The following is a 67691-nucleotide window of genomic DNA, read 5'->3' as shown; positions in this document are numbered from 1 at the left end:
TAAACTAAACCTCAAATCCCCAAACTAAACCCCAAACTGAACCTCAGACCCCTAAACTGAACCTCAGACCCCCAAACAAAACCCTGAACTGACCCTCAGAACCCCAAAATAAACCCTAAACTGACCCTCAGACCCCAGACTAAACCCCAAACTAAAACTCAGACCCCCAAACTAAACCCTCAAGTAAACCTCAGACCCCCAAACTAAAGCCTAAAACTGAACCTTAGACCCCCAAACTAAGGCCTAAACTGAACCTCAGACCCCCAAACTAAACCCCAAACTGAACCTCAGACCCCCAAACTAAACCCCAAACTGAACCTCAGACCCCAAAACTAAACTGTAGCCTAAACTTCAGACCCCCAAACTAAACCCTAAACTGAACCCCAAACTAAACCCTAAATTAAACCTCAGAACCCTGAACTAAACCCTAAACTGAACCTCAGACCACCAAACTAAACCCTAAACTGAACCTCAGACCACCAAACTAAACCCTAAACTGAACCTCAGACCACCAAACTAAACCCTAAACTGAACCTCAGATGCCCAAACTAAACCCTAAACTGACCCTTAGACCCCCAAACTAAAGCCTGACCTAAACCTTCTTACAAATTCCCAAACTTGTTCTTCAGCAGAGCAAAAAAACAACCCCAACACCTGAAACCCCCCCAATAAACCCCCAATAATCAGAAAAGAACCCTCGGCCAGGCTGGGGAGGGTTTTTTTTTCCCGGAGGGAGGGTTGGGATTTGCTCAGGGATCAATCCCATCCCGGCTCACTTGATCCTGGTCTCACCTTGGAAGCTCCCGAGGTTGCAACCCCAAAACCAGGTCAGGGTTTAGGGCCAGGCCTTAAGGAGCAGCTGCTGCTTGGAGGGGAAGATCAGCAGGAAGAAATAAAGGGGTTTTCCCCAAATTTCTCCTGTTTCCATTAACAGGAGCTTGTGGGGTTTTATCCCAAATTTATTCTGTTTCCGGTAGCAGTTGTGGGATTTTTCCCAAGTTTATTCTGTTTCCAGGAATAAATAAAGGGTTTCTCCCCAACTTTATCCTGTTCCCATTTGCAGGAGGTTGTGGGATTTTTCCCAATTTTATTCTGTTCCCATTAACGGGAATAAATAAAGGTTTTTTTCCCAACTTTTTCCTGTTCCCATTTGCAGGAGCTTGTGGGATTTTATCCCAAATTTATCCTGTTTCCATTAGGAGGAGCTTGTGGGATTTTATCCCAAATTTATCCTGTTTCCATTAGGAGGAGCTTGTGGGATTTTATCCCAAATTTATTCTGTTTCCATTAGCAGGAGGTTGTGGGATTTTATCCCAATTTATTCTGTTTCCATTAGCAGGAGGTTGTGGGATTTTTTCCCCAATTTATTCTGTTTCCATTAGCAGGAGGTTGTGGGATTTTATCCCAATTTTATTCCCATTAACAGTTGTGAGATTTTTTCCCCAATTTATTCTGTTTCCATTTCCAGGAGGTTGTGGGATTTTATCCCAATTTATTCTGTTTCCATTAGCAGTTGTGGGGCTTTTTTTCCCCAAATTTATCTTGTTTCCATTAGCAGGAAGTTGTGGGATTTTATCCCAAATTTATTCTATTTCCATTATCAGTTGTGAGATTTTTTTTCCCAAATTTATTCTGTTTCCATTTACAGGAGGTTGTGGGATTTTTCCCAAATTTATCCTGTTCCCATTAGCAGGAGGTTGTGGGATTTTATCCCAATTTTATTCTGTTCCCAGTAGCAGTTGTGGGGGTTTTTTTCCCCAAATTTATCCTGTTTCCATTAGCAGGAAGTTGTTGGATTTTTCCCCCAAATTCTGTTTCCAGTAGCAGGAGGTTGTAGGATTTTTTTCCCAAATTCCTTTTGTTGAGGTTGTGGGATTTTTATCCCAAATTTATTCTGTTTTCATTTGCAGGAATAAATAAAGGGTTTTCCCCCAATTTATCCTGTTCCCATTAGCAGGAGCTTGTGGGATTTTTATCCCAATTTTATTCCCATTATCAGTTGTGGGATTTTTCCCAAATTTATCTTGTTTCCACTTGCAGGAAGTTGAGTGGATTTTATCCCAATTTATTCTATTTCCAGTAGCAAGAATTTGTAAGATTTTTTCCCAAATTTATTCTATTTCCATTAGCAGTTGTGGGATTTTTCCCAAATTTATCCTGTTTCCATTAGCAGGAAGTTGTTGGGATTTTATCCCAAATTTTTTCTGTTTCCATTAGCAGGAATAAATAAAGGGTTTTTTCCCAACTTTATCCTGTTTCCATTAGCAGGAGCTTGTGAGATTTTTATCCCACTTTTATTCCCATTATCAGTTGTGAGGTGTTTTTCCCAATTTATCCCGTTTCCATCAGCAGTTGTGGACTTTTTCCCAAATTTCTTCTGTTTCCATTTGCAGGAATAAATAAAGCTTTTTTCCCAAATTTCTTCTGTTTCCAGCAGCAGAACCTTACGGGCTTTTTATTCCCATATTTTTTCTCTTTTCCCCTTTAATGAGAGATTTATTCCCCTTGTTTGGATCCAGAGCCCAAAGAATAACACGGAAAAGATTCCAAACCTTTGGAGTGGGATCAGCACCACCTGTCAAAACACGATTGCAACTGTAATTAAACCACCAAAACACCTCCTTAGCCTCCCTATTAATTAATATTTATTATTCTTATTTAAAAATCCCCCTCAATCCCCCCTTTTCCAGCTGAGCTCTGGATGGAGCCACCCCTTGTTTTCTCCCTTATGGGAAAAACTGCTGAAAAAGGAATTTTCATATTTTTTTTCCTGCTTTTTATGTCCTGGGAGGGAAGATTTAATCCACCTGTTTCCTGCTGGCCCCTTGCCCTGCTTTTTAGGCTCCCTCCCAACCTCCCCAGACTGTTTTTACCCTCCTAAAATCCAATTTTTACCCTCCTAAAATCCAATTTTTATGGTGTTTTTTGCTGTTTAAACCCCCTCTGACCCCCCTTATTTTTTTTATTCCCCTCCCCCCAAGTTTTATTTTTCCTTCCTCCTGTTGAGTTCCTGAGCCAACTGGTTGGGAAATTTAATTCCTTAATCCTCCTCTCTTTTGTCAAAGGGCTGTGTGATGTAACCATATTCTCAATAAAAGCTTTGAGAGGTTTTATTTTACCAGCTTGGAGCGGGGGCTTTTTCCTGAGATTAATTCCATGACAGGGGGGAATTTGATGCATAAATAGAATTTTCCCGCTTTTTTGGACCTGCTGCTTGTCTCCTACCAGCCCCTCTGAATTCCTTCAGCGGGAATTACGGATAATCCTCGAAAAAAGGAGGATTTTCCGGCCTGGTTTTGTGCGTGGAGTGACTTTTCCCAGCTTTTGTTTTGCTCTCTATCCCATGGGATAATGTGGGTGGCTTGGCCACTTCTCCCGTGCTGGGCTGACTCCAAAACTTGAGGATTAAAAAAAGGGATAATTAATAATTCCAGCTGACAGCTCCCGCTGCCCAAATCCCTCCGAGACCGACTGGATCTGGGAATAAAACAGGTGCTGAGAGTTCTCCTATTCCCAAGGAACTTTTCCGGCTGCTGCGCTTGGAAAAATCCCTTTTTTTTGTTGTTGTTTTTTTTTAAGGATAAAACTCCGTGTTAGGGAACGTTGTTGCTGCTGTAAGGAAATACCTGATCGTTTTTTGGGAGTGGGAGATACTGGAAGTGTTTTTCCTGGGAAAAACTTGCGAGGTTGAGGTTGCAGGGAGGGAATTTGTGTTCGGTGGGGTCGTGGATCTTTATCCAGCTCGGGATTCCCCAATATCAGAGGGATGTGGAGTTGCTGGAGCAAGTCCAGAGGAGGCCATGGAGGCCCTGGAGAACCTCTGGAGCCAGGCTGGGAGAGCTGGGAATGTCCAGCTTGGAGAAGGGAAGGATCCAGGGAGACCTGAGAGCCCCTTCCAGAGCCTAAAAGGGCTCTGGGAGGGCTGGAGAGGGACTTGGGACAAGGGATGGAGGGACAGGACACAGGGAATGGCTTCAAACTGAAACATGGGAGCTTTAGACAGGATATTGGGAAGCAATTCCTAGCTGGGAGGGTGGTGAGGGCCTGGAATGGAATTCCCAGCAAAGCTGTGGCCGCCCCATCCCTGGAAGTGTCCAAGGCCAGGTTGGAGCTACGTGGGAATAGTGAAGGATATCCCTGCCCACGGAAAGGGGTTGGAACTGGATGATCTTTGAGATCCCTTCTCCCAAACCATTCCAGGATTCATCCCTTCCCTTTTCCACTGCCTGGCACGAAGGGTCTCCAGATCTTTGTGATCCCACCTGGCTGGTGTCCTGCTGCCCGTTCTCCCTCAGCTTCTCTGCCCTTGGGAATGTGCAGGTTGTCTCCACGGAGGTGGGAATGGGGGGAGAGTTTGGGGCAGCACCAGGTGAGGACTCATCTCCCCGGGACATTTTATGGATCTCTCCGGTGGGAATTAAACTCCTTTGGCTCCTCCGTGGGAATTTTCCTTCTCTGACTGTCAGGAATCCTGGTGGTGGCTGTTCTGTGGCTAAAGCTGCTCTTGGAGATATCCCAGCTTGCTCCATGCTCTCCCAGTACCTCCAGGAGATATCCCAGCTTGCTCCATGCTCTCCCAGTACCTCCTGGAGACATCCCAGCTTGCTCCATGCTCTCCCAGTACCTCCTGGAGATATCCCAGCTTGCTCCATGCTCTCCCAGTACCTCCAGGAGATATCCCAGCTTGCTCCATGCTCTCCCAGTACCTCCTGGAGACATCCCAGCTTGCTCCATGCTCTCCCAGTACCTCCAGGAGCTTTCCCTGCAGTATTAGGGCTGTCACTTAATTCCCAACTTCCATCCCCTTCCTCATTTCTCTGGAGAGATCCGTGCCCGCCTTTTCCCAGCACATTCCTGATGCTCTGGAAAAGGACACAGCAGCACCTCAAGCAACTCCATTTCTCTCTTCCTTATAACTTCAGCAGCACATCCAAGGATTGTTTTCCCTCCTTTGATCCCTTAATCCCCTCCAGCTTTGCTTCTCCTTCTCCTGCTTCCAGTTATTGCTCCTCTCCTGGAAACAAAAGAGCACAAACGAGTCCCTTTGTGCTTGGATTTGCCCTTTGGACTTGTTGGCCTCCACTTCCTGCTCCAGGTGATTCAGTTTATCCCGGGAAAGCTGGGAGGGGAGGCCTCCTTTGGGCACAAATGACTCTCTCCAGGTGTGTCCCGTCGCTCCGGAGCAATCCAGGCTCTGTCTCCTTGATGGGAAGTGCAAAGGCCACTGGGAGCAAACATCCATTCCCTGAGGACTTGCTTCCAGAACCAGATCTAACTGGGAATTGCCCGGTTTAGCAGCCCAGGTGGGTCCTCCTGAGCTGGGAGAGGTCCTTAGTCATTCCATGGGATAAGGGTTGGCAGAATCCTCAGTCATTCCATGGGATAAGGGTTGGCAGAATCCTCAGTCATTCCATGGGATAAGGGTTGGGAGAATCCTTAGTCATTCCATGGGATTAAGGGTTGGCAGAATCCTCAGTCATTCCATGGGATAAGGGTTGGCAGAATCCTTAGTCCTTCCATGGGATAAGGGTTGGCAGAACCACAACATCCTTAGTTCATTCCATGGGATAAGGGTTGGGAGAATCCTTAGTCATTCCATGGGATTAAGGGTTGGCAGAATCCTCAGTCATTCCATGGGATAAGGGTTGGGAGAATCCTTAGTCATTCCATGGGATAAGGGTTGGGAGAATCCTTAGTCATTCCATGGGATAAGGGTTGGCAGAATCCTTAGTCAATCCATGGGATAAGGGTTGGGAGAATCCTTAGTCATTCCATGGGATAAGGGTTGGCAGAATCCTTAGTCAATCCATGGGATAAGGGTTGGGAGAATCCTTAGTCAATCCATGGGATAAGGGTTGGCAGAATCCTTAGTCATTCCATGGGATAAGGGGTGGCAGAATCCGTAGTCATTCCATGGGATAAGGGTTGGCAGAATCCTTAGTTCATTCATGGGATAAGGGTTGGCAGAATCCTTAGTCATTCCATGGGATAAGGGTTGGCAGAATCCTTAGTCATTCCATGGGATAAGGGTTGGGAGAATCCTTAGTCATTCCATGGGATAAGGGTTGGCAGAATCCGTAGTCATTCCATGGGATAAGGGTTGGCAGAATCCTTAGTTCATTCATGGGATAAGGGTTGGCAGAATCCTTAGTCATTCCATGGGATAAGGGTTGGGAGAATCCTTAGTCATTCCATGGATAAGCAGAATCCTTAGTCATTCCATGGGATAAGGGTTGGCAGAATCCTTAGTCATTCCATGGGATAAGGGTTGGCAGAATCCATGGGATAAGGGTTGGGAGAATCCTTAGTCAATCCATGGGATAAGGGTTGGCAGAATCGTTACTCATTCCATGGGATAAGGGTTGGGAGAATCCTTAGTCATTCCATGGGATAAGGGTTGGGAGAACCCTTGATGGCCTTCCAAGGAGCTTTATTTGTCTGTCTTTGCTCTGGAAAGGCTCTTCCAGCCTCTTTTTTCCCTCATGGAAACGCTGGCTGAGGACTTTGGTGCCCCCATCAGCTCTCCATGCTGAGGGTCCAACCCAGCGGGATTTTCCCGGTGTTTTCTGGGCTTCAAGGGTTTTCCTACAATAAAACCATGGAATGGGATGATCCTGCAAGTTCCTTCCAACTCAGCAAGTCCAACTGCTGGCCCTGCTTTGTCAGAGGTGATGAACTCCAGCTCTGGCCACACCTTGGTTGACCCCAAACCCCCTTTCCTTCTTGTGGCTTCCTGAACTTACCCCGTCCATTCCAGGCTGTTCCCCGATTCCCACACAATTTATGGAAGAGTTCTGTCCTCTCTTTTCCTTTCCAAAAGCTTTAAAAACACCCCAATTCACTCTCCTGGGTGTCCCCAGGTGCACCCCAAAGCCTGGTTGAAAGAACCCCTCTCTCTCCTGACCTTCCATGGTTGACCTCGACCTCCATTCTTCCCGTCCCAAGAGGAATCAAGGAAGGAAAATCCCTTTTATAACCCAAAAGCGGGTTTTGGTGTGGGTTTTTTTCCCCCCTATTCCCTTATGTAAGTTGGGTTTAAATCCATCCCTGCTTAATTTGGGAACTCCTGCTGTGGTTTTTAGCTTTTGTCTGCCAATTGGGGCAGGAAGAGCTTTTGGGATCCTTTGGAGAGAAGCTGTTGGAGGGTGGACACGTTCCCTTCTTCACTCTCGGCTTCCCCCGTCTGTATTTTGATTTAAATATCATATTTTACACTTGGGATGGTGTTTTCTTTCAGCTGGGGCTTAACCTGGGCCGAGCATTTAATTCCGGAGCTGAATTTCTCCGACATCCACGGAATAACATCATTTCTGGGATGCTTTTTCACATCCAGGAGCAGCTGCAGCCTGGGTTGGGTTTTACCTTGGAATGATGTTTATATTGATCCATGCCAGGCAGGGATGATGTTTTGGGAATCCTCCTGAGGTCAGATGTGCTGGAATCCCAGGAGCTCCATAAAAGCTGAGGAAAACAAGGTGTGTGGAGATCCTAAGAAGTCCTGAAGTGAGAACCTGACTCGAGGTCCTCACAGGGCTTTGATTTCACATCAAATGCTCCAATACCCGATTTTCCAGCGCATTTTGGTGTTTAATTAAGATTCCAGGCTCTTAAAGTGCCCTTTTTCATCCCAAAACTTGGGAGTTTTGGTGAGATCCTGCCCTTCTCTCCCAGCAGGGCTGCGATCCCTTCGCCCAGACCCAACGGAGCAAACTCCAACATCGCCGGGCCCGGATCAACCAGCAGATCAACAAGGAGATGAGGATGAGGGCGGGAGCAGAAAACCTCTTCAGGTGAGTCCTGCTCTCCTGAAAATCCCCTGGGAATCTGGTTGGATGTGGGAATAATACCCTCTTGGATGTGGCCACGGTTGGGATTTCGCTCAGCCTTCCCCTTGGCTTGGAACGATTCCTCCTGGAAATTCCCGCTCTCCCTTTGGTGCCTTTTAATTAAAAATTGTACTTGGAAAGTCCTGGAAGGCTGTTGGGAAGCAGGATGTGGGCAGATGGAATGATGGGAAGAAATGTTGAACTGGGATGGAGCTGGGAGTGCAAAATTCCTGTCTGATAATCTGGGAAATGGCTCCCATGGATATGGATATGTTGGATTCAGTCCAGAGGAGGTCATGGAGATGCTCCAAGGGCTGGAGCCCCTCTGCTCTGGAGCCAGGCTGGGAGAGATGGGAATGTCCAGCCTGGAGAAGAGAAGGAACCAGGGAAACCTTGGAGCCCCTTCCAGGGCCTAAAGGGGCTCCAGGAGAGCTGGAGAGGGACTTGGGACAAGGGATGGAGGGATGGGACACAGGGAATGGCTTCAAACTGAAACATGGGAGCTTTAGATGGGATGTTGGGAAGAAATTCCTGGCTGGAAGGGTGGGGAGGGTCTGGAATGGAATTCCCAGCGAAGCTGTGGCTGCCCCATCCCTGGAAGTGTCCAAGGCCAGGTTGGATCAACCTGGGCTAGTGGAAGGTGTCCCTGCCCATGGCAGAGGGGTTGGAATTCCATGATCTTTCCGCTCCCTTCCAACCCAACCCATCCCATAAAATCATTAATGTTGGAAAAGCCCTTTGAGATCCTGGAGTCCAACCTTTCCTTGGCACAGCCAAGGCCACTACTTTTCCATGTTCCCAAGTGCCACATCCACACATCATTCCAATCCCTCCAGGGATGGTCCCTCCCCCACTTCCCTGGGCTGCCTTTCCCAGTAGTTGAGTCCCTTTTCCTGATGTCCCATCCAAACCTGGTTTTCCTCCCAGAAATCCCCATCCTGGTGCTTCCAGCAGAGCTGAACCTGCAAATCCAGGGATTGTCTTTCCCTTCTTCACTGATGATCATCATGGAAAGGTGACAGTGTTGCCACCATCCCAGAAATGCAGATTCCATAGAATCCTGGAATGGTTTGTGTTGGAAGGGACCTGAAAGACCATGGAATTCCAACCCTTGCCATGGGCAGGGACAATTCCCACTATCCCAGATTTCTCCAAGTCCCGTCCAACCTGGCCTTGGACACGTCCAGGGCTGGGGCAGCCACAGCTTCTCTGGGAATTCTGTTCTGCTCCAGCTGATCCTGAAGGTCCCTTCCAACCCAAACCACTCCCTGATTCTCTGGAATCTCCTGGAATGGTGCCAACACTGTCCCCTTTCCAGGCTGTTGAGTTCCAGCTGCTCCACCACGATCCAGTTCGTGGATGTCTTTCCCTTTGGAGTGTTTTTGGTCCAATCGCACCATTTTATTTGCAGCTATTTTATATACATGTTTTTTAACCCCCAAATGACCTTTTGCAGCATCTCTTGTCCCTATTTCATTTTTCTGGACTACGTTGGATCACATATCCAGGCTGGGCAGGTCTGTCATATAAGAAATAATACCAAAAAATACCATAAAACTGCCCCTAAATACATTTTTTTGTTATATTTTCCCAATTTTTTTATTTTTTTTTTTAATCCCACATAAAATAAAAATTACTTTCCACTTCTGGCCTTGAATGATTTAAGGGAATAATAGTTGATCCACCAAAAAAAAATGGTGTTTTCCAGATGGGTAAGGCCAACAAAAGTTTCCAGGGGGGAGGTGAATTCCATCCCCCTTCTCCCGCTGCTTCATCCCTGTTTTATTTAATTAAGGGGAAAAAAAAAAAAGCCATTAAATCCCAACTTGTGCAATTCCTTAATTAGATTTAAAAAAAAAAAAAACAAGGGGAAATGTACTGGCTCAGCAAAAAAACTGAGCCTGGTTTTGGTGCAAACAGCAGGAATTGGAGCTGTGGGAAGGGGAGGGAGGAAAAAAATCGGAATACAACCCAAATCCTAATTATCCAGGCAGGGAAATGCTCCGTGGAGACTCTTTTTTTTTTTTTGTTGGTTTGGGGTTTTTTTTGCTGGCTCAGCAGTTTGATGTCCTTTGGAGAGGCCACATTCCCTCCCTCCCACAAAATCCACTTGGAAGCTTGAGTAATAATGTGGTTTTCTGGGAATTCCGGTGCTCCGAGTTTAGGAAACCTGGGAAGTATTTGAGTGGGGGGGATAAATAATTCAGTTTGTGGCTGAATTAAGGGCTGAGGAGGAAGGGGATTGTGTTGTAAATTTAAAGGCTGTTGCTTCAAAATTATAGGCTTGAATTGCAGGGATAAAATTCCTTTGGATCTCTTTAGGAAAGTCCTAAATGGAAGTGGGAAAATGCTGTGGGATGTCCAGAATTTGTGGCTGAACTTGGTGGTTTTTTCACCTCTAAAATTAATTAAAAACCACAAAAAATGCTTGAAAAAAAATAATCTCCTGAACTGTTCTGTGCAACAGAATTTGTGGAACTTTCTATGGATGGAGTGTTGGGGAAAAAAATCCCTGTGATGTTTCTTTTTGCTGGGGAAATAAATGGGAAGAGGCTCCAAGTTTAGGAAACCTGGGAAATCTGGGAGTAGGGGGAATAAATAATCCAGTTTATGGCTGAATGAAAGGCTGAGGAGGAGGGGGATTATGTTATAAATTTAAAGGTTATTCCTTAAAAATTATAGGCTTTTTTTCCCTGGATAAACTTCCTTTGGATCTCTTTAGGAAGGTCCTGAATGCAAGTGGGAAAAATGCCAGGGGTTATGCAGAATTTGTGGCTGAATTTGGTGGTTTCTTCACCTCTAAAATTAAAAATAAAACACCAAAAAACTTGAAAAAAGAAATCTGACTGTTCTGTGGAACAGAATTTGTGGAATTTTCCATGGATGAAATGTTGGGAAAAAATCCCTGTGCTGGTTTGTTTGCTGGGGAAATAAATGGGAAGAGGCAGAGGAAACCTTTTCCTTTCCTGGTTAAATCCTGGAGCAATAGGAGAGATAAAGGTGGTGGAAAAGGAATCCAATAAATCAGGAATCTTTGTTTGGTGTTGGGAAAGGGCTGATCCTTGGAGGGAGGGAAGGGATGGAGACCTGGAGGCTCTGGAAGGGGATGGGAGCTGTGGGATTCCTCAAGGAAAGGGTTGAGTGTTCCCCTAAATTTCCCCTCTGGAGGTCCTTGCTTTTAATTAGGGAAGGATTTGGGTGGGATTGTCCCATGGATGAGCCATCCATGTGTGGGCTCATATCCCAGAAAATCCCTGTGTTCATGGCCTGGGCTCATCCCACAGCGTGGGCACCAGGAAAAGGGGGAATTCTGCCCCTCTGCCACCCCCCACCACCACCTGCAGAGCTGCTTCCAGCCCTGGGGAACAACAGCAGAAGGATTTGGGAATGCTGGAGCGAGTCCAGAGGGTACATGGAGATGCTCCAAGGGCTGGAGCTCCTCTGCTCTGGAGCCAGGCTGGGAGAGCTGGGAATGTTCACCTGGAGAAGGGAAACGCCAGGGAGACCTGAGAACCCCTTCCAGAGACTAAAGGGGCTCCAGGAGAGCTGGAGAGAGACTTGGGACAAGGGATGGAGAGATAGGACACAGGGAATGGCTTCAAACTGAAGCATGGGAGCTTCAGATGGGATATTGGGAAGGAATTCTTGACTGGGAGGGTGTTGAGGGTCTGGAATGGAATTCCCAGCGAAGCTGTGGCTGCCCCATCGCTGGAAGTGCCCAAGGCCAAGTTGGATCAACCTGGGCTAGTGGAAGGTGGGTTTGAATTCCAAAATCTTTCAGCTCCCTCCCAACCCAAACGTGAAGAACCTTCCGCCCTTCCCGTTCTAGAGGAGAACTTTGGATGGACCCACCTGATTTTGGTGGAAAACTCAATCCCTGTTGATCAACACAACCAAGACTTGGTAACTAAACCCGTGGATGGAACGAGGGAGGTTTGATAGGATAGGATAGGTTGGAGAGTTGGGCTGATTCCGACGGGATGAGGTTCAACAAGGCCAAGTGCCGGGTCCTGCACTTTGGCCACAACAACCCCCTGCTGTCCCACAGGCTGGGACAGAGTGGCTGGAGAGCAGCCAGGCAGGAAGGGACCTGGGAGTTTGGATGGACAGGAAGCTGAACAGGAGCCAGAGTGTGCCCAGGTGGCCAAGAAGGGCCAATGGATCCTGGCCTGGATCAGGAACAGTGTGGCTAACAGGTCCAAGGAAGTGATTCTGCCCCTGGACTCAGCACTGGTGAGGCCACACCTGGAGTGCTGTGTCCAGCTCTGGGCCCTCAGTTGAGGAAGGATATTGAGGGGCTGGAGCAGGTGCAGAGAAGAGCAACGAGGCTGGGGAAGGGACTGGAGCACAATTCCCATGAGGAGAGGCTGAGGGAGTTGGGGCTGTTCAGCCTGGAGAGGAGGAGGCTCAGGGGAGACCTCCTCACTCTCTGCAACTCCCTGACAGGAGGTTGTAGCCAGGTGGGGGTTGGTCTCTTTTCCCAGGCAACAATCAGCAAGACAAGAAGGCACGGCCTTAAGCTGTGCCAGGGGAGGTTTAGGTTGGATATTAGAAAGAATTTCTTTCCAGGGAGAGTGATCAGCCATTGGAATGGGCTGCCCAGGGAAGTGGTGGATTCTCCATCCTTGGAGGTTTTTAAGGTGAGACTGGATGTGGCATCAGTGCCATGGTCTGGCAACCGCAACGGTGTTGGATCAAGGGTTGGACTTGATGATCTCAGAGGTCCCTTCCAACCGAGCTGATTCTATGATTCCATGATTCTCTGATCCCAAGAGATTTTCCTTGCAGGGCCACCAGTAACCACAAGGTGAAGGAGACAGTTGCCCTGGAGCTGAGCTACGTCAACTCCAACCTGCAGCTGCTCAAGGAGGAGCTGGAGGAGCTCAACAGCAGCGTGGACGTGTATCAGAACGACAGGTACATCCCTGTGGGAAGAGCTCCTTCATCCTTTGGGAATTTGGGGTTTTATCCTTAGGATTTAATTTTGGGTTATTGGGAAAGAATTCTTCCTTGTGAGGGTAATGGAATAGGATTCCCAGCAAAGCTGTGGCTGCCTCATCCCTGGAAGTGTCCAAGGCCAGGTTGGAGCAAGCTGGGATAGTGGGAGGTGTCCCTGCCCACAGCAGGGGGTTGGAATTCCAGGCTGGGAGAGCTGGGAATGTCCAGCCTGGAGAAGAGAAGGATCCAGGGAGACCTTGGAGCCCCTTCCAGTGCCTAAAGGGGCTCCAGGAGAGCTGGAGAGGGACTTGGGACAAGGGATGGAGGGACAGGACACAGGGAATGGCTTCAAACTGAAACGTGGGAGCTTTAGATGGGATATTGGGAAGGAATTCTTCCCTGTGAGACTGGTGAGGGTCTGGAATGGAATTCCCAGAGAAGCTGTGGCTGCCTCATCCCTGGAAGTGTCCAAGGCCAGGTTGGATCAACCTGGGATAGTGGGAGGTGTCCCTGCCCACGGCAGGGGGTTGGAATTCCATGATCTTTCCACTCCCTTCCAAACCAAACCATTCCATGCTCACTGGAATTACTGGATTCGTTGCTACCGGTCAGCGAAGTGCCCTGAGGGGACGTTGGGCTTTAAAAGCCTGACCTGGTGACAAAGATCAGGGAGCAAATCCTCCTGGGAATTCTGCTCAGCCACCTGGAAAATATCCAGGTGCCTGCTGGCAGCCGGGAGCAAGGAGGGGGAAAACTCTTTGTTCCATGTTGGAAGGTGATTTTTCTGGGCAGACCTTTGTCCTGGAGGGGCTGGGATGGGGGAAGGACTGAAAAGGGGACTGAAAACTGGTTTATAGGACTAAATACTGGTTTATAGGGAGTAAAAACACTGGGTTTTATGGAGTAAAATCTGCTTTATAGGGACTAAAAACTGATTTATAGGGAGTAAAAAGTGGTTTATAGGGACTAAAACAGGTTTATAGGGACTAACAACTGGTTTATAGGGAGTAAAAAGTGGTTTGTAGGGACTAAAACCGGTTTACTAAAATCTGGTTTTTAGGGACTAAATACTGGTTTATAGGGAGTCAAATCTGGTTTATAGGGAGTCAAATCTGGTTTATAGGGACTAAAAACTGGTTTATAGGAACTGAAACCGGTTTACTAAAACTGGTTTTTAGGGACTGAAACTTGTTTATAGGGACTAAAAGTGGTTTATAGGGACTAAAAGTGGTTTATAGGGACTAAAAGTGGTTTATAGGGACTAAAAGTGGTTTATAGGGACTAAAAGTGGTTTATAGGGACTAAAAGTGGTTTATAGGGACTAAAAGTGGTTTATAGGGACTAAAAGTGGTTTATAGGGACTAAAAGTGGTTTATAGGGACTAAAAGTGGTTTATAGGGACTAAAAGTGGTTTATAGGGACTAAAAGTGGTTTATAGGGACTAAAAGTGGTTTATAGGGTCTAAAAACTGGTTTATAGGGACTAAAAACTGGTTTATAGGGACTGAAACTGGTTTATAGGGACTAAAAACTGGTTTATAGGGACTGAAACTGGTTTATAGGGACTAAAAACTGGTTTATAGGGACTGAAACTGGTTTACAGGGACTAAAACAGGTTTTTAGGGAGTAAAAAGTGGTTCATAGGGACTAAAACTGGTTTACTAAAAACCGGTATTTAGGGACTAAAAACTGGTTTATAGGGACAAAAAACTGGTTTATAGGGACTGAAACCGGTTTACTAAAAACTGGTTTTTAGAGACTAAAAACTGTTTTTTAGGGACTAAAAACTGGTTTACAGGGACTGAAACTGGTTTATAGGGATTATAACAGTCTGGATGAGCAGCAGAGCCTGGAGCAGACAGGAATTCCAGCCCTGCAAAGAGCCCCCAAAGCTGGATCCATCATGGAATTCCTCTACACAGAGACAGGGAATGGGAACCTGCTGTGGCACCTGCAGCTCCTACCAGCTCCACAAATGATATCCATGAGGGATGTCCCCAATCCCAGCACTGATCCATGTCCCACACATCCATGGACACCTGCCCTTCGGAGCAAAAATTCCTTAATTTAATTTTGAGCCTGTGAGAATGAAAGTCTAAACAAGACCAGGGGGCCAGAGACTCGGGGTTCCTGCTGTTGGAGTCATTCTAGTCCTCTAAGGAAAGGCTCAGAGAACTGGGATTGTTCAACCTGGGACAGAGAAGGTTTGGGGGTGACCTGGTTGTGGTTTTCCAGTACCCGAAGGGAGCTGGAAGGAAACACGGAGAGGGACTTTGGGCAAGGACATGGAGTGACAAGACAATGGGAATGGCTTCAAACTGCCAGAGGGCACGGTTAGATGGGATATTGGGAAGGAATTCTTCCCTGGGAGGGCGGTGAGGGGCTGGAATAGAATTCCCAGAGAAGCTGTGGCTGCCCCTGGATCCCTGGAAGTGTCCAAGGCTGGGTTGGAGGAACGTGGGTGTCATGGTTTGAGAGCCCCAAAATCCAATTTGAGTCTCGTGTGGTGTCTGGAAAACCCATCTCACACTGAGTTGAGATGTGGGAGGGGGGGCTAGGACTCGAGAATTGGATTTTGGGGCTCTCAAACCATGACAGTGGGATAGTGGGAGGTCTCCAACTTTTTTAGGGACTGGGAAGCAACAGCAGCTCCCCCGGGCTCGGATCGCAAGGAGACGGAGGCTCCTGTTACTCCTGCCCTGAGCCGTGTTCTGACCCGGGAGCTCTCCTAGAGGACAGCCAGCTCGTGGCTGAGCAAATCCATCGTTGTTCCAGGGACAGCTGCACGGGAGCACAGGGAATTTGAAGGCTTGGGGTCTCTGTAACAAAGTCAAGAGATGTTTTTTCCACTCTGGTGCATAAATCGTCCAATATGTCAATGCAAAAATTCCTTAATTTAATTTTGAGCCTGTGAGAATGAAAGTCTAAACAAGACCAGGGGGCCAGAGACTCGGGGTTCCTGCTGTTGGAGTCATCCTAGTCCTCTAAGGAAAGGCTCAGAAAACTGGGATTGTTCAGCCTGGGAAAGAGAGGGTTTGGGAGTGACCTGGTTGTGGTTTTCCGGTACCCGAAGGGAGCTGGAAGGAAACACGGAGAGGGACTTTGGACAAGGACATGGAGTGACAAGACAGTGGGAATGGCTTCAAACTGCCAGAGGGTTAGCTGGGATATTGGGAAGGAATTCTTCCGTGGGAGGGCGGTGAGGGGCTGGAATAGAATTCCCAGAGAAGCTGTGGCTGCCCCATCCCTGGAAGTGTTCAAGGCCAGGTTTTTCAACCCAAACCATTCCATGACTGTACATTTCTGTGCCCATCCTGCTTTTCCTGGCACATGGGAAGGATTTCTGTGCTGCTGGGAACAGAGGTGCAAAGACCAGGAAAACTCCAGGGGGTGATGGAGTGACTCCATCCTGTGGAGTGACATTAAATATAGGATTGGGATGACCTGGGTGCTAGATTTTTTTTTTTTAGGATCACAGGTCTCCTATGGAGAGAAAGCCAAGGAAACCCAGATCTCCACCATCTTCGAGTGTTTCCTGCACTCAGAAGGTCTTTTGGAGTCTGAATTTAAACCTGGATACTGATTCTTCTGCCCTAAAGCAGGAATTCGTGTTTCCTCCCCAACATTCCCTGTCAGGGATATTTCCAATCTTGTTTGCCCTGGTTTAAAAAGAAAACAAGGGCAGCACCAACCCCAAAGTCCTGCCCAGGAAAAACAAAAGTCCCTTTGTTTGCTCCAGGCATTGGATCCAAGTGGAAATCTCGTTAGGGAAGGAGCTGTAACGGGTTTGCTGCCCTAATTATGGCTCTTGGAGCTGTTTGTTCAGCAGGAACGGATGAAAATGGGGATGAAAAATTCCCTGCCCTGCTCCCTCTGGATTTTGTAACTTCCTCTACTCTTTTCCTTGCTAATGAGCGAGGGGATAACGAGTTATCAGTTAATTTGGGAGGGAATGAGGGGGAATTGTGGTGCAAACCTGGTTGGATCCTGCCTGTCCCACCTCCCATCCCACTCTCTGCCAAGTTTTCTGGTCTCCAAACCAATCCTTTGGGAATGCAGGTGTCCATGGATGTGTGGGACATGGATCAGTGCTGGGATTGGGGACATCCCTCATGGATATCATTTGTGGAGCTGGTAGGAGCTGCAGGTGCCACAGCAGGTTCCCATTCCCTGTCTCTGTGTAGAGGAATTCCATGATGGATCCAGCTTTGGGGGCTCTTTGCAGGGCTGGAATTCCTGTCTGCTCCAGGCTCTGCTGCTCATCCAGACCGTTTTTATCCTTCTTGGCAGCAGAAAATCAAAATAGCTATTAAATCTATGAGGGTGGGGAGGTGCTGGAAGAGAATTCCCAGAGAATCTGTGGCTACCCCATCCCTGGAAGCATCCAAGATCAGATTAGATGGGGCTTGGAGCAACCTGGAATAGTGGGATATGTCCCTGCCCATGGCAGGGGGTGGAACTGGATGGTCTTTCAGGTCCCTTTCAACCCAAAAAATTCCATGAAAAGCAGAAGGTGGAGGAATAAAAGTGATGTTTTCAGGCTCTCTTTGTACTGCCATTCCCAAATTATTCTGGGAAGAGCATCCTTCTGCTGTTCCAAGCCTCTTTTTACCCTTTTTTAGGAGCAAAAAGCTGCTCCATTTTAATCCCTGTCACCCAGGATCCCTCCAAGACTTGGAAACCAACTCCCACATAAGTTGTTTTCTTTTCCAGTGAGTCCATCAGTGTTCCCATGATCCCTTTGGGATTGAAGGAGACCAAGGAGCTGGATTTGCTGGTTCCACTGAAGGTGAGTTTTGTGCCCTTGGTGGATGGAAAATAAAACATTTCCTAGTCTGGAACAGCTGCAAAAAAATAAATTCCTGGGGGAGAACCTGACTTAAAACATGGAAAGTGGGAGATGAGGGTCTGGAGATGCTGGAGAGCATCTGGAAAGAAGGAGGAGATGGTTTTCCCTGTTTTCTTGTGGGCAGAGGTGACAAATTGCTTGTCCAGAATTGTCCGAAATCAGCCTTTTAAATCATAAAAATCTGTTTGGAAGGGGTCACTCACTCAGGGTTTTTCTCCTGGATTTTTTTTTTCCATCCAGGATTTCATCAGTGAACACTATGGAGAGGAAGGTGTCCTGTTTGAGAAGGAAATCAAGGATTTCATGGAGCTGAGGCAGGTCCGTGTGCCTTGGGATGCAAAGTCTGGCTTTGGCTTGTCCAGGATCACTCCTTTGAAAATGCCACATTTTGCTCTGGGATGTCCCTTCCTCCTCTCTCCAAACTGTCCCCTTGTCCCTGTGTTTTGGGATGCAGGATTCCCACCCTGGAGCACCTTGACTTTGGTTTATAGGTTTTAAAATATTCCAGACTGGTCAGTAATTGTTTATTTTCCCCGTCCTTGATGCCCTGGTTTAGGAATATTTGTTCACCCCTGGCAAAGCTGAACAGCTGCTCCTTGTCCAGCTGGGCCTTGGAAAAGAGAAAGTATAAAACAATCCGGGAAAGAAGGAAAAAAATCCAATTTCTTCCTTATATATTTATATCCTAAAAATATGTATAGAATACATATATATATTTTTTTAAATCCTATTTTTATATATATTTATAAGATGTGTATATATATAATATATATAATATTATATATATAATATATATTATATTTAATATATAATATATATATAATATATATTATATATAATAATATATATTTTCTATATATATATTATAATTTTATATATATATATGTATATATATATATAAGAAATCTTAAAGACCATCCAGTTCCATCCCCCTTCCATGGGCAGGGACACCTTCCACTATCCCAGGTTGCTCCCAGCTCCATCCAACCTGACCTTGGACACTTCCAAGGATGGAGCAGCCACAACTTCTCTGGGAATTCCATCCCAGCCCCTCACCACCTTCCTAGGGAAGAATTCCTTCCCAATATCCCATCTAAAGGTCCCATATTTAAATTTGAAGCCATTCCCTGTGTCCTGTCCCTCCATCCCTTGTCCCAAGTCCCTCTCCAGCTCTCCTGGAGCCCCTTTATGCTCTGGAAGGAGCTCCAAGGTCTCCTTGGATCCTTCTCTTCTCCAGGCTGAACCACCCCAATTCTCAGAGAGTGTTTTTGGGGACTCTCAGCCTGTGCCAGGGATCTCCCCCCTCTTTTCCCACGCCCACTTTTCCTCTCCCATCCCGCAGGCCATGCGCACCCCGAGCCGCAACGAAGCCGGGCTGGAGCTCCTGACGGAATATTACAACCAACTGCACTTCCTCGACAGCCGCTTCTTCCCTCCCACCAAACCCCTGGGGGTCTTCTTCCACTGGTTGGTGCAGCTTTTTCCCCGTCTCACCTGGGACACTGAGGGAGTTTGGGATCAAACCCCCGCCATGGCGGATGCAGAGATCTGGGTTTGCCGGTCGTGGGGGTGGGTTAATTAGGGGAGGAAGGGGAGAACGTCAATTAGGGAGGGAGGGGGGAACGTGATGAACCGTTACAGGCTGGGGACAGAGTGGCTGGAGAGCAGCCAGGCAGGAAGGGAGCTGGGAGTTTGGATGGGCAGGAAGCTGAACAGGAGCCAGAGTGTGCCCAGGTGGCCAAGAAGGCCAATGGATCCTGGCCTGGATCAGGAACAGTGTGGCCAACAGGTCCAAGGAAGTGATTCTGCCCCTGGACTCAGCGCTGGTGAGGCCACACCTGGAGTGCTGTGTCCAGTTCTGGGCCCTCAGTTCAGGAAGGATATTGAGGGGCTGGAGCAGGTGCAGAGAAGAGCAACGAGGCTGGGGAAGGGACTGGAGCACAATTCCCATGAGGAGAGGCTGAGGGAGCTGGGGCTGTTCAGCCTGGAGAGGAGGAGGCTCAGGGGAGACCTCCTCACTCTCTGCAACTCCCTGCCAGGAGGTTGTAGCCAGGTGGGGGTTGGTCTGTTTTCCCAGGCAACAATCAGCAAGATAAGAGGGCTCGGTCTTCAGCTGTGCCAGGGAGGTTTAGGTTGGATATTAGAAAGAATTTCTTTCCAGAGAGAGTGATCAGCCATTGGAATGGGCTGCCCAGGGTGGGGGTGGATTCTCCATCCCTGGAGGCGTTTAAGATAAGACTGGATGTGGCATCAGTGCCATGGTCTGGCAACCACAGCGGTGTTGGATCAAGGGTTGGACTCGATGATCTCGGAGGTCCCTTCCAACCCAGCTGATTCTATGAGTCCATGATTCTATGTGATGGGAATGGTGGCTCCCACATGGAGCACTGAAAACCCTCCAGGCTCCTCCTGCATCCATGGGCAAGGATGGAGTGGTTTGGGTGGGAAGGGACCATCAAGACCACCCCGTGCCAGGCAGGTGGGCAGCTGTTGACCCTTCCCTTCTCCAGGTACGACTCCCTGACGGGGGTGCCATCCCACCAGCGGGCCCTGGCCTTCGAGAAGGGCAGTGTCCTCTTCAACCTGGGGGCCCTGCACACCCAGCTCGGGGCGCGCCAGGACCGCGCCACCCTGCCCGGCCTCGCCCAGGCCATCGACGCCTTCCAGAGGGCAGCGGGTACGTGGGGCCCTCCCGCCTCAGCTCCCCGGGAGGGGAGGGCATGCAGGGTCTTGGGAATAAATCCTGGGGGGGATTGGAGTGAAAGGACCTTGAATGATGGCTGTTTGTGAATATATATATATTAGGTTTGTAATTATATATACTATATATATATAATATATAGTATATATAATAAATGTGCTGTGTATAATATATATACACTATATTATCTGTTTTATATTTTATGTATTATATATAATATACTAGTATGTATATAATATATACTATATAATATATACTAATATACATGATTATATATTAATATAATATTAATATTCATATACTATTATCTATTATAGGATAATATATATACTATTATATATTAGATATATAATATATTGGAGATGTATTAGATATATTAGATATAGTATGTATGTAGTATATATATACTGTATAGTATATATACTATATATACTATATACATACTATATCTAATATATCTAATATATAATAGTATATGTACTATCCTATAATATACTATATTACTAAATAATATATATACTATATATACTATAGTATATAGTATCTATATACTATAGTATATTTAGTGTATATATATATATATTTTATATGGTATATAAAATATACCATAATATACTAATATACTATATAATTTATATAATATATACTATACCATAGTATATATTATATAGTATATATACTATATATACATAGTATATGTAGTGTATATATATGTATATACATACTATAGTATGTATATATAGTATATATACTATAGTATAGTATATATAACATATACTATTACATATACTATGTATTAAATAATATTACTTTACTATATATATTATAGTAGAGTATATATGCTATTATATATTTTTATTATATATAATATATGTAATATAATAATATATTATATATGATAAAGTGTTCCATTTAATACATAATTATGATAAGTTATATATTCTATATTATATAGTATTCTATATAATATATAATAATATATTATAAATATAAATCTATTATATATTATTATATAATTTATAGATATTGTTATATATATGTTATGCATATGAAATATATTTATTTTATATGTATATTATTCTAAAGCAATTTGGTTTCAAAGGCAAACAGGTATGGACCCATTTTGCTTGTTGTCATCTGCAGCAATCCAGCACCATTAAAGCATAAAAATAACACTCCAGGAAATGTGTAAGGGAAGGAAGAAACAGAAAGGAAAGACCTAAATATTCATATATAATATATATATATATTCATATATTTATGCTGGATCCAGTGATGAACCTTGGTGGTCGCCTCTTCCCTGTGTGTTGGTTGAAGTGGTGGCCACAGTCCTGTCCCAGGGGTGCTCTCCATCCCTGGGGGGTGGGGGATTTCTGCCATGGGGGTGACATTTTGGGTGTGTGGATGGAGTTTCTCCCCTCAAAAGTCTGACCCTCCTGCTTCCGAGGCCGGTGACTCCCGGGAGCTTCTCCCTCGTGCAGGTGCCTTTAACTACTTGAAGGAGAACTTCTCCAACGCTCCCAGCCTGGATATGAGCTCTCCTTCCCTGAACATGCTGGTGAGGCTGATGGTGGCCCAGGTCCAGGAGTGTGTCTTTGAGAAGATGACTTTGCTCCGTGCCCAGAATGACTTCCTGGCCCGGCTGCAGCTCGCTCAGGAGGCAGCAAAGGTGAGGACTTGGAGGAGGAGAGGACTTCGGGGAGGAGAGGATTTCATAGAATCAGTTAGGTTGGAAAAGACACCTGAGATTGTCGGGTCCAACCCGTGGCCCAACCCCACCTTGGCACCCAGCCCATGGCACCAAGTGCCACGTCCAGGCTCTGCTTCAACACCCCCTGGGACGGGGACTCCACCCCCTCCCTGGGCAGCCCATTCCCTCTCTCTGGAAAGGACTTCTTCCCAATGTCCAACCTAAACTTCCCCTGGCACAGCTGGAGACCGAGCCCTCTTGTCCTACTGCTGGTTTCTGGGAGCAGAGCCCGACCCCCCCCAGCTCCCCCCTCCTGTCAGGGAGTTGCAGAGAGTGAGGAGGTCTCCCCTGAGCCTCCTCCTCTCCAGGCTGAGTCCCCCCAGCTCCCTCAGCCTCTCCTCATGGCAATTGTGCTCCAGACCCTTCCCCAGCCTCGTTGCTCTTCTCTGCACCTGCTCCAGCCCCTCCATGGCCTTCCTGAGCTGAGGGCCCAGAGCTGGACACAGCACTCCAGGTGAGGCCTCACCAGCGCTGAGTCCAGGGGCAGAATCCCTTCCCTGCTCCTGCTGCCACACTCTTCCTGATCCAGGCCAGGATCCATTGGCTTTTTTGGCCCCCTGGGCACCCCTGGGCTCATGTCCCGCTGCTGTCACCAGCACCCCCAGGTCCCTCTCTCTCTCTCCAGCCACTCTGTCCCAGCCTGTGGAGCTGCCGGGGGTTGTTGTGGCCAAAGTGCAGGACCCGGCACTTGGCCTCGTTGAACCTCACACCGCTGCGCTTGGTGGGATGTCACTGTGGTCAGCAGAACCCTCCAGGAGAGGACAACCCGCTGCTGGTGTTCTCCTGATGGATGTCCTCCATCTCTTGTCTCCTCCCTCCTCCCAGGTGGAGGATGTCTACTCGCTGGTGCACCAGACCATGACCCAGCCCCACGTGAAGGACTATGTTCCCTTCTCCTGGACCACCATGGTCCACGTCAAGTCGGAGCATTTCAAAGCCCTCTCCCACTACTTCGCTGCCATCGCCCTCTGCGACTGCCCCGGTGAGTTCCCACCTTGGAAGGAGCTTCCTGCTCAGCTTGGAATTCCAGGGGGGATTTTCAAAGAAGAGAGGCATGAACAGGTAGATGGATCCAAATCCTGGAGGTTTTGAGATGCTCTGAGTAGATGGATCCAAATCTTGGAGGTTTTGAGATGCTCTGAGGAGATGGATCCAAATCCTGGAGGTTTTGGGATGCTCTGAGGAGATGGATGCAAATCCTGGAGGTTTTGGGATGCTCCGAGGAGATGGATGCAAATCCTGGAGGTTTTGGGATGCTCTGAGGAGATAGATGCAAATCCTGGAGGTTTTGGGATGCTCCGAGTAGATGGATCCAAATCCTGGAGGTTTTGGGCTGCTCCGAGTAGGTGGATCCAAATCCTGGAGGTTTTGGGATGCTCCGAGTAGATGGATCCAAATCCTGGAGGTTTTTGGATGCTCTGAGGAGATGGATCCAAATCCTGGAGTTTTTTGGATGCTCTGAGGAGATGGATGCAAATCCTGGAGGTTTTTGGATGCTCTGAGGAGATGGATGCAAATCCTGGAGGTTTTTGGATGCTCTGAGGAGATGGATCCAAATCCTGGAGGTTTTGGGGTGATCTGAGCTGTGGATCTTCTTCATCCACTCAGCGATTCCTGCCCAGGGCAGATTTCCTCCCCATTTCTGGTTTCCACAGGGAAAAGTCCTCCTAAAAAAAAGGAGATAAAAAAGGTGCTGTAGGGTTGTCACCTGGTGTAGGGTTGTCACCTGGTGTAGGGTTGTCACCTGCTGTAGGGTTGTCACCTGCTGTCCCCTTTGGGGCTGGGGGGCTAAATAGGGGCTAAACCTGCCTGCTGACCACACCAGTGTCCTCAGCCCACCATCCTTTGAGGCACCTCATGTTGGAGGCTCCCAAAATTAAAAATAACCCCCAAAATATCTTGAATTTCCCGTGGTGTCAGGAGAAGTGGGGTTGGCACCAGAGATGAATGAGCTGGGCTTGCACACTTTCAGGATGATACAAAGGCCCTACTGTCCTGAAGTTCATGGGAGCTTGGCCATGGAATTGTCTCCCAGCAGAACCAGCCACTGCTCCCCAAGTATCACATGCCATTTCCATGGATTTTCCCAACCCTGGTGCCAGGAGAAGAGGGGTTGGCACCAGAGATGAATGATCAGAGCTTGCACACTTTGAAGGTGATACAAGGCCAGAATCCCTGCTGTCCTGAAGTTCATGGGAGCTTGGCCATGGAATTCTCTCCTGGCAGAATCACCCATTTCTCCTCAGGCATCACTTTTGGGGAGCTCTTTTTGGGCCTGTTGTCACCTGCGCTGCTCAGCTCGTGGCTGGCGCCAGGGCTGATGCTGGGGAATTCAGTTCCCAAGCTTGTGGCTGGATGTCCCGGGAGCCTCAGGGAGGGTGGGGTGCTGGGCTGGTGTGTCTCCATGGAATCACAGGGAGTTGGGATGCGGGATGTGCTTCATCATCTCCATCTGTGCCATCGCCGACGCCCTGGAAGCAATTTTGGGTCCGGCAGAAGATCCGGGGGTGGGCAGCAGATGGGCACGGTGACCTTTGGTGCCACCCCATCTCCTGGTGGGTGGCTGAGGAGGCTTTTTGAGGTCTGGCTGCCAAAACTGGTGCTGCCAGACTGTCCTGGCACCCTCCCCCGCTCTGGAGCCTGCCCCAAAATCCTCTTCCCGGGATTGGACCGTGTGGGTGTTGCAGAAGGATTGATCAGGGAGACAGGAGAGAGTGGGCTCCTGTGGGGCTGGAGCAGCTTAAAGGCAGAAGCAGGAGAGGATGATGATGATGGAGATGGGTTTGGGTGGGGATACAAAGGACAAGGCAAAACCTTTCCCCAAAAAATTTGGAGGCTGTTTGGCGTCCTGGTAAATTTAAGGCACTGAGGGAAGCAGAAATCTGCAGGAAACGCCTGATTTGGGGAATTTTTTTTTTTTGCCTGCTCTTGGGATTTGCCTCTCCCTGACCTCCCTGTCACAATAACAACTCTTTTGCTTCTGTAACCAGCTGGCAACAAACTCCTTGCTCTGCAGATTAATCCCTCAGGGAATGCTGACATGGCAAGAGCTGGCACGGGCAGAGCTCCCAGCCCTGGAGCTGCCACTTGCCAACCCTCTGGATGCCGATGCCAGGCTGCTCACCAGGCTTTTGGGATCTCCTGTTTGGCCCAACAAAGCTCCCTGGAATTTTCTGGGTTGCTTCTTATCACACTTTGTGACCAGGGAAGGAGATCCCTGAGAGCCAGAGGGGATTAGGAACAGCTTTGGCTGGAAAATCGGAGTTTAAAGAGTCCATTGTGGGGCTCGGAGAGCCTGGGAGAGCTGTATCCATGTCCATTTCTCCATGGAAAAACCCCTTGGTTGCACTGGGAGCTCTCTGCCTGTGCAGGGTTCCCTGGCACAGCAGGGAGGGCTCAGCTCCCTAATTAATTAATTAATTACACTTTAATCAGCCTGTTCTGAATGACAGCCTGGGAGAGCTGGGGGTGTTCACATGGAGAAGAGAAGGATCCAGGGAAACCTGAGAGCCCCTTCCAGGGCCTTAAGGGGCTCCAGGAGAGCTGGAGAGGAACTTGAGACAAGGGATGGAGGGACAGGATACAGGGAATGGCTTCCCACTGCCAGAGGGCAGGGTTAGATGGGATATTGGGAAGGAATTCTTGGCTGGGAGGGTGTTGAGGGGCTGGAATGGAATTCCCAGAGAAACTGTGGCTGCCCCATCCCTGGAAGTGTCCAAGGCCAGGTCGGATCAACCTGGGCTAGTGGAAGGTGTCCCTGCCCATGGCAGGAGGTGGAACTGGATGATCTTCCAGGTCCCTTCCAAGCCAAACCATTCCATGATTGTCTGGTTGGTCTCCACCTCCAGGTGGGGAAAACCCAGGGCTCCCTGTTTCCAATCTGCTTCCAGATGGGAGCAAAGGAAGGAGGGAGGCAAAAGAGCCGGATATTGTGCTGTGCCCAGGACAAATCCTGCCCTTCATTCCAAATCCTGGTGGAGTTTTGACTGGGATAACTCATCCCTGTGCCCATCAGTGATGTCTTGGTTGTCCCAGGCTTTGGCTGGGCGAGAGGAAGGTGGTGCTGAAGTTATTGGGGCCACCTGAATACAGATGTGGCTTCCTTGTCCCCACTGCCAGGGGGTTCTGAGTGGCCCTGACCTCTCTCTAAGCCCATTCCCACCCTTTTCCTTCCCACAGTGCCCTCGGAATCTGAGCTTCCAGAGCAGGAGAAGGCTTTCATGCAGTTCCATGTCACCACGCCGGAGGGACCATCGCTCCGTGTCCTGCTGCAGGATCCCGAGGAGAGGAGGAAGCTGGGTGAGCACATCTCTGGGGACAGAGGTTATTTAGGTGTCCACAAAGGGGTGTGATGAAATTTTGGGGGGATCTCTCCATGCAAAGACACTTTTTGGTGGGATTTCTTGGTAAACAGGCTCTCCTGGGAGGGCAGGAAAGCATCACAATCTCCTTTAGGGTGTTGAGGACCAACTCGTGGTGCCTTCACCAACCTGTCCAGCTGTGTCTGGCAGTGAAAACTCCAGGTGTTTTGAACCAGGTGGCATCACCCTCCTGGAGAAATCCTTAGGGATACAGAGATCCTGGAAGCTCCTGGGCTTGGGCTTGGCTTGGCAGTAAAACCTCCATGTGTTTGGCAGTGAAACCTCTGGGTGTTCTGAGCCAGGTGACATCGCCCTCATGGAGAAATCTGTGTGGACATGGAGATCCTGGAAGCTCCTGGGCTTGGGCTTGACTTGACTTGGCTTTTAGTAAAACCTCCAGGTATTTGACAGTAAAACCTCCAGGTGTTCTGAGCCAGGTGACATCGCCCTCCTGGAGAAATCCATAGGGACATGGAGATCCTGGAAGCTCCTGGGCTTGGGCTTGGCTTGGCAGTAAAACCTCCAGGTGTTCTGAGCCAGGTGACATTGCCCTCCTGGAGAAATCCATGTGGACATGGAGACCCTGGAAGCTCCTTGGTTTGGGCTTGGCTTGACTTGGCTTGACAGTAAAACCTCCAGGTGTTCTGCCCCAGGTGACATCACCCTCCTGGAGAAATCCAAAGGGACACAGAGATCCTGGAAGCTCCTTGGTTTGGGCTTGGCTTGACTTGGCTTGACAGTAAAACCTCCAGGTGTTCTGAGCCAGGTGACATCACCCTCCTGGAGAAATCCATAGGGACACAGAGATCCTGGAAGCTCCTGGGCTTGGGCTTGGCTTGGCAGTAAAACCTCCAGGTGTTCTGCCCCAGGTGACATTGCCCTCTTGGAGAAATCCGTGTGGACATGGAGACCCTGGAAGCTCCAGGGCTTGGGCTTGGCTTGACAGTAAAACCTCCAGGTATTTGACAGTAAAACTTCCAGGTGTTCTGAGCCAGGTGACATCACCCTCATGGAGAAATCCATAGGGACACGGAGATCCTGGAAGCTCCTGGGCTTGGGCTTGGCTTGGCTCGATAACAAGGCACAGCAGATGCTTCAGGGGGTGGCATTTTTAGCTGCAGCAAAAAGCTTGGGAGACAAGAACCTCCTCCCATGTCAATTTTCAGCTCCAGGGGGAAAACAGAACGTTGCTTATTCAGCTGAAGTCGTGTTTTGGCAGCTCTTCAAGCAAGCTCAGCACCCTCATTTTGGGGTGTCACCTCCTGGGGCTCTTCCCCCTCCTTGCAACACGTGGGAAAGGAGACAGTTCCCACCAGGAATGAGTTGGGCAAAGTCCTCTCGGCTCCTCAGCCAGGTTTCATCGGGGATGGGTGGTGAAGGACCTCCAAAATGAACCCCGAAGTCAGTGTTGTGGTGACACCACCCCAACACCCGTTTGTACCACATTCCAGCTCTTCCTGATTTTCCTGTGGGGAATGAGCTCTGCTCAACATCAGCCGGTGGAAAATGGATGTGCAGCACCAACCTCAGCTTGGTTTTGGTTTAAAAAGGAAGGGAAGAAACCCAGAGAGGGTGTGAATTCCCCATCCCTAGAAGTGTCCAAGGCCGGGTTGGACGGGACTTGGAGCGACCTGGTCTGTGGAAGGTGTTCCTGCCCTTGGCAGGGAGTTGGAATGAGATGATCTTGAAGGTCCCTTCCAACCCAAATTGTTCTATGATTTTAAACTGGTGGCAATAAAATCATCTCCTTGGGAGGATATTTATTCTCCTCTTCCCTTGTCTCCTGATCTTATAAGATTGTGTTTTATCAGACGTATTATATTCCATCATCTTTAGTAGAGTGGAGCCAAAAGCTTGCACAACTTCCAAGGCCAACCTCTATTCCTTATATTTTTCTATCCCTTATATTCTCCTATCCCTTTATATTCTCCTATCCCTTATATTCTCCTATCCCTTATATTCTCCTATCCCTTATATTCTCCTATTCCTCAGATTCCTCTGCTCCTCTTGGTTATTATTGTTATAATTATTTTAAATTTTATTATTTTTAATTCTTATTTTAATTCTTATTTTCATTATTTTATGCAGTGATAGGACACGAGGGAATGGCTTTAAGCTGAAGGAAGGTACATTTAGACTGGATATTAGGAAGAAATTCTTCTTCCCTGTCTGACCTGGAGAAAAGGCTCTGGGGAGACCTTGGAGCCCCTTCCAGTGCCTAAAGGGACTCCAGGAAAGCTGGAGAGGGACTTGAGACAAGGGAGGGAGGGACAGGACAGAGGGAATGGCTTCCCAGGGTTAGATGGGATATTGGGAAGGAATTCTTGGCTAGGAGGGTGGTGAGGGGCTGGAATGGAATTCCCAGAGAAACTGTGGCTGCCCCATCCCTGGAGGTACCCAAGGCCAGAGTGGATCAACCTGGGCTAGTGGAAGGTGTCCCTGCCCACGACAGAGGATTGGAACTGGATGATCTTTTCGCTCCCTTCCAACCCAACCCATTCCTTAACTCCATGATTATTATTATTATTATCCCCCATAATTCCACAGTTGTTCCTCGCTGCCATCAAGTGCTTTGCTAAAATAGAACTGATGCCGTTGCTAGCGATTTTTTTGTGGGACGTCTCCTCCTCTCTGTTTTCCATCCGACCCCAAAACATTCCCTCCGTTAGAACTTGCACGGGCTGCGTTTCTCCGGAACTTGGAGCAAAGCCGATCCTTGGATCCTCTCCCTGGATTCTGTTGCCCCCTTGTGTCCGGAGCCTGAAACGCTTTCCAGGCCCACGTGTTTCCAAGCGACGCGTACGCACCCGGAGAGAGCTTTTTTTGGGAGTTTAAGCCTTGGAAACGGGTGCCTTGGTTGCAGTCTGTGGCAGAGGAGATGTTTGCTCTGATATCCGTGGGTTACCATGATTTCAGCTCCTCTGGCTGTTTTCCCACCGCATCCTTTTCCCGAGGAGGGTCGAAACCTGTGGAAGGCAAGTGGGGAGGAGCAGAGAGGTGATGAAGAGGATGAAGAGAGGACGTGCAGGGCGAGGACAAGGCTTGGCTTAGCCTGGAAAACAGGGAGAGCTGCTGCATCTTCCCAAAGGCTGAGCCAGGAGGACGGGGCCGGGTCGTTCTCCGCGTTCCCGCTCCTGGACCTGCAGGGCAAGGACAAGGCTTGGCTTAGCCTGGAAAACAGGGAGAGTTGTTGCACCTTCCCCAAAGGCTGTTCCAGGAGGATGGGGCTGGGTTGTTCTCCACCTTCCCAGCTCCCAGGGGAGGCAAGGCACGGAGAGAAGTTAATTTGCAGGAGGAGATTGAGGTTAAGCTTTAGGAGGGACTTTGGGGGCGGCACGACACCGGTTTTCAGGAACATCTGCCGGCTCCGGCGCCGGGGGAGCCAAGTAGGTCACCCTTCAAGGTCCCTTCCCAGCCCTCCATGAAGGGCTCGAGCTGAGGGGCTGGGAACGACCCCATTTAGAGCACCCAGCAGGCTGGGAACGTGACTGGGCTGTCCCTGAGTCACTCAGGGTGTCACAGCCCGGGGAAGCTGCTCCCCATCCGTAGGCAGCGGGAACGGCGCCGGAGCCGCTCCGCTCCCGACCGACCGAGATCCCTCTGCTCCCTCCCTCCCTGGCAGGCAAAGCTCACCTGAAAAAAGCCATCATGAAGCACGAGGAGGCCATGAGGATCCACGGGTTGTGCAAGATCCTCAGGAAGATGGACATCCTGCAGGAGGTCCTGTCCTTCGCCCACAAACGCTCCCTGAGCAAATACTCGGAGATCGACCACGAGGAGGATTTCTTTGAGACGGGAGATGCCCCAGACATCCACCGTGAGTGGGGTGGGGGTTTTTTTGGGGGGGTGGTGCAGCTGGGGAAGGGGGTTTTGGGATTTTTTCCTGGAGTGGGGAAGCTCCACAGTGAATTCATGGCGTGGCGGGGGGGTTCTTTAAATTCCCTTCCAACCTGGACCGTTCCAGGATTTTCTGCTGCCTGAGCAGGTCCCGCTTCTTACAGTTCCCACCTTGGGAGATGTGGAGGTAGAAATTGCCTCCACAACCCCCCTGAGGTCACTCCCTGTGTGTTTTCTCTCAGCCAAAACCCACCAGAAGCCCGAAATCAAACCCCCCAACTTCTCCCAGGTGAAGGTGACCGACCTCTTCCACAGGCTGGTAAGTCCAGCTCTGGGATAGAGGATATCCCAAGGGAGCAGATATCCCAAGGGAGCAGACATCCCCTCCTCCTCCTCCTCCTCTTCCTCCTCCCCTGCATGCTCTGCTTTGCCTGCTTTCCTTCCTCCCCCAGCCTCTTCTCCCTCTGCCAGGGCAGCTTTCCAAGGAGGATGAGCCGCCTCCTCGCAGGCAAGAAGAGAGTTGGGAGGGCACAGATCTGGCTCTGCGAGACCTAAATGGGTCACCAAGCTCCTCTGGGAGCTGGCACGGGCATTTTGGGGGGGGGTTGACCCAAGGGAGCCTCAAGGGGAAGGTTTTTGTGGGGCAGGAGGCAGCAGGAAAATCCCACTGGAACTTTATCCCAATCCTTTTAGGTTTGTGGGGTCTTGGGAAACAGGACTGAGGTTCAGGGCTGAGCTTTGGGGTTTCTGTGGGGCCTGGCTGTGCTGCACCCCAAGGAGAGGTTGTCCTCTGCTCTTGGACAGCCCCAGGGCAGGCAGGGATATTCTGCTCCTATGGGAATGGAAAAAAAGGAAAAAAGACAGGAAAACAGGAAAGATTTGAGGGGAAACAGACCCTGAAGAGGTGACCTGGACCACCACTCCCACCCTCCTCCATGTGGGTTTGACCCAAGGGAGCCTTGAGAGGAAGGTTTTGGGAGGCAGCAGGAAAATCCCAGTGGAGCTTTATCCCGATCCTTTTAGTTTTGTGGGGTCTTGGGGAACAGGACTGTGGTTCAGGGCTGAGCTTTGGGGTTTCTGTGGGGTCTGGCTGTGCTGTCCCCACCCCCTGGGCACCCCAAGGAGAGGTTGTCTCTGCTCTTGGACAGTCCCAGAGCAGGCAGGAATATTCTGCTCCTGCGGGAACAGAAAAGAAGGAAAAAGACAGGAAAATAGGAAAGATTTGAGGGGAAACAGGCCCTGAGGAGTTGACCTGGCCCACCACTCCCACCCTCCTCCATGTGGGTGGGTTGGACCCAAGAAGGACCCAAGGGAGCCTTGAGAGGAAGGTTTGTGGGGCAGGAGGCAACAGGAAAATCCCACTGGAGCTTTATCCCGATCCTTTTAGTTTTGTGGGGTCTTGGGGAACAGGACTGGGGTTCAGGGCTGAGCTTTGGGGTTTCTGTGGGGCTTTGGGGTTTCTGTGGGGTCTGGCTGTGCTGTCACTGGGCACCCCAAGGAGAGGTTGTCCTCTGCTCTTGAACAGCCCCAGGGCAGGCAGGGATATCCTGCTCCTGCAGGAATGGAAAAGAAGGAAAAAAGACAGGAAAATAGGAAAGATTTGAGGGGAAACAGATCCTGAAGAGGTCACCTGTCCCACCACCTCATCTCCTCCTCCATGTGGGTGGGTTGAGAGGGAGCCTTGAGAGGAAGATTTTGAGAGGCAGCAGGAAAATCCCACTGGAGCTTTATCCTGATCCTTTTTGGTTTTGGGGATCTTGGGAAACAGGACTGTGGTTCAGGGCTGAGCTTTGGGGTTTCTGTGGGGTCTGGCTCTGTTGTCAGTGGGTACCCCAAGGAGCCGTTGAACATCTCTGCCCTTGAACAGATCCTGTGGGAATGGAAAAGTAGGAAAAAAAAAAAGGAAAAGAGGAAAGATTTGAGGGGAAACAGCCCCTGAAGAGATGACCTGGACCACCCCCAGCATCTCCCAGAGCCAGACAGTGATAAAGCCCCTCAACCTCCCTCATCCCACCTTGGATGATTTTTTTTTCCCCTGCAAAACTGGGAATTTCTTCCCCTGCCCCCTCTCCATCCCTGGAATTGCAAAGCTACGTATCCTTGGTGGAGTTTTTCCTGCACCAAGAGGTGCTTTCCATGTTTTCTGCCTCACCCCAGGGACCCCTGTCGGTCTTCTCTGCCAAAAACAAGTGGTATCCAGCCAGGAGAGTCCACTTGAGGAGGGGAGAGAACGGATTTGGGTTCACCCTGAGAGGAGACTCCCCCGTCCTCATCGCCGGCGTCATCCCGGGGGGCTGCGCTGCCGTGAGTATCCCAGCTTCCCAATATTCCCAGGCTGGAATTGAGGGGGTTTGAGAGGGATACCAGGTGGTTTTGGGTCTTAGAACTTCATTGGTGAGCTCAGGTGGAGACTCATCCCTGCAGCATCCCAGCCTGGGTTCCAGGGGGGCTTATTATTCCAGGTTCCTGCTATTCCTATGCTGGAATTTGGGGTTTTTTTGAGGGATACAAGGGGGATTTAGGTCTTGGTGAGCTCAGGTGGAGATTCATCCCTGCAGGATTCCAGCCTGGGTTCCCAGGGGGCTGAGTATTCCAGGTTCCTGCTATATTCCCATGCTGGAACTGAGGTGTTTTTTGAGGGATACAAGAAGGACTTAGGTCTTGGTGAGCTCAGGATGAGACTTATCCCTACAGGATTCCAGCCTGGATTCCTGGGAGACTGATTATCCCAGGTTCCTGCTACTCCCATGCTGGAATTGAGGGGTTTTTTGAGGGATACCAAGTGGTTTGGGGTCCTAGAACTTCATTGGTGAGCTCAGGAGGAGACTCATCCCTGCAGGATTCCAACCTGGGTTCCCTGGGAGGCTGATTATACCAGGTTCCTGCTATTCCCATGCTGGAATTGAGGTGTTTTTTGAGGGATACCAGGTGGATTTAGGTCTTAGAAGTGCATTGGTGAGCTCATCCCTGCAGGATTCCAGCCTGGATTCTTGGAGGGCTGCGCTGCTGTGAGTATTCCAGGTTCCTGCTCTTCCCATCCTAGAATTGAGGTGTTTTGAGGGATACCAGCTGGTTTTAGGTCTTGGTGAGCTCAGGTGGAGACTCATCCCTGCAGGATCCCAAGCTGGGGGTTGCAGGTGGGTGTTGGGGAACAACTGAGATGAATTTTTAGGGCAAAACAGGGAGGTTTGCTCAGATTTTAACTGCTGGCTGCCCACCCAGCTGCCTTATCCCTCATTTTGGGATGTGAGGATGGAGGGAACAGGATGGCAAGTCTGCAAAGCAGGTTGTCTCACTGAACACTCACTGTGGGGGCTTTGTGGGGTAGGAGGGGCAACTTTTTATCCAGCAGATCCCAGAGAATCCTGATGGGATGCCCAAAAGGTCTCCCAGCTCCCTCAGCATCCACCAACCATCCAGAGGCTGGAATCTCTGTAACAGCACAGGATCTGAACAGCAGGATCACATCCTTTTTTTGGGAGACCAAAATCTTCTCCAAGACTATTTATGGACCAAGGTTGTGTCCTTTCTTCAACCTGGAGAAAGGAAGGATCCAGGGAGACCGTGGAGCTACTTCCAGTGCCTAAAGGGGCTCCAAGAGAGCTGGAGAAGGAATTCAGACAAGGGATGTAGGAACAGGACAAGGGGGAATGGCTTCAAACTGAAATATGGGACCTTGGAGCTCCTTCCAGTGCCTAAAGGGGCTCCAAGAGAGGGAATTTGGAGACGAGATGGAGGGACAGGACAAGGGAGAATGGCTTCAAACTGAAATATGGGACCTTGGAGCTCCTTCCAGGGCCTAAAGGGGCTCCAGGAGAGCTGGAGAGGGAACTGGGACAAGGGATGGAGGAACAGGACAAGGGAGAATGGCTTCAAACTGAAATATGGAACCTTGGAGCCCCTTCCAGTGCCTACAGGGGCTCCAAGAGAGCTGGAGGAGGAATTTAGATGAGGAATGGAGAGACAGGACAAGGGGAAATGGCTTCAAACTGAAATATGGGAGCTTCAGATGGGATATTGGGAAGGAACTCCTGTCTGGGTTATTGGGAAGGAATTCCTGTCTGAGAGGGTATTGAGGGGCTGGAATGGATTTCCAGAGAAGCTGTGGCTGCCCCATCCCGGGAAGTGCTCCGGGCCACGTTGGGCAGGGCTCGGGGACGGTGTCCCTTCCCATGGAACGAGATGGTCTTTGAGGTCCGTTCCAAGCCATTCCATGATTCCATGACATTCCATAAGCTCCAAGATGCCTGTCTTCCCTGTTTCCCTGCAGGCAGCCGGGCTGAAGGAGGGGGATTACATCGTCTCAGTCAATGACAAGGACTGCAGGTGGGCCAAGCACGCCGAGGTCGTGCAGCTCCTCAAGAGCACCGGCGACGAAGGCGTCGACATCGGGGTCATCACCCTGCACGGCTCCCAGGCCCCCAGGGCTGTAAGTCACCTCCCAGACCTTGGGAATTCCCCGCTGCCGAGGGAGACAATGCCTTAGATGATAATCAATTAATTTAATTTGAGTTAATTAATAATTCTCTGGGCCGGTTTTGAGTCTCAAAAGGCAAAAATCGCTCCTTTGTCACGGCGACAAATATTACAGTGTTCAGGTTCTAATGACAATATTCAAGTTCTAATGACAATATTCAGGTTATAATGACAATATTTGGGTTCAACTTACAAGATTCAGGTCCTAATGACAATTATTCAGGTTCTAATGGCAATATTCAGGTTCTAGTCACAATGTTCAAGTTCTAATGACAATTATTCAGGGTCTAATAACAATGTTCAAGTTCTAATGACAATATTCAGGTGCTAATGACAATATTCAGGTTCTAATGGCAATATGCTGGTTCTAATGACAATATTCAGCTTCGAAGGACAATATTTGGGTTATAATGACAATATTTGGGTTATAATGACAATATTTGGGTTCAAATTACAATACTCAGGTTCTAATGACAATATTCGGGTTCTAATGACAATTATTCAGGGTCTAATGACAATGTTCAGGTTCTAATGACAATATTCAGGTTCTAATGACAATATTCAGGTTCTAATGACAATTATTCATGTTCTAATGACAATATTCAGGTTCTAATGACAATATTCAGGTTCTAATGACAATATTCAGGTTCTAATGACAATTATTCATGTTCTAATGACAATATTTAGGTTATAATGACAATACTCAAGTTCTAATGACAATACTCAGGTTCTAATGACAATACTCAAGTTCTAATGACAATACTCAGGTTCTAATGACAATACTCAAGTTCTAATGACAATATTCAGGTTCTAATGACAATACTCAAGTTCTAATGACAATACTCAAGTTCTAATGACAATATTCAGGTTCTAATGACAATACTCAAGTTCTAATGACAATACTCAAGTTCTAATGACAATATTCAGGTTCTAATGACAATACTCAAGTTCTAATGGCAATATTCAGGTTCTAATGACAATACTCAAGTTCTAATGGCAATATTCAGGTTCTAATGACAATACTCAAGTTCTAATGGCAATATTCAGGTTCTAATGACAATACTCAAGTTCTAATGGCAATATTCAGGTTCTAATGACAATACTCAAGTTCTAATGGCAATATTCAGGTTCTAATGACAATACTCAAGTTCTAATGGCAATATTCAGGTTCTAATGACAATACTCAAGTTCTAATGGCAATATTCAGGTTCTAATGACAATACTCAAGTTCTAATGGCAATATTCAGGTTCTAATGACAATACTCAAATTCTAATGGCAATATTTGGGTTCTAATTACATTATTTGGGTTCTAATGGCAGTATTTGGGTTCTAATTACATTATTTGATTTCTGAGGACGATATTCAGGTTCTAATGCCAACATTCAGGTTCTAATGACAGTATTTGGACCTTCCCTCATCCGTCCCACCCACTTCCAAAACCGTCTCTCCCACAGCACTGCCCTCGCCACGCCCCTGAATTTGAGCCAGAGGTCCTAAAAAGCCCATCTCTTCATCTTCTCTTCCTCTTCCTCATCTCCTCTGGCACAGCATCCCACCTTCTGGAAGGGTTTCAAGGCTCCTGGGTGGCTTTGACTGGTTTTTATCGAGTGTTGTGGCTCTTTCTCAGCACGTTTTCACCTTTCCCCCTCCAGACTGAGGAGGGGACACAACTGTCAGGTCCAGGTAGAAATTCTTAACCAGGAATGACAAACAGCATTTTTAGAAGTCTTGTGTAAAGGTGCCAGCAAGATAAAGGTATTAAAAAGCTGCACTAAAACTTCTCTAAGGTTGATTTGACGGCTGCGGGAACCGCGGGAGTTCCCCTGGCTCTCACTCCCCTCTCCCTCCTTCCCAAGCAGGTGGACAAGAAGGTGGCAGGGATGTCCTCGGGGATGCTGAAGAGCAACAAGGAGAACAGCAGGAAGAGCCTGATGAACAGCAAGAGCCCCAGCACGCTGCTGGTGTGGAGCAAGAAGAGCAAGCGCAGCAAGAAGAGCACCTACAGCGGCGTCCCCTTCACCGCTGTGGGGGACAATGAGGCCATGTACTGAGGGGCTCACCAGGCTCTTCTGTGTCCCTCCAGCTCCAGGACTGGCTATCTGGGAAGTCTTGGAAGCACTGATGGCCTGGCTGGGCTGTGCCGGTGTCGGGGCTGCCAGGACCCTTCGCCCCGGGGGACGGATCCTCTTGGAAGAGGACTCCTCTATCTCTCAGCTCTGGACTCCCCCATGTCCCAGCTCATCCCTCCTCAGCGAAACAAGGGGAAAACCCTGATTTAGTTGTGGTTTTTAATCATTTTTTTGTTGCTCTTCAGGGGTTGGGGGGAGTTTTGGTCTGAGCAGGGCCTGGTTTGTGTCGCCCGCTCAGTGTGAGGAGCCGCCAAACCCAGCCCTCAGCCATTAAAGCAAAAGCTGTGACCTCCTTTAGCATCTCTTGGGCTTTCTCTGCGAGGCAGAAGATGACACCACTGCCAGAGAGCTGCTGGCACAGCTGAATCCTTCAGCAGCTCCCCCTGGGACCCCCCTGTTTCAGGAGAGGGGACCCCCTGGGCGTCAATGGCTCGTGGTGACCCCATCAAGGGGTCGCAGCACCAGCTTGTGCATCCACCCCTTAGAGATCTCCCAGTGAAACAGGGTAAAATTAGGATGGTTTGACCATTTTTAGTGCTTTTTTTTTGGGGGGTGGGTTTTTTTTGTTGTTGTTGTTTTTTAAATAAACCCCCAAGTTGGCTCAGCAAATCCAGCCCCAGCTGCACATTCAGCTTCTTTGGAAGAAAAGGGAAAGACTTACCATTTGTTGTCTGGCTTTTTTTTTTTTTTTTTTTTTTATCAGTAGAGGTGGATTGGCCTAAATATTCCCTGAGTAGATTAATAGCTGAGAGCCTTGGGTTGGTGGTTTGTTTTTTTTTTTTTTTTCCTCCTGGCAGGAGATTTAAAATTCCGGGCAGATAACTCCTCCAGATTATTAAACTACTAAATTTCTGCTGCTATTGGATCTTGCACACGTTGCTAATACCCTCACACTGTGCTGTCAGCACTCCAACCCCGGGGCTGATGCATCCATGCATCTTGCTAATTGTATTGGGAATGCCGGGAGGCTCCGAATTCGCGCTCGGATCCGTCGGCAAAATTTCTTCTCCGGCTCCTTCCTGCCTTGGGTGTTATTTTTCCTGAAGGCTTAAAGAGCTCTGTCTGGTCTTCAGGCCTTGGATGATCTTGGTAGGTATAAAATACCCTTCAGAGAGAGGTTGTGGTTGTATTTTTGTACTTTGGAAGTCGGGAGGAATTTTGGGTTTCAGGAAGAGAACGTGGTGGGGAGGGGGGGGGGCGCGGATTGTTACCACGGCACTTCCTTGGGATTGGGACTTCTTCTGAGTGACTCAATCCCCATGTGCCAAGCTCCTAACCCTTTATTTAAGGAAAACTTAAAGGAACAAGGCCAGGTTGGGCAGGGCTTAAGAAGAACTTAAAGGAGCAAGGCCGGGTTGGACGGGGCTTGGAGCAACCTGCTCTGGTGGAAGGTGCCCCTGCCCACGGCAGGCTTGGAATGAGATGGTCTTTAAAGCCCTTCCCAGCCCATCCCACGATTCTGGGAACTAAAGGAGGGTTTGTAGCTCTGTGCTGTTGACCAAGAAGCCTCTCCCCAGGCTGAGGCATCACCCACATGGATCATGGATCCACCACGGGGCCATCTGGCGCAGTCGCACTTCCCACGTCATCCTCCCGGCTGCCCGGCGTGGGAGCGCCGAGGAAGGGAGGAGGGTCATGGAAAAGGCCACCTTGACCTTCAAACATCCTGGCAAAGCTCCTCAAAGCTTCCCACACTCCTCAACATGCTGCAGGCATGGATGTCTCCAAGCTGGAGATGGATTTATTTGGGAGAAGCCGTCGCGATCCCACTCCCGCCACCCAACCAAGCCGAGGGGTTGTGTGGTGGGAGTCAGATCATTTCCCAAACTCTGGTGGTTTATGTTGTGGGTTTTTTTTTAATTTGTACATGGATTCTCACCTTTTATGGATTAAAAAGCACTGATTCAAAGCCACTTTGCAGTGATCTTTTTGGGAGCTTCGGATGGACTCGGTGCACGAGCCGCGGTTGAACCTTCCAAACGGTTGAATTTTGGGTCATTTGGTCATAAATCTGGAGCTGTTGAGGTTGGGAGAGATCATTTGGGTCTAGTAAGGAAACTTAGCTCCAAGCAAGCCAAGGTCCTAAACACCCAGATTAACACTTGGTGAGCCTGTTTTTTCCATCCCCATAAAGGGAGGTGGTGGCTTTGTCTCATGAGTTTCATGGAAGTAACGTGGGAAGTGAAAGTTGGATCCCTGAGGGGGCTTTTCTCCTGGAAAAAAAGAATAGGAAACTGGTGAAGAAAGTAATTTTTGCTTCACACAGCATGTTTGGATCTGGGGTGGGTTTTTTTGGGGTATCCATCAAGGGCTTCCAAACCTTTTGTTTTTGGAAGGGCACATCATGGGAATTCAGGAGGAGCTCGTTGGGAGCTGGTGAACACCAGAGCCTTGGGGTGGGATCCCTCCTCTTTTCCCTTGGGGGTCTGTGTTTCACTCTCCACCGTCCTGGGAGGGTGAGCAAACCCCTGGATTTGGGGCTGGATTATGGGACCCCTCACTCAGGGAACCCCTCCTCAGGGGACGCAGAGGTGGCTTCAAACCCCCTGAAATGGGAAGGAACCAAGGTCAGGACTCCCAAAATGGGGTCAAAGTTTTCAAAACCAGGTTTATACATGAAAGGGTGGTGGGACCCTTTTCCTCCCGTCCTCCCAAACCAGGGTTAAAATAGCATTTGAGTTTTTTTGGACTGGGACCAGTTCATGCAGCTCTTGGAGGCATCTGATGATCAGAGAGGAGCTGCCAAGAGGATTTTGGGGTGGTTTTTTAATCCCTGATGATTTCTGGGGCATCTGATGACCAGAGAGGAGATGCAAAGAGAATTTTGGGGTGTTTTTTTAGTCCCTGATGATTTCTAGGGCTCTGGAGACACAAAACCCCATCCTGGAAACCCCGTCAAGGCAAACCAGATGCTTGAGGTGTCTCTGTCCCTGCAGAGAGGAGCTCCAGGTGGGCTCAGGAATTGGGAATCCTGGACTGGGACCAGTTCATGCAGCTCTTGGAGACATCTGATGATCAGAAAGGAGCTGCAAACAGGATTTTGGGGTGGTTTTTTAATCTCTGCTGATTTCTGGGGCATCTGGTGACCAGAGAGGAGATGCAAACAGGATTTTGGGGTGTTTTTTTAATCCGTGATGATTTTTAGGGCTCTGGAGACACAAAACCCCATCAAGGCAAACCAAGAACTTGTGATGTCTCTGTCCCTGCAGAGGGGAGCTCCAGGTGGGCTCAGGAATTGGGAATCCTGGACTGGGACCAGTTCATGCAACTCTTGGGGGCATCCTGTGACCTGAGAGGAGCTGCAAACAGGATTTTGGGGTGTTTTTTAAATCCCTGATGATTTTTAGGGCTCTGGAGACTCAAAACCCCATCCTGGAAACCCCATCAAGGCAAACCAGGAGCTTGAGGTGTCTCTGTCCCTGCAGAGAGGAGCTCCAGGTGGGCTCAGGAATTGGGAATCCTGGACTGGGACCAGTTCATGCAGCTCTTGGAGACATCTGATGACCCGAGAGGAGCTGCCGAGAGGATTTTGGGGTGGTTTGGGGTCGTCTCGGGAGAACAGGGCAGAGCAGGATTTCTCCTGCCTTTCCCGGCATCCGCGTGCTGCTCCGTAAGGAGCGGGATTCCCACTTCCATGCTCCTTCTCCAGCCCACTGGAGGGCAGCAGCGCCCCGTCCGAGGCACCCACAGCACCCGCATCGGCACCCAGAGGTGGGCACAGCTGACCCCGGGAGGCTTTGGGGGACCAGAACACCCCATAAATAGTCATTTCCACCCTTGTATCCTGCGAAGTCCTGGTGGGAGAGGCGGCCAAGAAGTGAAGCCAAGGATTTCGAGGCGGCATCCTCGGGAAGGGGGAGCACCCTGAGCTCGCAGCAAACTCCACCCATCCCATAAAGGAAGAGGTGACATCGTTCTGGAAGCACTGGGAGCACCCCGTCCTGTCCCTACAGGCTGGACCCTAACCCCCTCTGGGGCTGCAGCGGGGGGTTGGATCCCCTGGACTCATCCCAAAAGCTTTGCTGAGGTGCTCCCTGAGCTTTCCAAGGTCCCATCCCAAAAGCTTTGCCAAGGTGCTCCCTGAGATTTCCAAAGCCCAACCCCAAAACCTTTGCCAAGATGCTCCCTGAGCTTGCCAAGGTCCCATCCCAAAAACTTTGCCAAGGTGCTCCCTGAGCTTTCCAGGGTCCCATCCCAAAAGCTTTCCGAGGTGTTCTCTGAGATTTCCAAGGTCTGATCCCAAAAACTTTGCCGAGGTGCTCCCTGAGTTTTCCAAAGCCCGATCCCAAAAGCTTTGCCGAGGTGCTCCCTGAGCTTTCCAAGGTCCCATCCCAAAAACTTTGCCGAGGTGCTCCCTGACCTTTCCAGAATCCGATCCCAAAAGCTTTGCCGAGGTGCTCCCTGAGCTTTCCAAGGTCTGATCCCAAAAGCTTTACCCAGGTGCTCCCAGACATTTCCAGAGTCCCATCCCAAAAGCTTTTCCGAGGTGCTCTCTGAGCTTTCCAAGGGTCCCATCCCAAAAACTTTACTCAAGTGCTCCCTGACCTTTCCAGAGTCCCATCCCTAAAGCTTTGCCGAGGTGTCTCCTGGAAGAGCTGCACTAGAGGGCACAGTCGCTCCACGCCGGATCCTCTTCCCACATTCCAGCCTTTCCTCACCCCGAGCCACCCCAGCGCGGGGTGGGACGGTGCCCGAGTCCCGGTGTCACCTCCCCCCGTGTGTGGAGCTCCGTGTCCCCCGCTCGCCCTTGGGCGTCACGTGGCTCGAGGTGCCGGTGATCCCAAGGGATCTCTTGCTCCAGGGATTGTGCCGCCCCGCAGCATCTTCCCAGCGGGAAAAGAGCTGCTGGGAGAGGAGGTGCCACCAGCAGGAACCTGCCTGTCCCCTGCCTGTCCCTAGGACCTGTCATGCTCAGCTGCCTCCTACCAGGGACAAAAGCAGTGGCTGGGATAACACCCTTTTCCCTTTTCCCCTTTCCTTTCCCTTTCCCTTTCCTTTCCCTTTCCCTTTCCCTTTCCCTTTCCTTTCCCAAACCTTTCCTTCTCCTTTCCCTTTTTCCTTTCCCTTTTTTTCCTTTTTCCTTTCCTTCCCAAACCTTTCCTTCCCAAACCTTCCCTTCCCACAGGATCCCTGGGAATTGCTCAACCACCTTCCCATGCATGGGAGCGTATTCCATGTGGAACCAGGGTAGACCCAGCCCAGGTGGCCCTGGTCTGGCAGCAGGACAGGGATGGAGAGGAGAACCTCCTTCCATCCTTGTGCCCTATTTTCTGTAGGATAAACTCTGGATCCACTGGGAGAACAGTCTGGATCTGCCTCAAGGAATGAGGGCAAGAGATGTGTGCCGTGGGGAGGGAAGGTTGTGGGATGGAGGGAGCTGGGAAGGTGGATATCCTACAGGGCAAGGAGGTCACCTTGGGATGACCTGTGGAGCAAGGAGGTCTTGCCATGAGGAAAGGGGGATTTTAAGGCCCTGGTCCTCTGTGGGGACCCCTCATGGATCAGAGGAGGCCCAGTTGGTGTCACCTCACTCTGCAGGGCTGGAACAGAGAATCAAAAGTCATGGAATGGTTTGGATTGGGAGGGACCTTAAAGGTCGTCTCATTCCATGGGCAGGGACACCTTCCACTAGACCAGGTTGCTCTGAGCTCCATCCAACCTGGCCTTGAACACTTCCAGGGATGGAGCATCCACAGCTACTCCACAACCTGGGATTTGCTGTTGACTCCATGACCCACCGGGAGCTGTGGATCCTGCTGAGCTCCTGGAAACCAGGAGCAAACAAACCCATCAGGATATGGGAATGCCTTCACCTGCACCACCCAAGGGTGCTGTGAGCTGCATCCCCCTTCTCTGCCTCTTCCCTCTTTCTCCCCAGCCATGGAGCAACTTCTGCCACACCCCCCCAACAAACTCATTCTGTTTGTTTCCCATCTCAGGAGCAGCCAGATGTCCAAGAGGGCCAATGGATCCTGGCCTGGATCAGGAAGAGTGTGGCAGCAGGAGCAGGGAAGGGGTTCTGCCCCTGGACTCAGCACTGGTGAGGCCTCACCTGGAGTGCTGTGTCCAGCTCTGGGCCCTCAGCTCAGGAAGGACATGGAGGGGCTGGAGCAGGTGCAGAGAAGAGCAACGAGGCTGGGGAAGGGTCTGGAACACAATTGCCATGAGGAGAGGCTGAGGGAGCTGGGGGGGCTCAGCCTGGAGAGGAGGAGGCTCAGGGGAGACCTCCTCACTCTGCAACTCCCTGACTCCTGAGCCGGGGGGGGTCGGGCTCTGCTCCCAGGAACCAGCAGTAGGACACGAGGGCACAGCCCTGAGCTGTGCCAGGGGAGGTTTTGGTTGGACATTGGGAAGAAATTCTTTCCAGAGAGAGGGATCAGCCCTTGGAATGGGCTGCCCAGGGAGGGGGTGGAGTCCCCATCCCTGGGGGTGCTGAAGCAGAGCCTGGACGTGGCACTGGGTGCCATGGGCTGGATGCCAAGGTGGGGTTGGGGCACAGGTTGGACTCGATGATCTCAGAGGTCTTTTCCAACCCAGTTGATCCTGTGATTCATCCCGTGATTCTGCAACGCTCTTCGCTTTCCCCGCAGTCACGAAGGGCCTCCTTCTCCAGGGTCCGGGTTTTAATGGCAAGGACAGGACGGAGGCGTTCGGAAATGGCTCCTGAATCTTTAATAAAGCAAACCTTGCCTGGGCCATAAACATGTGCTGACAGCACCGGGGGCTCTCAAGCTCCTCTCTGGCCTCTGGTTCTTTACTTAACTCTGCCATAATGGCTTTAATAGCCCGGCAGGGAGCTGAGGTGAAAGTCCTATTAAAAAAATGGATTTCCGAATTTAATTGAGGCTCCGTCTGTGGGGAAAGACGGAGGAGAGGTCTCTCCACGGGAGAGTTGGGAAAAAAAAACAACCGAGAGCTCTCCCGCCCTGCCTGCAATTCCCAGCGGGAATTCCCGGCCCAGCTGGTGCTCCTGAGACATTCAGGAATGTGGCCTCCTCGGGGGAGCCCTCTGGGACTGTACCTTGGGGATCCTAATTTGGGATGATCCCTCTGGCTTTGAGAGGAGGGGACACTTCACAGGGTCCACAAAGCCCATCGGGATGTGCTGGAAACATCTCCATCCATGCTGGGAAGCAGCGGAGACCCCACCAGAGGGATGGCCTGGACAATTGATTTGACTGTCTCCTGACCTGCACGTGGCCTTCCAGTGACCCTTCAGCCTGTCCAGTTGTTCCCACAGGAATTCCCTGGTCCCACACACATCAGCATCATCCATCCATCTGCTTCGGCCCCGTCAATATCCATCCATCCATCTATTAATTCCCCTCTATCAGTTATCCATCCACTCCTTATTTATCCATCTATCTATTCATCCCTCTGCTATCCATCAGTGAGCCCATCCATCCATCCATCCATCTATCCATCCATCCACCCATCCATCTCTCCACCTCTCAGCCAATCCATCCATATATCCACCCACCTCTGTCTTTCCATTGATCCATTTGTCCATCCATCTATTTCTCCACCTATCCCGAGCTTTTTCCCTGTCCAGGGAAGCTTTGTACACTTTAAAGGAGTCACCAGGGATGAGCTGGGAGACATCTCCATGTCCTGGATCTCCACTTTTTGGGGCTAAAACACCCTGAGATGGGATCGTTTATCCCCGGGAAAAATTGTTGGAAGATGGATGAATAAAGGGACAAAGAGCCGGGATGGAAAGGAGGGATGAAAGAGGGAACAGTTGGGATCAGGCTGGCTCACAAGCAGTGAGGAAGAGGAGTTGGGAGAGGAGGAATTCTCTCCTTCCTCCACCCCCTCCTGGCAGCAGCACCCTGAGTCAGCAGCTCCGCCGAGGTCACGGCACCCGCTCTATTAATTGGATTAATAAAGATGTACGTCCTGGAGGTAATTACCCACTAATTGGGGATGACAAGGTTGGCAGGCTTTGTCCCTCAAAGGGACAATTTCCCGTCCCCGACCCTCCCCTTTCCCAACAGGCAGCGACTCAATCCGCATTCATTAAACCTCACACGCTCCAGGACCTTGCGCTGCCGATCCCAATCCCGGGGGAAATTCCTGCCTCTGGGGGCAGTGGCGTCTTCCACCTCCGGCCGGGGACTTTTCCACCTTTTTTGAAGGAGAACCAAACTGCAACTCCCCCCAACACGCAGGGAACTCTTTTTTCCAGACGTGAAAACGCTCCTTGGAAATGTTTTGTTAAAGAGAAAATTCCCAGAGGAAAGATCTCAGCCCGATGGTATCTCAGTGATGGAATATTCCCATCCTGCCAAAACTTGTCCTGCCCTTTCCCTGGAGCAAGTCCCGGGCTGTGGATCATCTCTGCCTCTCCCTGGAGTCCTTCCTTGGTGGGGATGTCCAACATCTGTCCCAAATAAATCCAAGCCCGTTGCCTCCCATGACTGGGATGCTCCAGGACAATCCAGTGGTGAGCCCGGCACAGCTGGATGGGAATCCTGCAGGATCCATGCTCTGCACAGCTGGATGGGAATCCTGCAGGATCCATGCTCTGCACAGCTGGATGGGAATCCTGCAGGATCCATGCTGTGCCTGCTGCTCTGCACAGCTGGATGAGAATCCTGCAGGATCCATGTTGGATGCTGCACAGCTGGATGCTGCACAGCTGGATACTGAGCTCTGCTAGGCTGGGGTTGTGTCCTACACAGGGATGAGGGGCCTTGCACAGCTGGACATGGCTCTGGCACAGCTGGATATGGCTCTGGCACAGCTGGATGATGTGGGGTCTGACTCTGAGCTGGTGCCGAGTCCCACACGGGCAAGGGGAGCCTGGCACAGCTGGACAGTGAATCTGGAACATCTGGATAAGGAATTCCTCACACGTGGAGCTCTGCACATCTGGATGCTGCCCAGCCCTGGGGGAGCTCAGACGTGATGAGTCAGTGCAGCCTCAACACCTCTGGAAGCCTGGAAGTGCTGAGTCTCAGGGATCAGAGAAGGCATTCAGGATTGGGATCAGATAAGGAATTCTGGATTGGGATCAGACAAGGCATTCAGGATTGGGACCAGATAAGGAATTCTGGGTTGGGATCAGACAAGGAATTCGGGATTGGACAGAGAGGCAGGAGGGATGTTCCCGGGGAAAACCACCGACTCACTGCCTAGCAAAGCTCAAAACTGGAGAGCAGGTGGTGGAATTGGTGGGATTGGGAGGGCTGGGGGGCTCAGAGACGCTTCCTGAAGTGGGAACAGCTGGTTGGGATGGGAGGGAATCTCTCAGCTCCATGAAAAGTAGGGAGGATTGTCCGTGGCTTGCAGGGACTCGGCACTGGGGGGGTTTTGCTCGGACTCGGTTCAGCCCCGCAGGAAAATGTGGCTTTTCCTGGGTCTGGTTGAGCCCCAAATCTCTTGGAGGTTTAGGAGGGGAGGGGAACTGAGGCCTTTTCCGCCCCTTTTCTGCCCCTTCCCTCCCCTAATCCCCGGGTTGGGGTTTCCTCAGCTGATTAAGTGATAAAATCAAATCATTTAATCCCCACTGAACCTGACTCGGCCCCCCTGCCCTGCCTCAGGTGGGGGAGGACAGGGAGATATTAAAGTGCATATTAAAGTGCTGGAACAGCCATCCAAAATTCCCACACCTCGTAAAGCTGCTCAGTTAATGTTCCTACAGAGACTTGGATTTCTTAATTACCCAATTTGGGGCTTGTTTGTTTTATTCTGATTTTTTTTTAATTTTTTTTTTTATCTTTTCTTTAAATCAGGCCAAAGAAATGTGAATTTTCTTGTGGTTTAAGAGAAGACTATCCCTGAAAATGTCCCTTTTCCCCTTCCCTGTTCACAGGGGAAAAGCTGCAGGTGTTGTGTTATCTTGGTGTTATTTCCACTAAAAAAACCCAACGGGAAGGGATGAGGAAGGAGGTTGGGGAAGTGGGAAGCTCAAGGAGCTGAATTTCTGTCCTGGTGTCAGCACAGATGAAGCATCAGAAGACTGGAAAGAAGGAGGTTGATCCCTTGGCTGTTCCAAGGGGTTTGGACTCTGCTTTCCATGTTTTCCTGCCCCAAAATTTAAGGAAAACAATGAAACCACGATTAGAGAAGAGAGGTTGTCACAGGCTGGAAAATCTCCATCCCGAAGGATGTGCCCAGTGAAACGGAAAACAGGGAAGGAGCAGCAGCTCTGCTTTCCCTAAATCCCTCTGGGAACATCAGCAGGGTCTGTCATTCCCCATTCCCTGCTTTTTAACCCCGGATCTGCTCTGGGAGAGCTCCGGTGGGAGAAGAGCGGGAGATACCAAGCTGATCCAGGGGGTGGGAGGAGAGCGATCCCAGAGCCCTAAATCAGGCTGATGACTCCCTAACGGGGAGATGATGTCATCCCGACCCTTCCCATTGATTTTTCCTGCCTTTTTTTCCCCCTTTCCCTCTCGGGGAACCAGCTTTTCCCATCCATTACCCTGCCCAACCCACGCTGCTGCTAGTGAGCTCTGGAGTTATGGATCCATCCCGAGGGTGGCAAAGAGGAATCTTGGGGTGGATGCAGTATTCCAGGGATCCACCCAGCAGGGAGATCTTTGCTGAGGCACCAGGATGATCCTGGGAACTGTCAGAGCAGCTTAAACCTCATCCAGAGGGAACAGCATTGTTAGCTCTGGAGTTATGGATCCATCCCAAGGGTGGCAAAGAGAATCCTGGGGTGGATGCAGCATTCCAGGGGTCCCACCACCAGGAAGAGCCTTGCTGAGGCTCCAGGATGATCCTGGGAACTGTCAGAGAGGCCCACTTGGACCTAAACCTTATCCAGAGGGAACAGCATTGTTAGCTCTGGAGTTATGGATCCATCCCAAGGGTGGCAAAGAGAATCCTGGGGTGGATGCAGCATTCCAGGGATCCACCCAGCAGGGAGATCTTTGCTGAGGCACCAGGATGATCCTGGGAGCTGTCAGAGAGGCCCACTTGGGCTTAAGCCTCATCCAGAGGGAACAGGAGGGACTTGGTTCGTAGCCAGGCTGGAACTGTGTGCAATCCTTCCTCCAGGAGCTCATGGAATGGTTTGGGAATTAAAGGTCATCCAGCCCAACCCCCTGCAATGGGAAGGGACACCTTCACTAGGTCAGGTTGCTCAGAGCCCCGTCCAGCCCACCCTTCCCAAATTTTTCCTTGGAATAAATGTCCTCCCTCCAAATGCAGTCAATTTTTCCTTGGAATAAATGTCCTGCCTCCAAATCCAGCTCAATGTCCACCTTGCACTGACATCCAGAGCTCCTTCCCCATTCCATGAGGAATCCAAATTAAAAATCTGGGATAAGAGTCTGGATGTGAAGATGATTCCTGGCGCTGAATCCACACGGAGTGAACCCCACCAGGATGTCCCACTTTCCTGGACTTCAGCTCCTCCTTTCCCCATTCCCAGGTTTTTTGAGTGTTGGGAAAAGTCCTCAGGGATGGAGGGAAGAGCAGAGCCCCCACCCTTCTTTTCCAGCTCTCCAATGGGATAAAACCCATTCCACAACTGGGACATTTCAAATTAAAATGGGATTAAACCAGGGAGTTCCAAATAAAAATCTGGGAGAAGAGTCTGGACGTGAAGACAATTCCTGGCACTGAATCCACATGGGCTGAACCCCACCAGGATGTCCCACTTTCCTGAACTTCAGCTTCTCCTTTCCCCATTCCCAGGCTTTTTAAGTGTTGGGAAACGTCCTCAGGAATGGAGGGAAGAGCAGAGCCCCCCCTTTCTTTTCCAGCTCTCCAAGGGGATAAAACCCATCCCACAACTGGGACATTTCAAATTAAAATGGGATGAAACTGGGGAGTTCTGAATTAAAAATCTGGGATAAAAACCTGGATGTGAAGACAATTCCTGGCACTAAAACCTGATGTCAAAGCCTGGGGAGCTCATGGGCTGAACTCCACCAGGATGTCCCACTTTCCCGGACTTCAGCTCCTCCTTTGCCCTGCCCCTGTCCCCATTCCCAGGCTTTCTGAGCCTTAGGGAAAGGCCATGGATACCGAGCTCACCTGGGGAACGGAAAAGTGGTGAGCAAGGAGCCGCTGATGGATGGGCCAAGCTGCTGCCAGCGATTTCCTGCAGGATAAACCCATTTATCACCCTGGCACGAGGCAGCCGAGGAGCACATCTGTCACCAGCGGGCAGGGGGGACCTGCCCTCCACCAGAAAACCCCGGGAAAAGTCCTGATTCCTGGGAAGAGCCACCTGTTTGGGAGGGGGAAGGAGCGGAGCGGTGAAGGATTGAGGCCGGTGATGCCCACGGAGCCTCCGAACTCCTCCCGACCTCGGGATGGGATTTCGGAGCCGGGAACACGAGGGATGCGAGCAGGAGCTGGGGAGGGACGGGGACAGGGACAGGGATGTCACACACCGGGATCTGCCGGGGGCTCGGGAGCTCCTGGATTGCCCGCAGGCTTCGGGATTGGCATTCCCAGTGCAGCACCCCGGGCTGAGCGAGGACTTGGGAGCCTCGTCATTCCCTCAGGGATCCCAGACACATTCCTGGGAATACGGTGCCCCTTCCCCCTGCAGCATCCCCTCGTCCTGGTGCGGTTTCCCAGCCCCTTTTCTCCCTGGAGCTCCCCCAGATCCCAAATAAAAATCCCAAGAGCCACCCGCAGAACTCCGGATGCCCCTTTTCCCCCTTCCCGCGCTGTCCTTTGCTTTCCCCTCGCTGCAGCGGGATCCTATTCCCGCACTTCCCTGGATAAACCCTTCCAAGGGACACGTTCAGAGCCAGAAGGGGCATGGAATGAGCACTTTGGAATGAGCATCCAGGCAGAACGGGAGGAAAATCCCCTCCGCTTCCCTGCGTGCGCGTGTGCTCTGTTCCCGCTTCCGTCTCCCAGCGTGCAAAATTCCCTCTATTCCCGCGCATGGAAAGATGCTGAGCGTGCAAATCCAAGCGCAGCCGCTTCTCTGGGAAGGCCGCGGGATCTTTGGAGAGCGTTTTTTTGGGGGAATGGGAATTGGGGCAGGGTTGTTGCGGCGCGGGGTCCTTTAAGAGGGAGCCGGGGGGGGGGGGGGTTAGGGTTGTGGGTTTTTTTTTGTGGAGTTGGCACTTTGGAATGTTAAGGCCGCGGTGGGAATTGCTCTGGGATGTTGAACAGGTAAATGAAGCAGGGCTTGGAAAAAAAAAAAAAGCCTCTGGAAAATAAAAAAGCCTCTGGAATGGGCTGCGTGCGAGAGGCGGAATTCCCAAGGGTGTCCTTAACCCACAGCCCTCGCCTCCACCCCGAGAGCAGGGAGCGGATCCTCTTAACCCTTTCCTTATCCTCCCGAATCCCTGGAAACACAAAGTGCTCGGGGAAGACTCGCATCGGAAGGTGCGAGACCAACAAAGTCCGGCTTAACAAGGTGGGGATGGTCAGGAATGGTCCTGGAGAGCTTCGCCCTCCCAAAATTCCCTGTGTGCCCCCCCCCCACGGGGCTGCCCTGCCTTGGGAGCGGCTTCGGAGGGGGAAAATTCGGGATTTGTGTCCTGCAGCAGAGATCCGAGCCCCTTCCTGGAACCCAGCACGAAGGAGGGATGAACGGCAATTCCCGGAGAATCCAGGAGCAGGAGAGGGGCTGGGAAATGATCCCGGCATCCTGCCCTCTTCCCATAACAATCCCACTCCTGTTATCCCCCGTTCCTTTCCCCTTTGTGCCCAATCCCATTTAATGCAGGATTCAGGAGCGATAACCATGGAATTTTTGTGGCCTGATCAGATTTTCATGGATTCAATCCCCCCAAAAAGCCTGGATGATGTTACCCAACATCACCACACACCCACCCCTGCCGATATCCCTAAAACCCACAGCCAGGAAAATCCCAGCCGCTTTTCCCAATCCCAGATTTATGGAGTAGAATCAACTCACAATCTCCCATTTTTTCCACGATCCAGCCTGGTTTTAGAACAGTTGTGTCTCCACTGAAAGGGATTCGTGGGGAATATTAGACAGGGAATTTCTTCTCTCCCCTCGGGGAGGAATTTGTGGAATTATTGCCGGAAGGCACAAGTTGTTCCCACACCCTAAATTGTGGCATTTGGGCAGATTAATGGTGGCTTTCCTTTGGAATTATTAAAAGAAAAGATGATTATTTAAAAACAAAAAAAAAAAAGGAAAAAGAGAGAGAAAAAAAGGGAAATAAATATGCAAAAAAAAAGGGAAATAAAGATGCAAAAAAAAAAGGGAGCTAAAGATAAAACTCCACCTGAAGAAGAAAGAGTGGGGAAATGGAGTTTCTTACTTAAAATTTCCCAGAAAAGTGGTGTTTGGATGGTTTTTAAAAGCTCAAATCCCACTGATTCCCTTCCTAATGTTATTTGTGTTTAAGACAAACCAATTGGTTTCCTCTGGTGGTTTTTTTTTTTAGGAAGTGTTTTTCTTTATGAAAAACTTGGGAGTCGAGGCTTCTTTTTTGTGGTTTCCTTTTCCTGCTGAAAACACAGAGAATTCCCAGAAAAAAAAAAAAAAAAAAAAATAAAAATAAAGGAGAGAAAACACCACTTGAGGGAAAACCCAAAGATTTTCATGTCCTTATTAATAAATCTACAATTAATTCTGATCCTGGATTCTTGGGACCGGAGCAAAAGGCATCTCCTGGGATGGAAATCCCAGGTTTCCAGTGGATTCTCCACTTGGCATCCAAGGATTTCACCAGCTGTTCTCCATCATCCCAATTCCCAACCTGATTCCAGCTGATTCGCCCTCATAAAATCATGGAATCACAGAATATCCCGAGCTGGAAGGGACCCACAGGGAACCCCCTTGTGGGGTTCAAACCCTTCCCATCAAGGCTCAGCCCAGCCCCTCCTGCTCCAAAGGGATGCAGTTTGAATCCATTCACCCCCCAGGAGAGCCAGGGGGATAAATCTCCAGGTGATGGAAGGGGAACACCCCCAAAACAACCCTTTTTGGGGAGCAAAAAGGGCATTTTCCATCCCTGGGGTGCTGCACATCCAGGTGGAGTTACTGGAAAGGGCTGGATCCGTGAGGAGAGTCGGCTCTGGGCTTGGATTCAGGGATCCACCCTTAAGTGGAGTCACATGAGGACTCTCCAGGAGCTCCAGGGCCGGTCAATAACCCTGCCTGGATCAATGGGAAAGGAGCAGTAATTATATTTCCAGGATCAAATGGACACATAAATGTTTCATCCCGGGCAAACGGGACCTGGGGGGGGGGTTGGTTTGCTGGGGTTTGGGTTTTTTTTCCTGCCCTTTTGTTTCCTCCTTTCTGGCCCTCGTGGGCACCTGAGTGATTCCCATGGATTGGAGATGCTCTGTGAGGAATGGGAAAGCCCAGGGATGCTCCATCCCAAATTCTGATCTTCATGAGGAGAATCACAAAATATCCTGGACAAGGAGAACAATCAAATATCCTGGACAAGGAGAATCATAAAACATCCTGAGTTGGAAAGGACCCACAAGGATCATCCAGTCCAGCTCCTGACCCTGCACAGGACAATCCCAACAATCCCACATGTGCCTGAGAGTATTTCCCAAACTCCCCTGGAGTTCTGGAAGGATTGGGACCATGACCTGTCCCAGTGCCCAACCAAGAAGAAGCCCACACCATTATTCCTGCCCTTTTGTTTCTCCTCTCTGCCCTTGTGGGCACCTCAGTGATTCCCATGGATTGGAGATGCTCTGTGAGGGATGGGAAAGCCCAGGGACGCCCCATCCCAAATCCTGCTGATCTTCATGAGGAGAATCACAAAATATCCTGGACAAGGAGAACAATCAAATATCCTGGACAAGGAGAATCATAAAACATCCTGAGTTGGAAAGGACTCACCAGGATCATCCTCCTGACCCTGCACAGGACAATCCCAACAATCCCACATGTGCCTGAGAGCATTTTCCAAACTCTCCTGGAGCTCTGGAAGGACTGGGGCCATGACCACTTCCCTGGGAAGCATCCCAGCCAAGGATGGGTTGCCCACACCATTCTTTTTTTTCTCCTTTCTGCCCCTTGTGGGCACCTGAGTGATTCCCATGGATTGGAGATGCTCTGTGAGGGATGGGAAAGCCCAGGGATGCTCCATCCCAAATCCTGCTGATCTTCATGAGGAGAATTCATGAAATATCCTGGGTAAGGAGAATCGTAAAACAACCTGAGTTGGAAAGGACCCACAAGGATCATCCAGTCCAGCTCCTGATAATCCCAACAATCCCACATGTGCCTGAGAGCCTTTTCCAAACTCTTCTGGAGTTCTGGAAGGATTGGGGCCCTGACCACTTCCCCGGAGAGCCTGTTCCTTCCCCCAACCAAGGCAAGGGATGCCCACACTGCTGGATGTGCCAGGATTGCAGCACCATTCCCATGTGCCCGGGCTGGCTCTAACCTTGAGCATTCCTGCCTGTTCCCAGCTTCTCCAAAGGCTCTGGAAACGGGACTGTTTATTTTTGATCACTCCAGAGCATCTGGGCACTGCCTGCACTGACACACTCCGCTGTGACATGGACACATCCCAAAAAAAACCCCTATGCTCCTCATCCCCCGCCTGTGACGCCCCCTCCTCCCACTCCGCCGTGTCCCACCTGGAATTCAGCTTCTCCTTTCCCCATTCCCAGGCTTTCTGAGCCTTAGGGAAAAGTCCTCAGGGATGGAGGAAAGAGCAGACCCACCCTCTTTATCCTGCTCTCCAAAGGGATAAGACCCATCTCACAACTGGGATATTTCAAAATAAAATGGAATTAAACCGGGGAGTTCCAAATTAAAAATCTGGAATAGAAACCTGGATGTGAAGATGATTCCTGGCACTGAATCCACACAGAGTGAACCCCACCAGGTTGTCCCACTTTTCTGTGTCCCATGGGAAGTTCCTGGATTCCATCCTGCCCTGAGGACCCTCCCCCTGGCTACCAGAACCCCTCATTTGCAGGCCAGCAGGAAATAGGAGTTTGCATCCCAATAAACAGGAATTTGCATCCCAATATTCCTCAGGAGCTGGACATGTCTCCGAGCAGCTCTGCCGGGAATCCTCCTTCCCAGCTTCCCGTTCTCCCTTCTCCTGCCACCCATTCCCGGGTTTTTTTTTGGCACAGCAAAGCGGGAGAAACCTGAGCAACCCCCAAGGATGCAACAAAACCACCTGGATCTGGTTTTCCCTGCAGATGAGCTCCCAAAATATTTCCTTGCTGGAAGCTTCAATCCTCTTCCAAAGCCCTCTGGGCAAAGAACCACGAGAGAAGGAGCCGTTTTTTCCCCAGCGCCAAGAAAGGGTTTTTTCACGGAATGGGTGATCCCAAGGTTAATCATTCCCATCTCCCTCGTGAAGGTCACATCTCTCTCTATCTGGGAGACCCCCTGGAGCAGGGGGTGCCCCCACACGGGGCTGTCCCCAAAATTCCTGCCTTAGGGACGTGAGGAAAGGCGTCCTGACCCCAAGTCCCCAAAATTCCTGCTTTAGGGACATGGGGAAAGGTGTTCTGACCCCATGTCTCCAAAATTCCTGCTTTAGGGTCACGGGGAAGCGCATCCTGACCCCATGTCTCCAAAATTTCTGCTTTAGAGACGTTGGGAAAGGCGTCCTGACTCCATGTCCCCAAAATTCCTGCTTTAGGGACACAGGGAAAAGTGTCCTGACCATCTCGATCCCAAGGTGCTCCTGGGTAGGAACACAAAGGGTCTGAGGGATGGATGGCCCTGAGGGGACACTCACCCGGTGCCACCTCTCCCAGATTTGCTCCTGGGCATATCCAGGGATGAGCCCATCCCAAATTCCCAGCATTTCTGGCTTGTGTTCCCGGTGGCCTCCCGGTGTCCCGGCCCCACGTGGGCTCTGCGGGAGGATCGTCCTTGGGAACGTCCCCCGGAACCTGCTGAGGAGCCACTTCCCAAGCTGCTGACTTGGTGCCTTGGCTGAGCTCACAGCGAGGGATTTTGGGGCCAACTTCCCCACCTGGAGCTGAAATCCAACACCGGCTCGACCCTTGGAATGACCCTTGGAATGCAGCTGAGCGCCCAGTCCCTGCCGGGAGGGGGAGGTTCACTGCAGAACACTGGGATGCTGCTCCCGGAGCTCCTGTCCAGAGCTCAAATCCTCTGGGACTGAGAGGGTCAGGCCGAGATTCCAAACATTCCCACCCGTTTTTCAGAGCCATTCGTACCAGGGAAGAGCAGGAAGACCCTTCTCTGTACAAAATTCCTTGGATATTGGTGCAGTTTCACACTGCTCTTGGTGCCTGGCAATGGCATCTCCTTATCCAAGAACTGGAAGGAGAAGATCCAAAGGGTCATTAGGGATGGACACATATTTTCCTCTGGGAGAAGATCCACAGGGGCAGAGATGGACACATTCTTTCCTATGGGAGAAGATCCAAAGGTTCAGTAGGGATGGACACATATTTTCCTCTGGAAAAGATCCACAGGGTCAGTAGGGATGGACACGTTTGTCCCTCTAGGAAAAGATCCACAGGGTCAGGGATGGACACATTCTTTCCTCTAGGAGAAGATCCAGAGGGTCAGTAGGGATGGACACATTCTTTCCTCTAGGAGAAGATCCAGAGGGTCAGTAGGGATGGACACATTCTTTCCTCTAGGAGAAGATCCACAGGGTCAGGGATGAACACATATTTTCCTCTAGGAGAAGATCCAGAGGGTCAGTAGGGATGGACACATTCTTTCCTCTGGAAAACATCCGCAGGGTCAGGGATGGACACATATTTTCCTCTAGGAGAAGATCCATGGGGACCACAGGGTCAGGAGTGGACACATTCTTTCCTCTCGGAGAAGATCCAAAGGATCAGGAATGGACACATATTTTCCTCTGGGAAAAGATCTACGGGCTCAGTAGGGATGGACACATATTTTCCTCTAGGAAAAGATCCACAGGGTCAGGGATGGCCACACATTTTCCTCCATTCCTTGGCCAAGATGACTCAACTGTTTCACTTCTTGGGCTGAGAACGGCACTCTCATGGCATGTAATACATTCCAGAACATTTTGTCTCATGGCCAGGAGCAGCCTGGGAATGCTGTGCACGAAGGGAAGAGACCCCACCACGGGAAATGGGATGTTTGAATGTTTTATCCAGTGCAGGATTAAACCTCCCGGACACTTCTCCGTGAGATTTGTTCTGGCAGAATTTCAGACTCCGGAGTGGGAGAAGGAGGAGGAGAGAGGAGGATCCAGCAGCCCCCGTGCTCCATGGGATCCCACAGGAAATGGGGAGGATCCTTGTGGGTCAGGTCCAGCCTTGATGCCTCTCCTGGTGTCCAAGCCACAAAAAGCTGAACCCGGTGACCTGAGCTGCCCCATCCATCCATCCCTCCATCCCTCTCTGACTTCCCAGAAGGCAAAACTCAGGATCACAAATTAATTAGGTCGGAAAAGACCTCTGAGATCCTTAAATCCAGCCTGGAGGCACTTGGGGTTGAGGCAGCCTCTGGTGCTTCAGCCCCAAGGTGAAGACCGGCGGATCAGAGTCACTCCTTGATTTTCCTCCTTCCTTCCATTCCCTACATCCACCAGACAGAAGGAATCCAAGGATAATGAAGGATTTGTTGGTCAGTGCTGTAGGAACACACTGGGGATTCTCTCAAACACCATAAACACCCTCTTTGTCTAATTAATCCCTAATTTATTGAACAGGGACACTAATTATGTTTCCTTCTCCTTCACTGCCTGTGCTGGGGAATTCTCCTCTCTGAGGAGGAATGTTGGGATACAGAGACTGCCCAGTTCTCATCTCACCATCCTGCTGCACATTAACACACAGATTCATTCTTTTATAGAAAATTTGAAATGTCTTTGTCACAAAGACACAGGAATTTTTGGGGATTTCTCCTTTGGGAAACATTCCCACTGCCGATTCTCTCCGGAGGGTGGAAAAACTTCCTCCAAAGCAGGTTCTTGCCCAAGTGGCCCCATTTTTGTCGGCAGGAGGACTGGAATGGCAAAGTCTGAGCATCTCTGGTTGAAGGAGGATCTGGAACAGGACTTTTGCTCTTTGCTATGACAAGGAACCCCCAGGGAAGTGGGATCTTAAGGAGGGATGTGGGAAGAGACAAGATTCACTGGGAGGATGAACCGACCGGCACCGGGATTGCAGACGGTGCCTGGTCCTGGCAGATTCATCTCCCGGGGAGCTCTGAGGCTGGCACAGATTCCCAACTCCCAGGCTGATGATCTCCTTGCAAGAGCCCTCTTTGCCAGTGGGAAGTGGAAATTAGGGAAGAGAGGAATCCCTTTCCTAATGGCATTGTGATAATTCAGGGCACGGTGCCCAAAATCCAGTTGTCATCACCCCACATCCACCAAAGAGGGTGAACCATAAGATCAGGGAATGGTTTGGGTTGGAAGGGACACCTTCCACTGGCCCAGGTTGCTCCAAGCCCCCTCCAACCTGGCCTTGGACACTTCCAGGGTTGGAGCAGCCACAGCTTCTCTGGGAATTCCATTCCAGTCCCTCATCACCCTCCCAGCCAAGAATTCCTTCCCAATATCCCATCTATCCCTCCCCTCTGGCACTGGGAAGCCATTCCCTGTGTGCTGTCCCTCCATCCCTTGTCCCAGGTGCCTCTCCAGCTCTCCTGGAGCCCTTTTAGGCCCTGGAAGGAGCTCCAAGGTCTTCCTGGATCCTTCTCTTCTCTGGGCTGGACATTCCCAGCTCTCCCAACCTGGCTCCAGAGTAGAAGAGCTCCATCCCCTGGAGCATCTCCGTGGCCTCCTCTGGCCTTGCTCCAGCAGCTCCACATCCTTGTGCTGTTGGAGAGCCCAGAGCTGGATGCCAGGATCTGCAGGGCAGAACTCCAGATCAGGGAATGGTTTGGGTTGGCAGGGACACCTTCCACTATCCCAGGTTGCTCCAAGCCCTGTCCAACCTGGCCTTGAACATTCCAGACATGGAGCATCCACAACCTTTCCGGGCAACCTGTGCCAGTCCCTCCCCACTCTCTGAGTAAACAATTCCTTTCTGATTTCAAGGTTTTGCCAAACTCAGGACCACCAAAACATCTCCAAGCCCCTCTTGCCCCAATCTGTGTGAAAAAGAGAAGAAATAAGTGGCCTTAACCCACTGAACTTGGACAAGAAGAGAAAAATGAAACCCTGGCAGCTGCCTTGACAACCTCACCCCTTAAAGAGCAATAAGAAGACCTCCTCACCCCCAGGCTCCTTCCCCACTTTCCTGCATTGAGATAATTAGTTTTCACTTCTAAATTATTGTGGGTTTGTTTTTTTTTTCCCAGAGCCCAGAAGGTCGAAGTTTAACCCATCCAAAAATAATAGTAGAAATAATAATAATAATAATAATAATAAATAAAAATAATACCAGGGGGAAAAAAATCAAAATCAAAATAAAATCAAAACAAAATCCTCTCCGTGCTTTGCTGGCAGAAAACCAAGAGAGGGGTGAGGGGTAAGGGGAAAAAAAAAATCAATTTGAGCTCGGGTCAGTGGGGTGTGCGAGAGAGACCTTTGGAGCAATGGAGATTAATTCCGTAGGAGAGAGAAGGCAGAGTGGAAAAGGGAGGAGGGGGGAGAGGGGAGGAGAGAGCCTGGGCCCACTCCGGGGCGGTCGGGGCCGGGTTCGGGATGTGCCGGTTTTTCTCTTTCCCGAGATCCCAGCGTGGCCCCGGCTCAATTAATCACTGCCTCGTTAGGGCACAGATGCAAAAGCGCCAAGTCAGGTGCTGCTCCAAAGGAAAAAAAAATCCCGGGAGCTGCAGGGTTGCTGCCGTGCCCCAAAGCCACCATCCCCAGGGATGAGGGGGCCTGGATGTGATCCCTCCCGGTTGTCCCTGCCGGGATCGCTCCGGTGCCACCGGAGACCCCCAAGGGGGTGTGTTATCTCCACAGGAAGGTGAGGGAGATGCTCCATCCTCAAGTAGCTTGAGGACCTCACCAGAGGGAAGCTAAACCTGGGGTGGCATCCCCTGTGGATGAGGGGGATGAGTCTGGATGACTCCGGAGCCACTGGAAGCGCCTTAGTGTCAGGAGGGATGGAGGCAGCCCCTCATCCCCACCTGTCAAAAGCGTCATCCCTGGATTAGGTGTTGCTATAACTGGAGGAGGATAATAAACCCCCCTATAATCCAGTGTCTGCCCGAGCCTTGGAGCATCCTGGTGGGAGATGAGCTCCTGGAAATCTGTCCCGCTCCCCTCCGTGGTGGCTGCCGTGACGTGGGCACGGCCCGAGCTGCTTAAGAGCTTATGGAGCCCAAGGGGCTCCTTAGAGGCACCTTCCGAGGCTTCGGATGGGAAACAGGAATATTTGAAGGGAAGGGGGGGGAGGGATTGAGGTGGGAAGCAGGAAAAAGGCAAAGTTAATTTATCACCAAGCAGCGGGATTCGGGAGGCCCAGACTGGGCTTGTTGGTCACGAGTCATTCATGGATAGATTGATTTCATCTGGAATAACCCCTGGGAATTCTTCTGGGGGTGAATTCTGACCCCACTGACCCTGACAAGCCCATTGGTAATGGTGGATGTGGCTGTGGACACCAGCCTGGAAGGACTTGGGAGCAAGACAGAGGTGGAGGGTGGTGGAGGGCAAAGCACAAGCTTTGCTCTTCCTAAAGATGCTCCAAAACTTCCAGAAGGGCAAGAAACAGGCCTGAGTGGCAGATGTGGTGCCGGGGAGAGGAAGCAAAAGTGGACTCGGGGTGTCTTCTCGCCTCTTGGAGAGTGATCAGACATGGACTGATCCCAGGAGGGGGATGGAAGAGCTCATGGAGGCCCAGACTGGGCTGGTTGGTCACAAGTCATTCATTGATGGATTGATTTCATCTGGAATAACCCCTGGGAATTCTTCTGGGGGTGAATTCTGACCCCACTGACCCTGACAAGCCCATTGATAATGGTGGATATGGCTGTGGACACCAGCCTGGAAGGACTTGGGAGCAAGACAGAGGTGGTGGAGGGCAAAGAACAAGCTTTGCTCTTCCTAAGGATGCTCCAAAACTTCCAGAAGGGTAAGAAAGGAACCCGAGCTGGAGATGAGGTGCCGTGGAGAAGAAGTAAAGGTGGACTTGAGGCATCTTCCCACCACTTGGAGGGTGATCAGACACGGACTGATCCCAGGAGGGGGATGGAGGAGCTCCCCAGGGCAGACTGGCAGGAATTTTGGGAGCTTTTGTCTCCCTCCCCAGCCCAGGAGGTGTCTGTCCTGCCTGCTGAGAGCTGCGGCGCTCCGGGTTTTTGTGTTCCATGAAATGTCCCTCGTGGATTCGATAGGAAAACCGAAGCAGTCACTTGGAAGATCTGAATTCACGGGGCCCAGTTAAACCAGCAACTGGAAAAAGCCCTGCCTGTCTGAGAATCATGGAATGGTTTGGGTTGGAAAGGACCTTCGGGACGATCTAGGGATGATCCAGGGACACCTCCCGCTAGCCCAGATTGCTCCAGGCCCCATCCAAGGTGGCCTTGAAGGGCTTTTCGAAGCACCAAGACTCAAAACAGCCAAGACTTGCCCAAATCACCGTGTTTTACCAAGCAAAGGCATCGGTGGTGGTCGGAGAGAGGAGAAAACACCCAGCAAGGAGGAATTATTGTCAGGACACCCTCGTGTCTCTCACAGCAGGAGAGATAAAGATAAGACCGACTTGGGCTTGAAACCTCAAGGTTTGCTGCTCCAGCCTGAGACCAAAGGTGGCTCTGAGTCCACCAGGCTCTTGGTGACAGTGGCATCTCACCCAGCTGGAGAGGCAAATCCTGCCAACAAAGCTCCTGTCCAGCAGGATTAATGACTCCCGGAATGACCCCCCCCCGGGCTATCCCAACAAAGAACTGAATCAAGACTTTCTTATTGGTATTTAAATGGCTTCTGGGGAAAAAAAAACCACACAACTCAAATCCCAGTGACTTCCCCCCCCCAAAAATAAAACCTTTTAATTGAGTCTGCAAAGTATTTAAATGCTTGACTGGTCGGGAATTGCTTATAAATTGCTTGAGGAGCCACGGGGACCTCCCAGTGTCACCGAGCCGGTTCTGCCTCGTGCCACCGCCCGGGGATGAACTTTGCCCCCCCAGGATGTTCCTCCTCGGGCTTTAAGACCTGGATCCGGCCTCAAAAAGCAGAGGGAAGGTACAAAAGCCAAGAGCTGAGCCAGCAGGATCCCTCCTAATGTGAGCAGAGTGGCCCTGCCTCAGTTTCCCCCCCAGCTCTAAAGTGGATTAAATTAGTAATGAGGTGGATGGGAGAGGTGGGTCAGCTTAAATATTAATATTTGGAGGAAAAAAGCGAAGCACTCTCTTAAGTATCTCTTGCTCACACACATGCATATATATATATATAAATATATATATATATGTATGTATTTCCTGCTCATATTTGAGCACAGCATGAAAGCTCCTCCAAGGAGGAGCTCACTTTGCACCCAAAGACTTTGTTCCCGGCTTCCCTGAGCGAGAACACCGAGATATATCAAACCTAAAGGGGGGAAAAATCGTCTTGAAAAAGGGCCACAAAAAAAAAAAAAAAAAAAGAAAAAGAAAGAAAGAAAAAAGAAAGAAAAAGACCCGACTTGATTTGACTTTCATGAGACACCGGTTAAATTTTATTTTTTTTTTTTTTTCTCACACACACACACAAAAAAAGGCAAATCGCTAAAATTAGGTCTGGGGAATTATTTTATCTGCATGGGGGAAAAAGGCTGTTTGATACCTGTGTAATAGGGAACTTCTCAGCTTCCCAAACACCTCAGGAAGATACTTTTGATTTTTTCCCCCCCTCCTTTTCTCTTCTCCTCTTGTCTTGCCAAAAGCTCAGCTTATGATTTAAAAAAAAAAATTAAGAGATCTGACCAAGCCCAACGGGGAGATTTTGTTTAAAATAAAAGGCTGGAGCAGGTTATTTGTTCTGGGTTTTGAACAGATTTGTTTCTGTGCTCTCAGGACTAACAGAGCAATCCCACCAGCCACATAATTCCTGAGGTGTTCCCAGACCGCGTTTCCCAGAAATCCTTGGGGTCACAGAGACCAAAACAGAGAAAGAAAAGACCATAAAACACGGAAGTTTCTTCATCAATTTGAGCTGTAAAGTCCTGGAGAAAGGGAAGGGGAGATCTGGAGATCTGCCCTGCAGATCCCGGCATCCAGCTCTGGGCTCTCCAACAGCACAAGGATATGGGAATGTTGGAACAAGGCCAGAGGAGGCCACGGAGATGCTCCAGGGGATGGAACTCCTCTGCTCTGGAGCCAGGTTGGGAGAGCTGGGAATGTCCAGCCCAGAGAAGGATCCAGGGAGACCTTGGAGCTCCTTCCAGGGCCTAAAAGGGCTCCAGGAGAGCTGGAGAGGGACTTGGGACAAGGGAAGGAGGGACAGCACAGAGGGAATGGCTTCCCAGTGCCAGAGGGTAGGGATAGATGGGATATTGGGAAGGAATTCTTGGCTGGGAGAATGATGAGGGGCTGGGGCGGAATTCCCAGAGAAGTGGTGACTGCCCCATCTCTGGAAGTGTCCAAAGCCAGGTTGGACGGGACTTGGAGCAACCTGGGCTAGTGGAAGGTGTCCCTAGGTGTCCCCTTGAACCCAAACCATTCCAGAATTCCCTGTTGGGGCTGCAACATCTCTACGTCTCCATGTGCCTCTCCAGGGTCTCCCAAGGCTTCAGGAAGTGGCAAAGCCAAGTGCTCGGAGTGCTGGGAATGTGTCTGCACCCACAGGTGACATCACAGCGGGGAAACCTGTCTTTGGGATTCCCTGGAAGCACCTTAGAAGACAGATGAGCACCTTAGGGGAGAGACGTCACCACGTGGAGTGGCTGAGCCGGGTAAGGGACAAAGTGTCATGAGGGTCATCCACAGGGAGCTCCACGTCACCACAGATCCCCTGCACGGAGCTCTGCAGGTGACAAACCTCCTGCCAACCCCTCAGGGCTATGTCACCAGGCACAAGGACGGGTTCACAAAGGGTTTGTGCAACATCTGGCGCATCTGGGGGGGAGGGTGATTTTAGCCAGGGGAAAGGAAAAATGCTGACGGGGCAGCAGATTTTGAGGCCGGGAAGGCACGTTGAGGTGTCCCTGACCTTCTTACGGCACCAGCTGGGTGAGGATGGCACCAAAATACACCCATCAGCTCCCTTGTGCTTCTAGAGGGACCGACCCCAACCACTGAAATCCCTCTTTGAGAGCAGAGGGTTTAGGGAAGAAGGAAAGGGAAGGTTTCGTCTCGTTTTGATTTCGGTTTTGCAATCAAAGCTCTCGGGGGATTAAGATCCATAAGGTGTCCCTGCCCAGGGTGCTGGATCTGAGCTCCTGCCCCGTCAGCATTTCTAAATAGGGAGCTGATCCCTGTCCCTGCAGCCCCTGGAACTGCCCTGCAAGTGGCCACGCTCGTGTCACACGTGATGGGGCCCGGAGGGAGGGCCTGGCAAGGTCCCAGCGAGGTGGGAGGAGGGAAATCACGGCTGTGCCCAAGGACCAAGGTCAGACCTTCAGGCTGCAGCTGTGACCGGCTGGTTGTGTCATTGTCACATCCTGGAAAAGTCCACCTCTGTGTTCACCTTGCTGAACTCAGGATCCCAGAATTATTGAGTTGGAAAAGACCTCCAAGGTCGTGGAGTCCAAGCTGTGTCCAATCCCCACCTTGTCCCCCAGCCCAGGGCACTGAGGGTGTCCAGGCCTTCCTCAGACACCTCCAGGGATGGGGACTCCAAACCTCCCTGGGCAGCCCCTTCCAATGCCTGACAACCCTTTCCATGAAAGAATTCTTCCCAGTGTCCAACATGACCCTCCCCTGGCACAGTTTGAGGCCGTTTCCTCTCCTCCTGTTCCTTGTGGGAGCAGAGCCCAACTCCCACTTGGCTCCACCTCCTGTCAGGGAGCTGTGGAAATGAGAAGGTCCCCCCTGAACCTCCTTTTCTCCAGGATGATCTCCTCCAGCTCCCTCAGCTGCTCCTGCTGCTCCAGACCCTTCCCCATCTCTGTTCCCTTCCCTGGACACACTCCAGCCTCTCAATGTCCACCTTGCCATGAGGGGCCCAGAACTGGACGTTAGGAAGAAGTTCTTTAGAGAGACATTAATTGGGCACTGGAAGGGGCTGCCCAGGGAGGTTTGGAGTCCCCATCCCTGGAGGTGTCCAAGGAAGGACTGGACGTGGCACTCAGTGCTCTGGGCTGGGGGACAAGGTGGGGTTGGGTCAGAGGTTGGACTCCATGGTCTTTTGGAGGTCTTTTCCAACCTCAGTGACTCTGTGATTCTGGGATCTTGAGGAAAGAGAACAGGACAAAAAGTAGGATCACAGCCCTGGAGAGCTGGAGAGAAGATCCAGGACTGTTTGGACTAATCCTGTGGGATACAAACTTGGAAAGAAGAGGGTCTGTGACAGCAAGTTCCTTTACAAGGATCATCTTCTCCAAGCTCAAGAGTAGTGGAAGAATCACAGAATGGTTTGGGTTGGGAGAGACCTTCAAGACCGTCTAATTCCAACCCTCTGCCATGGGCAGGGACACCTTCTGCTATCCCAGGTTGCTCCAAGCCCCATCCAACCTGGCCTTGGACACTTCCATGGATGGGTGAAAATCCCGAAGTGCAGACAGTCAAACAAAAGTCCAGCTGGAATTTTTGGCAGTGTGAAAAAAAAAAATAGATCAAATCTGGAATTACTATCAAAACCATCTCCGGCAAAATCCGTTCCCAACCCATCTCCAGGGGCAGAAGGGCTTCTTCTCCAGGTCTAAACCCATCCAACGCCACCTCAGCGCAGCCAGCAGGCACCTAGCACCAAAATCCCCTGGAAAAATCCCCCTGGAGAAGGGGCTGGAAGTGGCAAAGGTGACGGGTTAATAGAGAGCCCCGCGTTAGATCCCGGCCGAGGGAAACGTCGCGCTCGGCAGCCCTTGTCGTGTCAAATTAATGGGCGAGATCATTTAGGCCGGGATAAAACCCACAACTTAATCCTTTTTCCCCTTCTTTTTTTTCCGGGGCAGGTTGTCGCCTCCGCCTGTTCCAGATGATGAATTGGTCCTGTTCGAGGCCGATCCGCTCGTTTGAGCGCGGCGCCGCTTTGCCAGGACTCCGCGCGAAATGAGGGAGCCCCGGCCATTTTTCATCCCCGGAGAGATGAGCGACACGGCGAATAAATTTTCCTGCTTAAAAATTTGCTGGGCCCAGGTTTTCTCGGCGAGGCAGCTTTGACAGGCTGTCACTTTGGTGGATGTTCGGCGCTCCGACTGTTCCAGGAGGCCTTTTATTGCTTTTTAAAAAAGATTTAAAGGAAACGAAACCCCCGGTGCCCGATGACGTTGAGCAGGGGCGATGTGTGGATCTGACTCTATCCAGGCATCCCACAGGTCCTGATCCCATTTTTTCCCCTCAGGAGGGGATCAGTGCCAGGTGCCAGGGCTGGGAAGCGAAGGGAGGGGAGATGAGAGCAGCACCAAACACACAACTCACCTTGTGGACAAGCCAAGATTTGTGGGTCCCTCCCAGCTGTGGAATCTGTGGAATCTCTGAAACAAGATTTGACGTCCTGCTCTTTTCCCTGACAGTGGGAGGAGGAGAATTTTTCCAGGTTTGATGAAGAACAACAACACACACATCCAAGGCAGTTCCCTGATGCGCCAGAGCACAACTGGAGCTGGATGCGCTCGATCCAGGGACCTCTGAGGACCCCCAGAACAGGAGCAACCACTGAGACCCCCCCTCAGGGGGAATATTTGCATTTTGGGGTTGGAAAATCCAAGTCCTTCTTGTCTGACTTTGCTTTGCTGAGCCCTCGCACCCCTGGGTTGGGCTGCAGTTCATTTTCGTGGGAAAAGCAGAATTCCTATGCCATTCCAGCCTCTGGGCAGGACCTTCTGGGCAGTGGGAGTGGTTTATCCTCATGCTGGGCAATGATCTTCTCAGAGGAGTTGTCTCCTCTCTAGATTAGGCACTTTGCAGGAGGAATTCACCTTCTCTTCCATCTCCAAGACCGTTCAACATCCTGGAGCTGCCGTGACATTCCAAGGTGTGACGCATTTCCCACAAGCTCTCTGCGCTATGGAGAAGACTGGAACACTCCATGGAGAGTCAGGAATGGAAAAGGAATGGGAGGAACTGCTCTTTCAAGGTCTTTCCTGCTCTCTTTCGAAGTCTCTTTGATGTGGAGCTGCACCACTGCATGGGATGTTCATGTTAGAGAGGTTTGACGTCCTCCAGACACCCGCAATTCTCATTTGGATTGTGGGCCTGACTTTTTGGGCACGTTGCCTCCGCTGAATTTTCCCCCGGGCAGCAAATGGCAGCTGTGGGAAACACCTGGACAGATGTGGAGAGGGTGGATCCCTCCAGAAGCCACCTGAGATCCGTTGTGCCAGGCCCAGCATCTCCATGAGGATTGGAACAACCCAGGGGTGGACACAGGTCTGAAAGGTGGGGCAGGACAGGGGGAGGAGCAGCAACAACCCCAACGTGCAGAAAGAAGGGAGAAAGGGAGGAGGATCCTCTCCCAGGCACAAGGTGGCCAACGTTGACCCTTCAAACCAGGTGTCACGTTGCCCATAGAATCCTGGAATCTTGGAATCATAGAATCATGGGATGGTTTGGGTTGGAAGGGGAGTCAAAAGATCATCTCATTCCAAGCCCTTTCCATGACCAGGGACAGCTCCCACTAGCCCAGGTTACTCCAACCTGGCCTTGGACACTTCCAGGGATTCAGGGGCAGCCACAGCTTCTCTGGGAATTCCATTCCAGTGCCTCACCACCCACACAGGGAAGAATTTCTTCCTAATATCCGATCTAACCCTGCTGTCTGACAGTTTTCAGCCATTCCCCCTTGTCCTACGTGCTCTTGGAAATAGTTTTGCCTCATCATTCCTGTAAGTTCCCCCTTCAGGTCCTGGAAGGCCACAATTAGGTCACCCCGAAGCTTCCCTTTTCCAGGCTGAACGATCCCAATTCTCTCAGCCTTTCCTCATTTGACCATTCCTCAAAAGTCTGAGAAAGCCTGGGAGGTGGGAGAGCACCAGCAGCAATTCCCAGGCTCCCCAGAGACACTGGGAACGGAGCAGGATCGGTCCCAGGATTAACGTTGTTATTGTTGGATGAGGGGAGGGATTAAACCAAGCACTGAGCTAAGACTAAGGAAAATGAAGAGGAGACACATTGAGCTGCAGGTCAGACCTCCAGAGAGCTATTTGGGGTGAAAGTCAGAGCTCGGGGAAGGCTGGAAACCATCAGCTATAGGGGAAACCATCAGCTATAGGAACAGAGTCATTCCGGCCCTGCCTCAGCAGGGATTGTCCCAGGGAGGGGGGAAAAAAGGGAATGGAGGATCAATTCCTTCGGAACCAGGCCAGGCTGGCCCCGGAGATGGGCACTGGGGGAATGTGGGCTTATAAATGCTGCATGGAGTCCTGCAGGGACAGGGCTTGGTGTCACTTTAAAAAGTAAACATGGGCAGCCTAATGAATGAGTTATATCCCAGACGCTCCATTCCAGGAGAGGTATTTAACAGGCACTATTGGATTCCCTGGTATCTCTCTATCTGTAACCAGTGCATTATGACCATTAATGGATTTTTGAGGCCCGATTGATTTTTCATTAATTTGGTAAAAATCTTTTCCCTCTCCCATATAATTCCGTCTTAAAACGCTCGCCCTGACAGCCCGATAAGTCACTCACCTCATAATGCAAGTCTGGCTCATAAATCTCAGGGATGTGGGGAGCGGGGGGGGAGGGGGGAGGGAAGGGGGAAAGGGGGAACCTCCCTGGGTCAGGATGGAGCTGCCAGGCGGCTTCCACTGCGGGAGGAATAGGAAAAATCCGTCGGCGATGGAAGGAGGGGAATAAGGTTTGCGGGGGCTGATGGGTACCTGAGAGGGAATTTCAGAGGCCACCTTGTCTTCCCAAGCCTGGATTTTGTAGGATAGTGCTGTGAAACACTGGGATGCCTCAGGGAACTCAGCTGGGGAGTCTGATC

General features: G+C 50.4%; 1 protein-coding gene and 1 long non-coding RNA gene across 4 annotated transcripts; both read left to right on the top strand.

Annotated features, from left to right (window-relative positions):
* Positions 1–7394: 7394 nt before the first annotated feature.
* On the top strand, positions 7395–38780 carry RHPN1 (rhophilin Rho GTPase binding protein 1). Of its 2 annotated transcripts, none has more exons than XM_027743373.2 (15): positions 7395–7475; positions 7672–7790; positions 12615–12743; positions 17477–17552; positions 17853–17930; positions 18955–19079; positions 20123–20289; positions 21795–21982; positions 22889–23045; positions 26243–26362; positions 30047–30241; positions 30504–30580; positions 32419–32565; positions 34532–34690; positions 36598–38780. In XM_027743373.2, exons 1-15 carry the CDS (start codon positions 7431–7433, stop codon positions 36787–36789), a joined length of 1974 nt encoding a protein of 657 aa, XP_027599174.2. In that variant the 5' UTR covers positions 7395–7430; the 3' UTR covers positions 36790–38780. The 2 variants fall into 2 exon arrangements, with proteins under 2 accessions (XP_027599174.2, XP_027599171.2); XM_027743370.2 differs by having other exon boundaries at positions 7397–7475; positions 36595–38780.
* Positions 38781–62430: 23650 nt separating this feature from the next.
* Positions 62431–64889, top strand: LOC113999731. Of its 2 annotated transcripts, none has more exons than XR_003544969.2 (2): positions 62431–62556; positions 64717–64889. It is a non-coding gene; the product is annotated as an uncharacterized LOC113999731 (long non-coding RNA). The 2 variants fall into 2 exon arrangements; XR_005565906.1 differs by lacking the exon at positions 62431–62556 and adding an exon at positions 62571–62633.
* The last annotated feature ends 2802 nt before the right edge of the window (positions 64890–67691 follow it).

This window comes from Pipra filicauda, unplaced genomic scaffold (genome assembly GCF_003945595.2).
Source record: "Pipra filicauda isolate LSUMZ 115617 unplaced genomic scaffold, ASM394559v2 scaffold574_size374424_pilon, whole genome shotgun sequence".
NCBI lineage: Eukaryota > Metazoa > Chordata > Aves > Passeriformes > Pipridae > Pipra > Pipra filicauda.
The sequence above is the reverse complement of the archived record's forward strand: the minus strand, read 5'-3'. Positions and strand labels throughout refer to the sequence as shown.

Coding starts and splice junctions, on each gene's coding strand:
- RHPN1 (XM_027743370.2), top strand. CDS start 7,431: ATGTGCTGGAATCCCAGGAGCTCCATAAAAGCTGAGGAAAACAAG. Junction 17,931..18,954: donor ATTTCATGGAGCTGAGGCAG/GTCCGTGTGCCT, acceptor CCCATCCCGCAG/GCCATGCGCACCCCGAGCCG. Junction 23,046..26,242: donor CGCCCTCTGCGACTGCCCCG/GTGAGTTCCCAC, acceptor TCCTTCCCACAG/TGCCCTCGGAATCTGAGCTT.